This window comes from Oryctolagus cuniculus, chromosome 7 (genome assembly GCF_051225735.1).
Source record: "Oryctolagus cuniculus isolate XC-2025 breed Fujian yellow rabbit chromosome 7, ASM5122573v1, whole genome shotgun sequence".
Classification (NCBI taxonomy): domain Eukaryota; kingdom Metazoa; phylum Chordata; class Mammalia; order Lagomorpha; family Leporidae; genus Oryctolagus; species Oryctolagus cuniculus.
The window spans coordinates 45,858,340-45,929,635 of NC_142873.1; the positions used below are offsets into that span (position 1 = coordinate 45,858,340).

Sequence of the window (71,296 nt, forward strand, 5' to 3'; positions counted from 1 at the left end):
GGAGGAAGGGCTTAAACTTGATCTTGACGGCAGGGGACATCTTCACCTGACTCCCTTTCTCCCCAGACGCATCACCTCCCTCTCTGAAAACCTCCCCGGACAAAGCTGGCTTCCGGGAGAGCTCTGAGGCCCATACAGAGCACCACACGACTCACAGCCGGCTCTGTCTTCGCCTGATTTTGCTCGGGGTCTTCACTCACACATTCCTCAGCATTCTCTCCTTCCCATCCCTGCTTGTCCAGGTACCCCCCCCCCATCACTCGTCACTCCCCACCCGAGCAGGCTGCCCTTCAGCACTGCTGCTCAAAGCAGCACAGCCCCCTCCCGCACAGCTCTCCCCACCCTGCCACTCTTCACCTTGTACTTCATCCACTTATGCACAGGCAGAACCTTCTCTGCCAGGCTTAAGTTTACTTAGTGAGCTTGACTTTGGTCTGATTTATCCAAGGATCTGGTACATTTCCTTAAAGGTAATCAGAGCTCAGTAGAGTTCCATTTAACACACTACAATTTCCTCCATTAGTATCCTTTCAGAGAGAACTGTCATGTTGCTAAGAGTGTTCTGGGCCTGAGCTTGAGCCCTGGCTCCTGCTATGAACTCCCTGTGGGCACTTGAGCAGATCTCTTGCCATGGCTGTCCACTGTGTGGGCAGACTTCAGTGTCTCTAAGATACCCTCAAACCCAAACAGTGCTTCAATCTGAAATAAAATTTTTCCAATATTCTCTAACTCTAATTAATACCCCACATTGACCCTGATGCACATGTTTCTAATAATGAGAAAATAAATAAGCATTTCAGTAAGAGACTCACCTGGTGCACAGAGAGGAATGGGCTGTCTGGTCCCTCTGGTCTGATGTGGAAGCTGTGGCCAGCTGGCTTTTATAAGAAGGAGGCTTGCTCTGTTTTCATTCCTTACTTGTCACACATGACTCACCCTACTCCCCTCAGTCACCTGTTGACACAGCTTTTGTGATGAAAACGACTCACCTGATTTTTTTGGCACTGGCTCCCTGACAATGATGTCACCTGGGTTCCAGCTCAGACCCATGCTTAGGGTTTATGCTGGGAGGGCTGAGCAGTAAGCTTGCCGGAGGGTTGGATGAATTGGCCTGAGAGGGAGACCTGCATCCCCTGTGGCCTTGCCATGGACTCTTTCTCCCCGAAGTATCCCGGGGGAGGGGGTAGAATGCCCAGGCCCATGAGCAGATGGGGAAGTGGTGGGGGATGGCGAGCCGAGGTGGGCATCAGCTGTCTGCCTTAGTGGAGATGCGTGCCTCGGATGATGGAATGGACCAACAACAGACCCTTTGGGTCGTCGGGGTGACCTGAGACCCTTACGTCCACTTCTTCCATCTTTCTCCCACCCTGGTGAATGACACATCCAGACGTATTTGCTTGTCACCCCCACCCCACCCTTCCCGACTGGTTACAAATCCAGGCAAACCTGCTTTGTATCCACCAACCACACCTTTTCCCCTCTCTCAGCTCTGAAATTCTCAAGCACTAATCCTTTTTCTGGGGTAACCTTTCCCTCCACCCCACCCAGCTAATCTGGCTGTGGCTTTCCTAACCCAACTATCCCCTTTCCTTCACTGACAGCCTGCCGGCGTGTTCCAGCTACCTGTAGCCCAGCCCAGCCTCAAAGTCCTCAGTGCTGAGCCCTCTGCCATCCCTGACCCTGCTCCAACTCTGGCCCCCAAACTGAGAGTTCCCACTCACTGCAATGTTCTCCCTCCTTCTCTGGCTCTGTCTCTCCGGGCGACTTTCTGAGGCTCAAGACTGTGGCTGTCAAACTAATGGGGCTTCCTCTTCACTGAGCAAGTGTTAAAAGGGTGCCCAGTCGATGCCCGTCATGCGTGATTCTCAGAGCTCCCCAAGGTTGGCGACAATGTGCTGTGGACAGATGGGGACCTCCCTGGTGTGAGACACAGCACTGCTCACAGCCACTGGGTTCACTGACTCCCAGAGCTTTTAGTAGCAGCCGGGGACATCTGGCCCAAGGGCTGGATAAGGCCCTTGAAACCATTTGGCCTGGCCCTGCCAAGGCAACCCTAGGTAGGACTCAAAATTCAATAAATCTGTAACAAGTTAATTGTTAAGTTGATAACTTTGTATGGCCCATGAATGATGTTAAAAATATTTACATGGCCCTTGGCAATAAAAAGGTTCCCCATCCCTACTTAGAGCAAGTACACTTCTCGAGGGAGGATGAGGGAATTTGAGGCCAGGAGAGGTGAACTAATCCATCCATGTCCAAACAACAAATCCCGGAGGAAAAGAATTCTACATAGAAAATTCCAAGTTCTCTTGGGTTTTAATCCTCCCCTACTCTCTAGGTAGGAAAATAAGACGAGGCAGGAAAATGATGAGGGGGAAGAAGATGGGGGGTTGTGGCTTGGAGCTGGATCCACTCCTGGTTGCACAAGTGGCACCGTGAGAGGACACACAGAGCCTTGCCTGACGGATAAGAGCCCTTGATCGCTGTGAAGGTGAACCCTCTGAAGTGGGAATAAAGCTGCTGGCTGCTGCAGCGTCCCTGGGGATACACAGTAGTTTTTTCTGGTTCTGATAGAAATCGGAGCGGGCGCGGACGCACACAGGTGGAAATAAAGGACTCATTCTGCTTCAGCTGGGTTGCTTGCATTTTGTAAGGGTCTCAGGTTGGCGTAGTGACGGGGCCTGGGTACCCTGCCAGGGAAGGCATTGGGGAGGCCTCTGAGCAGTTGCTAGCATGTTCGGATTCTGAAGATGGCCGGTCCCAGTACCTCTTCTCTGAGACATAAGAACGTGGCTTCCCTGAGCCCTCTGACACCTGCGAAATGAACCTGAGGTCACTGTGTCAGAACTGCACTCAAAATGCAACATGGGAATAGCTGTGCCCTTTGGAGACTCTAAATTACTCTTAGAACTCAGGTGTGTGGGTGGCGCCTCCTCTTCATCGCACTCCCCTCCCCAAACACACACCGGCATGTTTGGGGAACATCCGCTGGGTCCCCACGTGTGTGGTCCCCTGTGCGCTTGAGTCTGGGCTCAGCCTCTCACTGGGTCCCAGTAGCCAGTAGCCCACATCCGTCCTCACACGGGGCCTGGTGTGTGCGCAGCTACTCTCGCTGCCGGCTGTAGAGGGACTGCGATTCAATGTGCCAGTGAGTGGATGCCGCTATTCTAAAGACAGGCGCAGAGGCTGCCAGAGAACTGCTGAGAGGTTCTTGGAGGAGCGGCGATCTCTGGCGGAGGGATGAGAAGAGGGAGGTGGAAGGAGCAGCCAGGGTGCGGGATGCCCGCATCGCCGTCCCCGCCATCTGGTCTGCTTGGCGTCAGCTGGTTAATGACCCTCACACAGCAACCGGCCACCGCCACGCCGAGCCCAGAGCTTCCGCCTCTCTTAGCTCTTCGCTGGGTGGGCTCTGGCCCTCTCTTCGCAAGCCCCCGAGAGAGGCAGCTCCAAGCAGAAGCAGCTGCTGTGTTGCCTGGTAGGACACTCAGCCCCAGAGCAGCCCCTCTGTCCTCTGCTGCCCGCAATGACCCGAACTCAGCTCGGGGACTGGAGAACTCGCATGGGCTCCCTCGCCGGTGGGCCTGGCTTCTGAGGGGTCGCTCTCATGGGGTGACTGCCCTGGCTGCCCTCACCCCAGCCACGTCCGCCTTGGCTCCAGCCTCTGGAACTTTCCCTGCGTGGGGACACTGCTCCCCGTGGGTGTCCACCTGAGGCTCACTCAGGGGCTGCTGTCAGCCTCTCTCCTTCTAGGAGAAGCTTCGTTCCTCCACCACCAGGTGGAGCCAGCTGGTGAGCAGGCTCCACGCACTGGCTTGTAAAGAAAGGGTAAACTGGGTGACTTCCCCTAAGTGCATCTCTCCGGACTTCTCTCCGCCTTCAGCAGGGGCTCTGCTTAGGCACAGGGAGGCTGTGTCTCTTCTCGAACTCTGCACCGGCTCCATTTGGCCCCAGCTGCCTCTGAGCGGTGCCGCTGCTAACCCACTCATTCTCCAAGCATAGGAGACCGAGGGCCCCAAGCTCAGGTTGGCCTCACGTGGATCATTGCCCCCTCCTCTCACCTCCTGCGGCTGAGACCTCATCAAGGAGATCAGGCAGAACTGCAACCTCAGGCCCTTTCCTGCAGGGGTCTACATTTAAAGCGTGACCTCATCCAGAACCCCCGTCTGGCCAGAGTTTTACCTTCTCCCCTCCCTGATCCCTTTGAGGAGCTAAGGACACCAGGGCGTTGGCCCTGATGATTCAGAAGTCTCTCTGGCCTGCGCCGCAGCTCACTAGGCTAATCCTCTGCCTGTGGCACTGGCACCCCGGGTTCTAGTCCCAGTTGGGGCACCAGATTCTGTCCCGGTTGCTCCTCTTCCAGTCCAGCTCTCTGCTGTGGCCTGGGAAGGCAGTGGAGGATGGCCCAAGTGCTTGGGCCCTGCACCCCATGGGAGACCAGGAGAAGCACCTGGCTCCTGCCATCAGATCAGTGCGGTGCGCCGGCTGCAGAGGCCACTTGGGGGGTGAACCAATGGAAGGAAGAACTTTCTCTCTGTCTCTCTCCGTCTAACTCTGCCTGTCAAAAAAAAAGTCTCTCTGACACGCAAAGCCCCTTGGTTGAGAAAGAACAGGAGAAGGAAGACAAGGCAGCTGCTCCCTGTGTGTGGAGGGTCCTGAAGAGCTTGGCCCAGCACGCAGGAGAAGCTGAACGGGAACTCTGGGTGCAGAGGCAGAGGGAGGACATGCACAAGAGCATGGGAGCGGCTGTCCAGCTCTCATTCTAGAAAGGGAGCAAACAGGGGTGTGTGTGCGTGTGTATGTGTGTGCGCGCGCGTGTGTGTATAGGGATGGTGGTGATGGGGGAGGGGCACCTCCCAGGCGTCACAGCTTCCTTAGCAGCCGAATCAGATCAAAGCCTGGGATACCTGATTCCCTCTCCCCTCCACTATTCTCCTCAGGATCAGGACAAAGCCTGCCCCTTGCCCTCCCTCTTTTGCATCCCAGTCCCTGAAGGAATAGGTACAAATTTAACACCAACTTCTCTTGCTTGTGGCAGGTAGAAAAGATCCCACGCTTGGGATCCAGTGCAGTTGCTTCATAGCCTTGATAGGACCTTACTTGAGTGACCTTGAACAAGTTGCTGAACCTTTAAATGTTTTACATTCCACTTTATAAGACTGCTGTAAAGATTGGATGCAATGATGCTTCAGACACTTGTAGAATGAATCGGCTGAACAGTCCAATATAATTCTTGCTAGTTTGTCTCATTCTTTCCTCTCCTGCACTTGAAATCAGGTGTTAACTCTTCCTATCGCCTGTGAGTTCCCTTTTTGTTACTCACTGTGTTTGTGTGTGTGTGTGTCTGTGTGTACCCAAAGGCAGGTGCCATTTTTCAGTGGAACAACATTCTTGGCCCAGGGCCCTTGTGGCTTCTTTATCTCCCTTCATTTTTGTTTCCAGTTAACTCTCAGGTTCACGCATCTGGCTGAATTACACCTTGAGCTACTGGACAATGCTAGAGATCACACAGTCCATGCTTTATATACAAGTTGGGCCCAGGACGTGGCTTCAGTCACTGGTGATCCTGGTGCATCCTACACGAGGGAAATGTTAAGCGAGTCTCTCAGGAGGTTATGGAGGTGCCAGGGTGCAGCCTCTTGACAACACATGTGTTGCTTCCCATACCAATTGGGCATTCTGGGAGCTCCAGGGCCACTTTGAGAAGAGCCACGGGGCCCTGCCACTGTCACACGTCTGAGCGGGTCAATTACCAGTCATCTATCAGAGTTTCTCTGAGAGCAGGTGATGGCTGCTGGGCTTGGCTGGGGTGGTTTGCACTGATGTGTCTCCCTGTGGTCACTCCTTGCCCTTTGAGCTGGTGGAGAGCGGCCACAGGGCAAGCCCGTGGCCCGGTCTCGCACAGAGAATCCCAAACAGTGGCTGCTGTTTGTGTGGGGGCTTGATCTCGTCCCCTCTTTATTCAGGGGGTACCTGCTTTGCTTTTGCCCACCTCTGAAAGCAAGCTCTTCTGGAGTGCAGAGTGGCTTCCAGAGGCCACAGTTCTGCAAACACGAAGTCCTGAGTTCAAATCCCAACTCTGCTCTTTACTCGCTACTAAAGTGTTGTACTTTGTTCTAGACATTTAATATTAATTTTCCCAATAGCAGTGCCAGGAACGAATCAGTAAATACATCCTACAGAAATAGATACTGAAGCACAAGGCGGAAGACACTTGCCCACGTATATGGGCAGATATGTGGCAGGGCCAAAATGCAAATGCAGCACAGTGACTCCAAGGCTTTGCGAGCCCAGTTTATCTTACCTGTAAGTTAGGAATGAAAATATTTGCTCTCAGAGCTGCTATTAATTGAGATTACGTACACCAAATAACTACTATGGTGACTACAGCCCAGGGATGGATAATAGATACCAAGTGCTTTTCTTCCCCTTAGGATCTCAGCTACATCTATTATTAGAAACTCAGCTCCAGTGACTCAGAAAATTCCACCATTTTCTTTTTTTTTTCCCCGAAGTAGACGATTAGTCACTCATTTAACACATGTTTGCTGAATGATGGCCAGATAACTAGCCCGAATCCCAGCTTTGTGAAGTCTGGGGAACAAGCCAGCATTCTACGAGCCCCTGGCACCTGGTCCCCATCAGCGGGGAGTGCTTCCCCAAGGGACCTGGGAGAAATCCCTTGGGACGCTTGCTGAGGATATAGCTCCTGCTCTCCACTCTGAAGAAACATTTGGGGGAAGAACTTAGGGATCTGGATTTCTAAAGTGTGCATCAGATTGTTTTATGGTCAAACTAGTTGGGAAACTCTTCTACATACAACAGATTTCCTATCTTGATCGCGATAGATATCTGGTGTCTTTAGGGATGGGCATTTGGCACTGCAGGTTAAACTACTGCTTGGGATGGCCACATCTCATACTGGAGTGACTGGTCCAAGGCCCAGCTACCTTGCCATCCAGCTCCCCAGTGGTGTGCCTGGGAGGCAGCACATCATGACCCATGGGTTCTAGCCATTCACACGGGAGACCCAGATAGCATTCTTGGCTCATGGCCTCTGCAGGTCCGGCTGTTGCAGGCATTTGGGGAGTGAACCAGAAGATGGAAGATTTCTCTCTCTGTCACTTTGCCCTTCAAATCGATCTTTAAAACAATATATCCATGGCTTAGCTCCATTACTGAGATTTATTTAACGAGTTGATTTTTAAAGTCTTCAGATAAAACTAGGGTTGAAGATCACTGCTCTAACAGGAATATCTCAACTTTGAGCACCTGAATCCAACTGGAGAGTCCCAAGTCCTACAAACTCCTCCAGGTGGAAGGAGGTGTAGGTGGGACTGTGGTGCCTGGGTAGACCTTGTTGATGTCACAAGATGCTGATGAGTGTGGGTGTTTGGCCTGAGGATACTGAGAGCCCTGGGAAGCAATTAAATTCCATCCAAGGAAGACTGAGTACCTCCACATACCCTTGAACCTCACTCTCCCTCCAGTGAGTGAATCATCAGGGGACAAGTTCAGGCTGGCTGCATAGGACAGGTCCTGGGGCCAGGAGCCCCAAGCAAGAGATGATCCTGTTTGTCACCTTCCTGGACAATATCACATGTAAGGTGTGGACAATTTGGCTAGTTAAAGGCCTGAACATTCGACTCCCAAGGAGCTCTGGCAAAACCAAGTTGTTACATTTAGACTCCAAAAGCACTAGCCAAGTGTAGCCCCCGCTGTCGAGAAGTAGCAACGTCCCTCTACCTGTTAGATTCAACGTGGGGGTCCGTAAATTTAACTGACAAAAGATAGATTAACAGGAGAGAACACAAGCATTTTATTTGTTAATTTTTTTAGAAAATTAATGTTTTCAGGGCTGTGGCTCACTAGGTTAATCCTCTGCCTGTGGTGCCGGCATCCCATATGGGCGCCGGGTTCTAGTCCTGATTGCTCCTCTTCCAGTCCAGCTCTCTGCTGTGGCCCGGAAAGGCAGTGAAGGATGGCCCAAGTGCTCGGGCCCTGCACCCGCATGGGAGACCAGGAGGTAGCACCTGGCTCCTGGCTTCGGATTGGCGTATCTCCGGCTGTAGCAGCCATTTGGGGGGTGAACCAATGGAAGGAAGACCTTTCTCTTTCTCTCTCTCTCTCTCTCTCTCTGCCTAACTCTGTCAAATAAAAAAATTAAAATAAAGAAAATTAATGCTTTCATTTATTTGAAGGGTAGAGTGACAGGGAGAGAGACAGAGACAGAACTAGAAGAGCGAGAGTGAGAGCAAGAGAGAGAGAGAGCGAGAGCGAGAGAGAGAGAGAGAGAGAGAGAGAGATCATCTACTGGTTCGCTCCCCAGATGGCCACAACAACTGGGGCTGGGTTAGGCTGAAACCAGGAGCCAAGAACTCCACCCAAGTTTCCTATATGGGGGCAGGGACCTAACTATTTGGACCGGTATCTCCTTCTTCCCTTCTTCCTGGGCATATTAGCAGGGAGCTGGGTCAGAAGTGGAGTACCCAAGACTCTGACATTCTGACATGGAATGCAGGCATTCCATGTAGCAGCTTAATCTGAGGCACCATAATGCCGACCCCTAATGTTAATATTTTTATGTGCATAGGAGCTCACAGAACAGAAGTGAAAACTCCAAGCGGAAGTTAGATTTAGACAGAAGCAGAAAAATAAGTCATAAAAGTTTTATGGAACCTGAAAGATCCCAAACAGCTAAAGCAGTATGGATTAAATGGAACAAAGCTGGAAGTGTCATATTATCAGGCATCAAAATATGCTATAAAGCTATAGTCACCAAAATAGCATAGCATAGGCATAAAAACAGACACTCTGGTACATGGAACAGAACAGAGAACCCAGGAATAAATCCTCATAGTTACAGTGGATTGATATAACAAATCTTTGTTATATTGATATAACAAAGATGCCAAGGACACATTTTGAGGAAACGACAATTTTTTTTTCAATAAATGTTGTTGGGAAAACTGAAATCTACACACAGAATAAAATTATATCCTTTTCTCCCATTATATAAAAAATTAACTCCAAATAGATTAAAGATTTAAATATAAGATCTTCAACTATGAAATGAATGATGAAAAAGCAGTCCATGAAATTGATCTGGACAGTGATTTTATGGATATGACCTCAAAGCAAAGACAACAAAAACAAAAATAAACAGGATTACATCAAACTAAAAATCTTCTACACAGCAGAGGTAAGAAATAACCTACAAAATGGGAGAAAATATTTGCATATGGTACATATGATAAGGGGTTAACATCCAAAAGTTAACTCAAATAACTCAATAGCAACAAAACAAAATGACACAAAAACCAATTATAAAGGGGGTACTTGGGGGGGTATTTTGGCACAGTGCACTGGGCTGCCTGCACCCTTTACTGAAATGCCTCCTTTGAGTCCCACTACTCCATGCTTTGCATCTATCTCCTTGCTAACATGCCTGGGAGGCAGCAGATGACGGCTCAAATACTTGAGTTCCTTCCACCCACATTGGAGACTGTGATGAGTTCTGAGCTCCTGGCTTTGGCTGGGCCTAGTCCCAGCTGTTGTGGGCACTTGGGGAGTGAATCAGGGGATAGAAGGTTCTCTCATTCTCTCTCTCTCTCTCTTTCTCTGCCTTTCAGATAAATAGATGACACCTAGGTAATAGATAGATGATAGGTAGGTAGATAGATAGATAGATATGGAGCAAAAGAAGTTCTGGGATTCTATTGCAAGTAGGATAATTATAGACAATCAGATTATAATATAAATATAATGTATATTTCTCTATAGAAAACTAGAATGTATGATTTTGAATGTTTTCACTTAAAAATTTTGAACACTTGAAAGGATAAATATATTTATACCAACTAGACATGATACAATGTATACATGTAATGAAGCTTCATATAGTACCCTATAAAATTATACAATTTTTAAGTCTATTAAAAATTTTTAAAGAAATTTTTAATAGGAAAAATAACTTCATAGACATTTATTAACAGAAAATACACAAGTGGACAAAAGATACAGGAGAAAATGCTCATCACTAATCATTGGGAAAACAGAAATCCAAACCAAAATGAAATGCCAACTCACTCAGAATGGTTATTAGCAAAAAGACAAAAAAATAGCAAACACTGGTGAAGAAGTGGAGAAAAGGTAACTTTGATACACTGTTGGTGGGAATATAGGTTAATAGAGCTACTACAGAAAGCAGTAAGGAGGTTCCTTATAAAACAAAGACAGAGGGCAGACATCCCAGTAGTCAAGATGCCTCTTGTGATGCCTGTATCCGTAGGAGACGTACTATCCCGTAGGAGAGAACCCGGATTTGAGACTTTCAGCTCCAGACTCCAACTTCCTGGAGCCAGTGGGAGGCACTGTAATGGCTCAAGTCATGGAGCTCCTGTCTCTTCCATGTGAGATCTGTATTGTGGTCTTGGCTCCTGGATTTGGCCTTGGCTCAGACCCTGCTATTGTGGCTTTTGGGGAATGCACTAGTGTGTGTGTGTGTGTGTGTGTGTGTCCCTCTGCCTCTCAAGTAAATTTCTAAAAAGATAAATTTTAGTGAATTTTTTGAAATATACAAGTCAAATCAGGATACTAAATATCTCATCAGAAAGTCTCCAAAAAAGTGGAATGAAGTTTTCAGTAGGTTTATGGAGTCACAGCCTGCCAAGGGGAGGGGCTCTGGGGAATACGCCAGCCAGAGAGTTACAAACTGCAAGGCCGGGGGGATCTGCTGTTAGACAGAAGTTCACAGCTAGGGAGAGCACTTGCTGGAGGGGTCCTGGTGGTTTCTGGGCCTCTGGAAGAGTCCTCAGGCTGGTGGGTGATAGCTACGTGGATGCACACATGTACCAAAAAACACTCTGATTTAGCCACTCTTCTTTTTATTAATTTAAATTCAGGAAAAAATAGAGATACCATTAAAATATCATCAATTATCTTAAACAAATGTAATGAAGGATATATGGCATTTATGCTAAAAATATAAAACATTATGGAGAGAAGCTTAAAAAAGTTAACAGGCTATGTTCATGTGTTAGAGGATTCTACTTTACAGAAATGTAAATTATCCTTAAATTGATCTAAGATGAAAAAACTAGAATAAAATGGATGTCAATACACATTCTAACATGTTGAGTACAATGAAAAGAGCAGACAATACTTGGTGTTGGTGAGGATATGGAGAAATGGTTGATGGTCGTGTAATTGACAATTTTAAAAGTTCCTGGACAACATTTTCCAAAGTTGAATGCATGCATCTCCATGCCAGCAGCTTCATTCTTTTAGATAGTGCACAAAACACATGTGTAACATGACTACTAAAACACATGCATAAAAATGTTTGCAGTAGCAGTATTTGCAATAACCCCAAGTGAAAATACCTCAAAATATCCATTAACAATGGAATGGATAAATTAATTGTGGATTATTCACACAAGGATATGTCACGCAATAATGAGATGGGGAAACTTTACTATATAATATGGGTGAGTCTTAAAAATATAGTCAGACAGAGAAAGATTAAAAGCACATAGTTTGATTTCATTTATATGGAGTCATCTTGAGCAGAAGATAAGTTTTACAGGGAGCTGGTAATGTTTTGTGTCTTTGAGAGCTAATTATACAGATGTGATTATTTTGAGAGAATTTGTTGAGCTGTTCCTTTTATTTAAAAAAGTTATATAAATTTAGAAAATAATTGGGGGATATTTCCTATCTGATCGACTTATCTCTAACCATTCCCGTGCCATCAATTTCCTACCCCATCTCACCTTCAGACCCCACCCTCCACACATCCTTGAAATTAAGGCACTTCTGCTCTTCCAGGGTCAGGATGGCGGCAGGGAGGGACCCCTCACTGCCTCTCCCTCTGCTGCGCCTCCTCACCATTCCACGTGCCCCCCAAACTCGCTCCACCCAGAAGCAGAACAGTGCCCTACCTGACCCATCTGTCACAGATCTGGCCTGGAGCCCCTGCGAGGCACAGCAAGCAGGCCTGAAACGTGCACCATGGCTGTGCACGCACTCCAGTCCACGCTGCCTCGGAGCAGGAGCTCTGCAGTCAGACTCAGTAGCTGAAAGCCAGTTCTACCATTTCCTAGCCGTGGGACTGTATCCAGTTACCTAGGTCCCAGCATTAGTTTTCTCATATGTGAAGAGCAGATTTATTTACTTATTTGAAAGTCAGAGTTACACACAGAGAGGAGAAGCAGAGAGAGAGAGGTCTTCCATCCACTGGTTTACTTCCCAATTGGTCACAACAGCCAGAGCTGCGTCAATTCGAAGCCAGGAGCCCGGAGCTTCCTCCGGGTCTCCCATGTGGTTGCAGGGGCCCAAGCACTTGGGCCATCTCCTACTGCTTTCCCAGGCCACAGTAGAGAGCTGGATCAGAAGTAGAGCAGCTAGGACTTGAACCAGCGCCCATATGGGATGCCGGCATTGCAGGTGGTGGCTTTACGTGCAATGCCACAGTGCTGGCCTGAGCAGTGATGTTTTAAGAAGAATTATGTTCGGTGTTTTTGTGGGAATTGGTGATACTATCTAGAAAGTAGCTACATACAGCACGTGCTTACTAATTGATCGATCTTAGCACTAGCAGCCAGGAAGTTAACCGCCAAAGCTTTCACTAAGGACACTCCTTTGCCTGGAAGGTGGCTATGTGGGTTTTTTTTTTTCTCTGGCTCAAGAATCCATGCTAATATATAATCATTGTTTGTTTCTCAACCTGGGGAGAGCTCTGGCCTGGGACAGAGGAGACCTGGATTCTGGTCCTGCTCTGCCACTGAACAGAGCTGTAACCTCCCTCCTTATCCATAAAAGCAGGGGTTGGGTTGGATACCTTCTTCCTCATCTAAAATTAGGTGGATCCATGAATTCTTTTGGGCTAGTGCATTTCTGTGGGTCTTGTACCCTCTCAGCCCTCATGGGGATGGATCTAGTGAGTTCCTAATAAGCAAAATACATGTGTTTGGGGTATGAGCAAAACCCAGAAAATACAGAAGAAATAAGGTCACATTCCAGGACTAATTTCTGACTGAAGTAACCAGAAAACCTAAATAGAAGAGACAACTATGGGTTTTAAGTGATTTTGGAAAATACAATTTATTTTGGATCGCATAGAAGCCCGGGGGCAGAGGGGCAGAGTGCAGAATAGGGATTTGACGTTCCAAAATGTACCTCGTTAGCTGAATCAACAGACACAGAAAGCGTCCTCTGCCCTCGCCTGCCCTGTCTGGGAGCAAGGCCCAGATTCCCATTTGTGGACGTCCCCCCTCTTCTGTCCAGGGTGAGGTGCACAATGCTTATCACTGGAGATGGAGAGTTGGCCGAGATGAGTCTGTGTAATTGACCTTCTTAAAATAAGCCTTACCTTCCACTAATCCCCCCGTTTATTTCCTAGCCACTTTCCGACAACGTATCATCCCCTGACGCCCAAACCCAGTGCATTCATTTCCAATGCTCCCTCTAACGGGTCTGAGTTCGTTTGCAGAGCTGGGCAACCATCACCACGATCAGTGTCGGAACATTTTCCTCACACGGAGAAGCAGCTCCAGGACCACCAGAAGTCACTTCCTGCTCCCATCTTTATCTGCCTCCTCCAACCCTCACCTGAGCCAGCTTTCCACTTTGTCTCTATGCATTCACCTTTTCTGGACACACTTTGAAATAGCTGGCCCATCTAACTGTAACTATATCTGCTTTGACCAGCATCTCCCCATTCCCCATCACCACCCCAGCCTCTGGTAACCACCATTGTACTCTCAGCTTCTATGAGGTCAACTCTTTCGGATGCCATATGTGTAAGAACATGGGGTATTTCCCCCTGTGCCTGACTCCTTTCATTTAACAGAATTTTCTCCAGGTCCATCCATGTTGAATGTCACAAATGACAGGTTTTCCTTCCTTTTTAAGGTTGAGTAATGTTCCATTGTGTTTATATACCACTTTTTAATGTCTTTTTGTCTGTTGGTGGACATTTAGGTGATTCCACATCTTGGCTATCATGAGTAGTGTTGCAATAAACATGGGAGTGAGGATACCTCTTCACATTAACTTATTTTTAAAAAGTTTACTTGAGAGATAGAGTTACACAGAGACAGAGACAGAGAGAAAGGTCTTCCTTCTGCTGGTTCACTCCTCAGATGGCTGCAGTGGCTGGAGCTGAGCTGATCTGAAGCCAGGAGCCAGGAGCCTCCTTCAGGTCTCCCAAGCAGGCGCAGGGCCCAAGGACTTGGGCCATCTTCTACTGTCCTCCCAGGCCGTACGAGAGAGCTGGATCAGAAGAGGAGCAGCCGGGACATCTAGCAGGGCCCACATGGGATTCCAGCATCACTGATGGAGGATAAGCCTGGTAGCCACCACGCTGGCCCTCTTCACATTAATTTTATTTCCGTCAGATATATACCCAATAGTTGAGATTGCTGGATCAAATGGGAGTTCGATGTTTTGTTTTCTTTTTAAATTTCTACTTATTTTGTTTTTACTTAAAAGGCAGAGAGACAGAGAGCTCCCAGTTTGCTGGTTCGTTTCTCAAATGCCCACAATTGTCAGAGCTGGACCAGGCTGCAGCTGGGAGCTGTGAACTCCATCCAGGTCTCCCACGTAGGTGGCAGGGACCCAAGCACTCGAATCATCACCTGCTGTCTCCCAATAGGCTCATTAGCAGGAAGCAGCAATTGGGAGTGAGGCCAGGCTAAATGCCCACCCGACAGGAAATTTTTAGAGTAGAAAATCAGGTACATGGTTAAAATTCCTCAGAGCACCCACAACTCCCTTTGTTTTCCTGTTCCAGCAGGAAAGGATTCTCCACAGTGGGAAATCGAGGTTTCTGTTGTTCTCTTCATGTCCAGAATCCATACCTTATCCCAAGGTAAAATATTTTAGCATATCTCTCTGTGGTTCTCTCTGGAGTCTCAGAGTGCCCAGGAGGGTACAGACAACTTATAACTCAGTGCAAATGTACAGTAGGCTGCTGCCACAAGCTGTCATGCTCCACTCGGAAGCAGGAGTTCTTTCTTCTGCATTGTTTAAAAGCCAGTCATTGTGCATTCCGGAATGATGAGAGCAATAAGACATCTATGTTTCAAGGGCTCATAATTTAACAGAGGAATTAAGCACACAAAAGTAAGTTATAATGCAAAAATAATTATAGGCTTAATTCATAAAATAATCATGGCAATTTTATTAATAATACAATGTGTATAAACTGTTACGAGAGTTTATGAGAGGCATTGGTGCTTTCTAAAGGGTTAAGTGAAGTTTCATGGAAATACCTGGACCAAACTTTTAGAATGTAGAGGATGTTCTAGGTAACAAGTTAGAGAACTGATATTCTAGGAATAGTAAGAACCAAAACACAGAAGCATCAAAATTGAATGGTGCATTTGGAGAAAAGTAAATTGGTGTTGCTTGATTGTGGTGTGTTTTGGGTTTTGTAGGGGAATTTTGGAGTAGTCCAAGAATTTTTATACTTTGGAATCAATAGGGGGAGGGAGAGAGCTTTTAAGTTTCCTTTTGGTTAATAAAGAAGCTGAGGGGCTGACATCCTGGTGTAGCAGCACCTGTGACATAGGCATCCCATATGAGCGCTGGGCCAATTCCCAGCTGCTTCACTTCTGATCAAGTTCCCTAACAATGTGCCTGGGAAAGCAGCTGAAGATGGCTCAAGTGCTTGAGTCCCTGCACACATGTGGGAGACCCGCATGAAGGTCCTGGCTCCTGGCCTCAGCTTGGCCCTACCCCGGCTATGGCAGCCATTTGGGGAATGAACCAACAGATGGAAGACCCTTCTCTCTCTGTCTCTCTCTGTAACTCTGCCTTTCAAATAAATAAATAACTCTTTAAAAATAAAGACCAGAGAAGTTGAACCATCTCTTTGTGTTTTGGTGTCACTTTGCTTTCTGTAAAGGAGAAACAGGAATGAACACGCTATTCCTCTCCCGGCACAAACACGAGCCTCGGTGCAAAGGGGCTGTGTGTTATGAGGGATTCATTCACACGAAATGCCTAGAATGCTTTATTGAATCCTAGCTAGGAGGAGGTGGCAGAGGATGGAAAATCCTGGCGCTGGAGGAAGAAAGCAGCCTGGATGGTAAGCCGGTGGTAGCCTCAGTCCATTCTTACTTCTGCTTACTCTTGGGGGCATGCTGGGCGGAGGGGCCCTTCTGCGGGGCTGGAGTGGCTGGGCCCCTGTGGGGGCACTGCTTCTTGGCCTGGGGAGCACAGGGGTCCTTGGTCTTGGGTGCACAGCTGTCCTGACCTTTTACAGGGGGTGACTGACAAGGCTGCTTCACCTGCTGCTGCTGGGCCTTCTGGGAAGGCATTGCTCCAGAAACAGGTGAACCTGCAGGAAAACCCACAGAGAGAGAGAGCATGAGAAGGACTCTAGATCTCCTCCTTTCTGAATCCTACGGGCCTGTTTTCCTCCAACAGGCAAGGATATAATATGTGAGAGGCAGCCTCTGACTGAACAATGGATTGATCCGCACACACCCATGGGGAGCTTCCTCTCATCTACACATCTTCTGATTTCCTGTCTCCCTCCATCCTCCCATGGATGCCCGACCTAACTGAATGCATAATTTACTTGTCATCTTACCAGGAAATGAAGTCACGTTAAGGATTAAAAACAAAAAGCCCACAGACGCAGATGTTCAGCTTAGTAGCGGAGACGCCCATGTCCTACATCGGAGTACTTAGGTTCAGTTCCCAGCTCCAGCTTCTGACCACAGTCCCTTCTAATGAAGACTCTGGAAGGCAGCTGTGAGAGCAGCCGTGTCCCTGCCAACAATTTGGGAGACCTGGATTGTGTCCCTAGCCCCTGTATCTGCCTCACCCCACCCTGGCTATCACGATTTTCTGGATTCAACCAGTGTCTATGTCTTTGTCTCTGTTCCTATCAAATACTAATTTGAAAAAGTAGCCCAGGATCTTTACAAGGTCAAGCCATGTGCCCCAGGCTGGTGGATATGGTACGTGTGGGCTGACTGCCTTGGATAATGCAAACATGAACGTGTCAAGGTTGGAAGGGCATGAGGAGGAGGAGGAGAGCAGTGTCTGTCCTGGAGGGAAGTGTTGTGATGTGTTAGGAGTGGGGCTGGAGAGACAAGTTCCTAGGGATGCAGAGTTTTGGGTTCTATTTCCCATATCACTCCAACATGAAAAACAGAATGTAGCATGAGAAAGCTTCAGAGGGGGCCCAGCCAGCTCTAAGTATCTCCTCCCTCTTCAGTGGGAAAAGTCCCCTTGCCAACAATTCCAACCCGGAATGAGGAAATAAGTTGTACCTAGCAATGGTGTGAAATGGAGACTGAATTTCTTAAGTAACCATAGTGTGGCAGTTCCATTGTCAGGAGGCTTTGGCAGTTCCTTGATTACCCAAGAACAGAAAAAGGAACTTGGCTTAGTGGCTTCAGGCAGTTCAAGGAGAAGGAGGGAGCACAACAGATTCCAGGAGAAGAGAGGTGTCCTCGCTTACCAGTGCTGGTGAGCTGGGCCCCGGAAGAGCAGGGTGAGTGTAGGTCTGTGGCAACCACTCCTGGAACCCTTATAAGGGCCCCCAGCTTGCCCCGGGCCCTTGGTGTGGGTCTGATTACCACCTCCCAGGTAATTCCTCACCCACTTCTCCCACCTGCACATCCTACCCATGGGGACCTGCTTTCCTGGCCTGTTTAGGTGCAAACCACCCACCAGGTGCTCCCAGCCCTCTTGGTCCTTGTACCTGAGCTGATGTAACCCAGTGAAGGTATTTGTCCAACCTCAAGCATTCAAGATCTTCTTTCTTTTTTTTTTGACAGGCAGAGTGGACAGTGAGAGAGAGAGACAGAGAGAAAGGTCTTCCTTTGCCGTGGTTCATCCTCCAATGGCTGCTGTGGCCCACGCGCTGCGGCCGGTGCACCACGCTGATCCAATGGCAGGAGCCAGGTACTTATCCTGGTCTCCCATGCGGGTGCAGGGCCCAAGCACTTGGGCCATCCTCCACTGCACTCCCTGGCCACAGCAGAGGGCTGGCCTGGAAGAGGGGCAACCGGGACAGAATCCGGCGCCCCGACCGGGACTAGAACCTGGTGTGCCGGCGCCGCAAGGTAGAGGATTAGCCTAGTGAGCCGCGGCGCCGGCTCAAGATCTTCTTAAAGTTGAGCTATTCACAGAGGAGGAGTTGCAAAGGAAGAAGGACCCAGAGGCAGAAGATGGGGTTTGGAGCCACTCTGGCACAATCATGGACCTTGCCTTTGCTGCCCCTTACTGAGCTCGCACTCACCGCGTGCCTTGCACAGAGCCCACCCTCACGTCCAGTATTTCGCTTTATCTTGGAAGCTTCTCTAGGCACACTCCAATGTTAGCACTTCCCCAGTGAGAGTCAGAGGCTGAGACGATCGCATTAGGAGTAAGCAGCTCTGAGCTCAGATCTGGGGGACTCCAAGGATCCACATTCTCGGTCGTCACATGGGGAGAAGTCAGTGCCCAGCGCGGGTGCCTCCTGCCCCCAGTCCTTTCCCCAACACCTCCGTCTGCGCTTCCTTGTCCAGGGGCCACTCCCACAGTGTTCCATGAGGCTTCCATAGGTGCACAGCAGATGGGAAGGGTGCCCCAGCACACAGGAGTGCTGTGCCCCACCTGCCATCAGCAGTCAGGATACTGGAGGAATTAGTAGTGATCAAACAAGGTGCAATTGAATTTAGTCTCTGCAGTAGGCTGAACTCCAAAAGTATAGGACATCCAATTAAATTTGAATTTCAGGTAAACAATACAATTTTTAAAATTCCAAATATGTCCTAAATATTGAATGAGGGGCCAGCATGGTGGCACGGTGGGTTAAGTCACATCAGAGTGCTGGGTTGAGACTCGACTTTCAATCCAGTTTCCTGTTCATGTGCCTGGGAAGGTAGCAGGTGATGGCCCAAGTTCTTGGGTCCCTGCCACACCCTTATGGGAGACCTGATTGGAGTGCCTGGCTCCTGGCTTAAGTCTCATCCAGCCCTGGTTTTTGTGGCTATTTGGGTAGTGAACCAGGGGATGGAAGATGCCTTTGTCTTTCTTTCTGTGTTTCTTTATTCACTCTGCCTTTCAAGTGAATAAATTTTTAAAGACAGCAAATATTGAATCAGGCACACTTATACTGATATTACTTGCTATTTATCTAAATCCAAATTTAACTGGGCAGACTCTATTTTGCTGCACCTAGCAACCCTGCTCTGGGGTGTATTCCAAGGTTGGCACAGCCCTGGCCCTCTTGGTGGCGTCTGAGCTCCTGGGTTGGAGAAAGGCAGACCTGCTCTGGGGAGCTGATGCATCTTTGACCCACTGCCCCAGACCTCAGGTGCTGCCCAATGTTGTGCTCACATCTGTCCTTATCTGAGAAGAGTTGGACTAGCCGAGAAATGACAGGAGTACCTCAAAGCCCTTCTTAATGCAGGTTCAAACCGCGTGCGTCATTTAGTCCTCATAGCGGCTCTGGAGCAGAGTGCAGGGCTGGTCCTGCAGGTGGACAACGAGGCCCCAACTTGTTGAAGAACCTGCTAGCAGCAGGCAGCCAGCGGGGGTGGAGCTGGCTAGGGGCCCTGGCTCAGAGCTCCTTTGTGCTACATCACAGTGGCCAGCATCTCTGCTGTGGACACACGACTGCCCCTGGGTGTGGAGACCAGGACTAATAACCTTCCCTGAGCTTTCTGTCCCATGTGGACCATGCACAGCTCATTTTTCAGCATCAGCCTTACTTAAATGCCAACCATTTCTTTAATTCCCCTCCATCCCCCGCCCCCCAGGCCGGGCATCTCCCACATCCTACTCACAAGCCTATGAATCTTAAGTATACTGTATCCTGGGTTCCAGCTTCTGGGTTCTGCACTGCATCTCCAACCTCCTGTCCACCTGTACCTCTCACTTCCACCCTCTTTCTCCCTGTGCTCATGCCGATACCCTCAACCAGGGAAGTAGGCAGTGAGACAGGCTTCAAGTATGTTGTCAGGTAGAGCACCTGGAAGGCGTGTGTGCATGTGTGTGTGTTGTCTGAGAGTGTGAATGCATGGACAGCTCCATCCCACATGCCTTCTCCAGACTCAATTTTAGTCCTTCTTTCCCCCAGTGTGATCCTTTGCCCCTTCATCTATCCACAAACAACTCGTGCCTAGTCTTAGAGGATGTTGTCCCTTGATGAAACCTGGCTTAGAACACAGCCACCACCTAGGAGGGTAATTCCGACGTGCACGGGATAGAGACGCAAACACGGCTGTGTGAGGCGGTCGCATCTGCCAAGACCCAGATGACTTCATAGACATCCAGCACATTCCACCTTTCAAAGCTCTCCACCTGGCCGGCGCCGCGGCTCACTAGGCAAATCCTCCGCCTTGCGGCGCCGGCACACCAGGTTCTAGTCCTGGTCGGGTCGCCAGTTTCTCTCCCGGTTGCTCCTCTTCCAGGCCAGCTCTCTGCTATGGCCCAGGAAGGCAGTGGAGGATGGCCCAAGTGCTTGGGCCCTGCACCCCATGGGAGACCAGGAGAAGCACCTGGCTCCTGGCTTCGGATCAGCGCGGTGCGCCGGCCGCAGCGCGGGCCGCAGCGGCCATTGGAGGGTGAACCACCTGGCTCCTGGCTTCGGATCAGCGCGGTGCGCCGGCCATTGGAGGGTGAACCACGGCAAAGGAAGACCTTTCTCTCTGTCTCTCTCTCACTATCCACTCTGCCTGTCAAAAAAAAAAAAAAAAAAAAGTGCTCCACCTGACTTCCCTGTTTGCCACAATATCCCAGTTTTATAGAGAAGGAAACAGACTTGGAATGAGGAGCTGCCTCGCCCAAGCTCAGGCAGAGGTCACTGTCAGAGTCGGTGCTCCCGACTTTACAGCTGTGCCCAGCTGGCTGCAGGGACGGAGTGCCCGGGAACTTGTGGCAGAGGCCCCAGTGAGGACAGATTCGGGTCCTGATTCTGGGCGTCTCCACCTCTCGTCCCTGTCTCCCTCCTGTCTTCCTCCCCAGCACCGTGGGGCCGTGGCTGTCCCCTCCCCTAGTGCTGCCAGTGAAAGGTGCTCTTTCAAAGCATCTCTTCACACAGTGTTGAGGGCACTCTATGAAGAGAGTTCATTGTGTTACACATTTTATAGATGAGAAACCTGGGGCTCTGGAGATGGCTGCATCCAGCACCCTGAAGGGAGAGGTGGCCCAAACCTTTGAGATCTGTAATGGCCGGCTCCACATTCCCCCAACTGGCTGGGCCAGTGGACCATTCTTTCAGAGGAGCAGAGACTCCCTGGCACCCCTCACATCACCCTACATAAACAAGCCCTGTAGGGCGGGCTGGCCCCGAGTAGCCATGTGGAATGGGCACCTCTGCGGTCCTTGCCCCACCCCCCACCAGGCAGCCTCACCAGGGGCCAGCCGCCCGGGCAGTCTTGGCTCCTGCATCTTCACAGGTGTTGAAATCAGGCAGTCAGGCTCCGCATCTTCCCGACTGAGGGAGCAGGCACCTGAGGACAGGTGTGTGCCTGTGACTGCATCAGGGAGGGGAGCACCCAGGCGAGACGCATTTCTGGAGGTGACTCAGTGGCTGAGAAACCCCGACCCCGCCCTGTGAGCCAACAATGGGGTGACCTGGGAGCACAGACCCCGCTGTGGAGACGCAGATACAGTCCTGTCTCTCAGCTGTGGGGAAGAGATGGGTTGTGGGCGGCTTCCTTTGAGGACAGAGGAAACGCGTGTGTGGTGCTATTTCCAAGCTCGAAACAAGGAAAGACAAAAAGGAGCATGCGGAGTTAGTTGTGAGGGTCTTTTTGGACAGGAGGGCTGTGGAGGTTTGGGGCTGCTGGGGCCCCCTCATTTTTAGCTGCCTGTCCAGTGCAACTGACCGACAGGCATCGCATTTTTAAAATCACAATCACGTCACAGCTATTCTAGCTTATTTTCTCGTTGGTACTTAATAAGCAGTCAAGGCTGAGAACATTTTAGTTTCGAGTAATTACTTAACAATCTGTCAACAAGCCCTTTAGAAGATGCTACTTAGGAAGACCATGTGATCTTGTTTGGGGACTCCACGGGCTACATGACTGGTGTCACTCTCAGATTTAGCTGCTTGCGAGTACGATGGCCACGCATTAATGCTGGGTGTCCGTGTGATAGTATTAAAAGTAGGTCCACGGAAACAGAAGAGTGAGGAGATGAGTTTCTAGAAGCTTCCATTTTCTCCCCGCACTTTTGGGTAATTTCTAGGAGAGCTCTGGAAGTTTCAGGAGCTTTATACAGGGTGAGAGGCTGCTTCCAACCAGACATCCACACGGTGGACGCTGGGACGGGGTGAGAGGCCAAGCCGCTGGCTCTGGAAGGCCGCCAGGCCCTGCCTCCTGGTGGTCCAGTGCAGCTGGAGCCCCAGGCACTCCTTCCTCTGACCCACGCAGTTGTAGGGAGACCTGCAGGGAAGGAGCTGAGGCCGAGGGAATTAGCTCTGCTGATAGCGCTCCCTGCTGGCCGTGAGATCTTGGCACATCCCTCAACTTCCCTGTTTGTTCCCTCGATTTTCCTGTTCTCCAACATGGGAGACTGGTGGGGACTATTCCGGAAGTCCCCATCAAATGCTAATGGTCTGCAGATGTCTGGCTGATTCTTGTGGGATTAGTGATGAATTGAAAATGAGGCTGAGTTCAGCATCAACCAGAGAGGGCGTCCTAACTGATTAAGGGAACCTGCTCCGAGAGGGAGGCGTGGCCGCAGGTGTGCAGGTAGCCTGGGTGAGGACTTAGGAGTGAGAGCTCACCACACACTTAAAGAAAACAGAGGGGAAGCGAGCCACTTACACACCGTGGCAAGCCTGTAACTCCTACCTTAGCTCACATCACTGCTTGACACAACCCCAGACCAAAAAGAGTGCTGCTGTTTCCAAAACCTGCCCCGCAACTCCCTGTCTTAAGTCGCCCAGTGAAATGCAGTCCTCAGGAATCATCTTAAATACCATGTTTCCACTGTATGTAATGCCCTTCTCAATGCTTTCTGAAAGATGTGCTCCAAAAGATGCCTGGAAGTTTACTGTGTGTGTGTGCGTGTGGTGGGCTGGGGGTTCCTTGTACCCACACAAGTCCAGACTGCCTAAGAGCAGGAAGTGTTCAGAAGAGAACGCAAACCCTGGTACAAACCGGCATTGGCCAACTGATAGACCGGTTAGTAACTGGGAGGTCCAGTTACTCAAGGAGGCTGCTGAGTGAGCGAGTGAGTGAGTGAGTGAGTGTGCAGGTGAGATGGAAGGGGCCAGTAGGTAACTACCTAACTACGAAACAAGCCAACAAGCCAGCTGCTTCACTGGCGGCTCATGGCACAACCGACGAAGCGGCTGTTGCAGGCCTGAACCACTGACTGCAGGCTGGCTGGCTTTCTGGCTAATCTTGAAAAGCAGATCCTGGTGCGATATGATCAATAAAGCCCCCCGGGGACATGAACTAAGGGTCTAAAACAAAAAAATAATGCACTGTCTCAAGAAGTGTGTCATATAAGCTAGACAAGTGTTGTTAAATGTTTAACTTGGTTTTTTTTTTTTTTTTTTTTTTTTATCGTAGGAGTTACCTGTGATTGTCATTCCCGGTGTTGAAGCACAGGAAAGGCGGTTGTGTTTGGGACCTTTGGGTTAGGCACAGGAACCAGTGGTTTGGGATTTTGCAATGGGGGAAAGACTTCTACTCACCTTCAAATATAGCGTGAGCAGCTGGAATTTATAGCCAAGGAGTGGAGGGGTGGGTGCGGGGTCAGTGGCTGGAAGATTACTAAGAGGAAGCATCAGGGATAGGAGGCGTTGGGGCTTATGACCCAACATGATCCTTGCTAAGGACAGATCTGGGTGATCAGGTTTCGCTGGAGGGTGCTGCAGGGTCAGGAGCCTGACCATGTGCCAAGGGTGAGAGAGTTGGAGGGAGCGAGGAATTAAGAGCATAAAAGAGAAGAATGACCCCTGTAGATGCCCCTAAGATGTGTACTCCACGGGCTGGATTTTTCCTTCTTGATTTTATTTATTTTAATTGCAATTTATTAGACATGGATACAAATTATTATAATCGTTTTAAGGTTTCTCTTAATTTCATATCTTGGTATACCGACCCAGCAAGGTTCATTGCTGAAACTGAATTTTTCAAGGAGGTGCACAGAAAATTCAGCTGCCTGACGGAAGTTGTTTTGTCACCTGCCACCTGAGCTCAGCCAGTGTCCAGCCAGAGCAGCCCCTTCCTTTCCAGAAGCGGTTGGGGCAGGGTCCACTGCCCTCTCCGGCACTGTCTCTGGGGAGGGGGTGCATGGAGCCCAGGTTGTTCTTCAGGCCTGAGAAAGGGGCCGTCGTGATGGTGGCTGGGATAGAGAATCAGGTCAAACACACAGAGCAGCAGCGACGACAAGCAAGACCAGACTGTCCACTTGGCGTCCTGTCCTCTGAGACATGGCCTGTCCACCGAGGCCATCCTCGGGAAAATGGCTACGGGAGGCAGCAAACAAGGGCTACCAGAATCAGCCTCAGGCAGGGCCTTGGGATGACCAGGCCTCAAGTCAGGGGCAGGGCTCACGGAGCTCTGAGCAGCCCCCTGCGGCCTAGCGACTGGCCTGGCACACACTCTGCAGCCTGACACACAAGCGCACCACTGGTCACATCTGCCGCTCCCAGGCTGGATGAGAAGGGGAGAGACAGGACAACACCTCGTCACCACAGTGGCCACATCCCTCCATGCCGACCCTTCAGGGGCTCCCACAGGCCCCGGGGTAGAGCCACAATGCTTTTTTTTTGACAGGCAGAGTGGACAGTGAGAGAGAGAGACAGAGAGAAAGGTCTTCCTTTTGCCGTTGGTTCACTCTCCAATGGCTGCTGCGGCCGGCGCACCGCGCTGATCCGATGGCAGGAGCCAGGTACTTATCCTGGTCTCCCATGGGGTGCAGAGCCCAGGTACTTGGGCCATCCTCCATTGCACTCCCTGGCCACAGCAGAGAGCTGACCTGGAAGAGGGGCAACCGGGACAGAATCCGGCGCCCCGACCGGGACTAGAACCCAGTGTGCTGGCGCCGCTAGGTGGAGGATTAGCCTAGTGAGCCGCGGCGCCGGCCAAGCCACAATTCTTGCCTTGGTTTCCAAGGTCCTGCACGTGCGGGCCCCTCTCTGAGACGCCTCCCACCTCGCCTCTGCCCAGCCATCCCTGCTCCGTTCTTCTCGCTGTGCACATGCTCAGTGTTCCAGACATGAGCCGTGCTGAATTACTTTCAGCTTTCGTTTCCAATAGCACCATCCCTTTCCCTGCCAACAAGGCCCTCCCTCTGCCCTGAATCTCTGCCTGACGGGTCCTCTCAGCCCCTCAGGAATCAGCCCTTCCCATTCGGAGTGAACCACCTGCCCACCCAGCCTGAACCACCCAGCCTGGCACGGGTGCCACAGACCCCTGGACCACTCCCCGTGTCACCTGCGAGAACCCGGGGAACAGGAACTCTCCCGGCTTTCCCTTGGCTCCTGCGTGTAGCACAGTGCCTGGTCCAGGAGGGTACACAGTGAACACGTGTCCAAAACTGGCAAACACAGGGTCAGTGCAGAGGGTGTGTCATCAGGGGATGGTCTCTGGCAGCGCAGGGCAGCGGCCGGCCCAGCCCCGGCCTCTCATCTCCGGTGCCTTTGCCCCTCCGGGTGCCGGCTCACGGCAAGCTGCCTCTGGTGCACCTCCTTTTCACCTGTGCCTGTCTCCCTCAGCAGGCTTGGCAGAGGCTTGGTTCCCTCTGCCTCCTCAGCGCCGTCCAGTCCTTACCTATGGGCGTTGGTAGACGTGGGCTGGGTTGTGTGGGAGGATACTCATAGTTCCGAGGAAGGCAACAAAAGTCCGAATAATTCCAAACCTCTGTACCAGGGTGGGAAACCCTGAAGCCTTGCTCATAGCTCGTTTTCTGCCTCTGTCCCTCTTCTCCGGGAGTTGCTCTGCCTTACCCCGGGGGAGATGGCAACCTGGCCAGGTGACTTGCTTTGCCCACGGAACGTAAACTTGTAAAGCCACTGTTTGCTGTGCTCTCTCTCCCCTTTGTCATTTTCCAGATGGAGGCTGCTCCATCAGCCGGGTTCCCAGAGTCTACTTAGCACACAGTGGTCTGCAGCTGACCCTCGGTGGACAGGCGGGCAAAGTGAGAAGCCAGCCTGCTTCAGGCACTGAGGTCTGAGGCTCATTGGCTACGGAAGCCTCACTTGATCTCTCCTGACAGATACATTGGGATACACAAGAATCGGCCTCTTTCTCCCAAGGAGAAATTTCCACTCGACACTAGCCTAAAGACAAAGAAATGAGAAGTCCACTGTGTGCAGGTGGTAGCTGAGACAGTGGCTACTATGTGTGTATATGTGCCCACAGGTGCATGTGTGTGTGTGTGTGTATGTGTGTGCAGAGTGGGGGTTGGAGGAGAGGGAAGAGGAGGGAATAGGAGTCAGCCTGGGCTTGCATGGTAACTGACAGAGACCATCTGTTTGTGGGCAATTGATGTTTTCTTATGAATGACTTTATGCCTGTGGTTGAGCAGCTATGTAAACTTTTTCCTAATTCTGACCACAGGACTTTGGGCCAAACCACATTGGGTGAGCCCTCCATGTGGTTGGGGCACAGCGCCACCTGCTGTGCTTACCAAGCCAGTGCAGCAGAGTGGTGTTACTTCCCTGACTGTGGTTGCAGACGCCCAGAACCTGAGACCCCCAGACCCAGCTGCAGCCTTGGGGGTCCCTTCACCTCCTCTAAGGCCACAGAGCCCTTCACTGGTCTTCCTCCCACTCCCTTGGCCTCTCCAGCTAGACCACATTCTCTTAGAGAAAGGGCCTGGCACTTCCCCGGATCTGTCTAGGGTTCCTCTGCCGATTACAGGTGGCAGTAAGGCTGGGAGTGGATGGGCTGATTTGGGACTGTGCGTGGGGCTGGAAGCGGGGAAGTTGAGTTCATCAGAGTCCACTCCAACACAGGGCGGGGGCTCTGGGGCAGTGGCTTCCCGGACAGCTACCACACAAATGCAAGGCCCTGTGCACTGACGTGCTCTCTCTGGAGGAGAAACACAACCTGTTGAGGGAGTGAGAAGACTGAAAGCCAGGGGGGGTAAGTGGCTGGCCCTGTGTTGTGCAGCTGACCAGTGGCTGGGCCAGAATTCAGACCCAGGTTGTCGGATTCCAAGACGGAACTTCCTCCTGACTCACACCGCTTCTCCCCCAGAGCATAGGCTCTCTGCCTCTGGACGGTGCCTTCTGGCGCAGGTGTGCAGCAGGCCAGGTCAGAGGGTGAGTGAACAGCAGTGATGATGGAGTGCACGTGGAGGGTTTTCTGAGCAGACATCTGGGGTGCGCAGAGCTGGCCCTGATGGAGGGAAAGCAGCAGCCCCAGGCTGGTGTGGGAACACCTGCTGTGAGCTGCCCAGTAGCTGCCCAGTAGCTCGAGCTGTATGTCCCTCATCAGCGCTCCTGTAAGAGCCTCTAGGTGCCAAGCTGTGTGTTTGGGGAATAAACAGGTAGCAGGCGCCAGCTGATTGCCACAGAGCGTGTTTTGGTTCCAGGCCAACTAAGTGCAGCTGCTCTTCAACAGAACTCAGGGAGGCCCGGCGGATATTCAGGTCTCTCCTGGGGTCCACAAAAGGTCTGGGTACGGTAATGCTTGAGGGGGGTATCCCTGCCACTGTTTTCCTTTAAGAACTCCAGCACCAAAACAGAAGCATTGCGATTGAAAGGGCAGGGAGAAGCCGGGCAGGACTGGTCTACTCGTGGAAGGCCTGGGCATGCCTGGGTGTGCTCCTGTGTTGTGAGGATAACTGATCTTGCTGTGTGATGGGAGAACAAAGGCTGGCCAGAAAGACGCCCTCGCAGTGCAGCCCTCGCTAAGAATGCATTCATCAACCAGTCGGTAGGTAAATGTCTGTGTGCGTTTTCCTTTGTGATGCTTGAGCCTGTAAGTCCCATCCAAAGGCTGCTCTGGCTTTATTTTAGCTCCAAGGCCAAGCTTTAAAAGGAGGCCACAGCCAGCAAGAGATCTCCAAGTGGAAGTGAGTCTTTAGAAAGAATCAGCTTAAAGACGCATACATCCTGTCTCAGGGATTGTTCCCATTGCTAACCCCAGGGGACTTATTTAAGGCGATGGGATTTCTCACAGAGCCTATTTTCATTACTACTCAGCTCCTGCTCTTCTTCACATAAAAATATTCCCCAGGCTCCCAGCCCCAGGCAGACAGCCCCTCCCGGCCCAGTGTAGAGGTGCAGGGAGCCCGTGACCAGCCCTGAACTGACTTGCATGAGTGAGCCGAGCTTGGCACCTGCAGGTGATCGGGAGTTCGTGTCTGGCCTTGGCTTACCTTTGACAGGGCTGCCACTCCTGTCTGATCCCAACTCTCCTACTACCTGCCTTGCCCATCCACCTGCCCTGCAACCACAAGCCACCTGCAATGGAAAAGCCAACACGATTCTATTAACTGCCCCCAATAATGTCCTAAAGAGTATAAAGAAATCAGCACTGATTTTATAGCTCTTCCTGTATAAGACCCCAGTGATAACACAAGGCGTGGCAGGATACTTGCAGGAAACCATGAAAAAGTTATGGTAGCTGGTGGCACTTTCCTGCATCCATGAAGAGAACAGCAGGTATGCCTACCTGTGTGCACATGCACATCCATGAACACGCATGTACAGTCACACACAAGCACACACACACTTTGCCCATGGGAAGCCAAAGCAAAGACGGCCCTCCTGTCCCAGTCCAGTGCAGAGTGGAATAGGGATCGCCAAGGGAGACTTGCAGAGCGTATAGCTGACTGCAGTCGCCCAGCCTTGAACCCTGACCTCCCAACCTCTCTCCTCCAAGGGGCTTTGGTCCATGCACCTGCCCCACCCACACTTGCCAGTTTAAGGAAGAAAAAGGGCTCCTGGCCAATTATACAGAGGCTATCACCCACACTTCCGCATCCCTTGGATGTCACCCAGAGTTCTCCCTCCACCAAACACTACAGTGAATGCAACTGAGAAGAACCTGGCTCTGCCTATCCTGGAAGTCCTCAGCCTAAGCCTAGGGGGACTGTAGTCAAGAGGACGGGTTTGCACAGAAAGACAGGCAGACCTGTATATTTTTGGATGAATTTTTAAGTTTTGGAATAATTTGAGATTTACATAAAACTTGCAAAAATCATTTCTCTAATGTGGACATTTTTCATTTCTTTAAAAATAATTTTAAGTGACAAATAAAAGTTGTATTTACTTATCACGTACAATATGATGTTTTAAAACATGTGTACATTGCCCAATGATTAACTGGTGCTAGCTAATGTATGCACTACCTCATATCATTTTGCGTGATGAAAACACTCAAAATCTACTCTCTTAGTGATTCTCAAGCATACAACCCATTGTTGTCAGCCGCAGTCACCACGTTGTCCCATAGGTTTCCTGAACATTCCTCCTAGCTAGCTACCTGAAATGTGGGGCCTTTTGATCAACATCTTCCCTGTTCAGGCTGCCAGGCCCTAGGAACCATTATTCTGCCCTCTTCTTTGAATTGGACTGTTTGGGTGTCGCATACAGGTGAAACCATGCGGTGTTGGTCTTTCTGTGTCCTCATAGACTTATATTTGAATCCCAGCTCTTCAGACACTGGCTGTAAGGTCTTGGGCAGAGTTTATGGCCTTTTTGGGTCCCCCTTTCTTTACCTGAAAGATAAAAAAGTATATGATAGTAAAGAATAATATTCAGAGGCCCTAGTACAGGACATAGTACTGCTAATAGCAGCAACACACTGTGCGTGTGTGTGTAACTGCTCCCACGCAGTGTGTGTGTGTGCATGTGTGTGTGTAACTGCTCCCATGCTGTGTGTGTGTGTAACTGCTCCCACACTGCATGTCTGTAATTACTCCCATGCTGTGTATGTGTGTGTGTGCGTGTGTGTAACTGCTCCCACGCTGTGTGTGTGTGTGTGTGAACTGCTCCTACACTGCTGTGTGTGTTGGTTCCCTGGCGGGAGGAGGGGAAGTTAGTCTTAAGTGTGAGAACACTTGAGATGCAGTCTCAGGCTCTCCCTAAGCCTTTCCCTTCTCCATGAAGGAGCACCTGGGTGGCCTCCCCCATGCCCGCCCAGCTCCCCTCTGTTGGGGTTTCTGTGGCTGTCAGTTAGGAGAATAAGCCATTCCAAGAAGATTACAGTGAGTCACCTCGTATTGAGCCAGACCGGAGGGAAGCTGAGAGATAATGCAGCAAAGCCCCACATTGTCATGCATAGGTGGGGATGCCTAGGGAAAGAATGGGCTTGCCCAGCATCCCACAGGGAAAAGCCAGGAAAAAGCCAAGACAGAAGCTCGGGCCACTCACACGCTGCCCCTGGCTCTTCACTTGGCATTAGAGTGCCTCTGCAGTCCACTGGGGGTGAGCGTCCTGGTCCTGTCAATCATCAGCCCCTGGGGGCAGAGGAGGCCTGAGTCAAAGCTGCCTGGAGCCCCCAGGACAGAGAAAGGGATGCCCTTTCAATTTTACTGCCGAGTGGAATGGAAATGGCCATGACGTAATTCCTGACAGGTGTCCCGGAAACTCCTGAAGAGGGGGCTAAATGCCAGGGGTCAGAAGTCTGGGAGCAAACCTGACTGCTCCCTGCGTGTGAGCAGGAACTCCAGAGAACAATGGATGCCCACACACCACAGGCCAAGCTGGATGGCAGCGGAGTGACTTGGGAGGAGCTTCAGCCCGGCGGAGCGTCAGCCAAGCTCTCTGCATCTTCGTGATTCCCTGAGGAAGGCCAGGCACCCTGGGCACAGGTACCAACCTGCAGGAGAAGGTGGAGCCCATGAAACCCGGTTGCACCCACAGGCAGGGCTCCCTCCAGAGGATTCCTGGCTGCTCGGAACTGAAGCTCCTCTGCAGAATCCCCTGCCCCTGGGGCCCGTGGCCACAGTGGGCTGTAGACCTAGCAGGGTCGGGGGCGTGCCCTCACTTTCCTTGGGAGCTTGTGGAGAGTGGGGGTCAGGCAAGGGTAGGGTGCCAGCACTTGTCAGACACTCGCTTGAGCTTCAACTTCAGACCCTGAAGTGTGAGTTATTGTTCATTTCACATCGTTCACTTCTCATTTCACAGCTGAGAAAAGGGTAGCAAGTGGGCCAAGGTTACCTAAGGAGGAGAGAGGATTAGAACCCAGCTCTATTAGACGCCAAGATGACCTGTGGGAGTTCCCTTTCCTGTACATCCCCACGCCAACTGCCAGAGAATTTCTCTATTTGGGAAAAATACATGCACATCTATAATTATTTTTTCCTTCTCTGAGGAAGGTACATGCCTGTCAGACCCTGAGCATCAGATCTGAGCCCTCACTGAAGGCAGAGGGCTGGGGAAAAGCAAGAGGACCAGCACTGGGTCATGAGGACAGAGGCCAGGATTGCTCCTCTGAGTCGTGCACCAGCGTGAAAATGACTGTGTGTGCATGTGTGTGTGCATGTGTGCATACATGAGTGTGAGAGGAAGTGTGCACAGGGCTGTGGTTCAGCAGACACACACAGGTCTGCATGGCTGTCGCTGAAAGCATCATTAAAACATTGAGCATACTTTCTTTTTTTAAGATTTATTTTTATTTTTACTTATTTGAAAGTCAGAGATACAGAGTGGCAGAAGCAGAGAAAGAGAGAGAGAGAGAGAAAGAAAGAGAGAGGTCTTCCATCCAATGGTTCACTCCCCAGTTGGCCGCAACGGCTGGAGCTGCGCTGATCCGAAGCCAGGAGCCAGGAGCCAGGAGCTTCTTCCAGGTCCCTCACATAGGTGTAGGGCCCAAGCACTTGGACCATCTTCCACTGCTTTCCCAGGCCATACAGAGAGCTGGATTGGAATGGAGCAACCAGGTCTTGAACTGGTGCCCATATGGGATGCCGGCACTGCAGATGGTGGCTTTACCCACTATGCCACAGAGCTGGCCCTGAGCACACTTTCGTAGTGCCACACCAACTCCACTGCCCACCATGCCCTGTTGTTTCTCTGGCTGCGTGCTCAGTCCTTCATACCGTGGAGAAACCAGGAGGCTGGTGCAAGCCACAGCAAGCTCACTGCTGTCAATGCTCAGTGTTAATAAAATTGTAGACGTTATTTTGTGAACCAATCTGTGTGTGGAATAGGCGTGAGTGTGTGAACATTCCTGAGTGTGTATGCACATGTGAATGAGTGTGAGTTTGTGCCTGTGAACGTGCCTGGCTTTGCCTTCCCCAGGGACCAGTGGGTGGTAAATTCTATAAGGACTGGATCCAGGCTTCATGCTTCTCATAGTCACAAGCAGGGCAGGAATGCTCACCCATTATAAAGAACACAGATTAGAGTCAAACGTCCCAAGTTTGAATCCCAGCTCTCCCACCTTCTAGCAAGAACTCTGAGCCACTGCTCCCCGACTAGAGTGGGGATAGCAGGCAGGGGAGGGGCACGGAGGGTGCTGCCCGCAGGCACACTGCTCTGGAAGGACGCAGAAGCTAAGGTGGATCCAGTGCTCACTGCTGGGCGTGCTGGATGGGCCACGTATGCCACTCTATTCCCACTGCCTCACTGACCAGCCACCCCCCGTCTCCGAGGGGCAGTGCTCCCCACTGCACAGATGACGAAAGTGACACCTGGGAAACTTGCGCCATTTGCTCCAGGACACATAGCTAAAGAAGGGTAGTCGGGGCCGGCGCTGTGGCATAGGGGGTAAAGCCTGTGGTGCCGGCATCCCTTATGGGTGCTGGTTAGAGTCCTGGCTGCTCCACTTCTGATCCAGCTCTCTGCTATGGCCTGGGAAAGCAGTGAAAGATGGCCCAAGTCCGTGGGCCCCTGCATCTGCATGGGAGACCAGGCAGAAGCTCCTGGCTCCTGGCTTCAAATCAGCACAGCTCTGGCTGTTGTGGCCATCTGGAGAGTGAACCAGCGAATGAAAGACTTTTCTCTCTCTCTCTTCCTCTGCCTCTCTGTAATTCTGCCTTTCAAATAAATAAATAAATCTCAAACAAACAAACAAACAAAAAGGGTAGTTCTGAACTCCAAAGACAGTATGGCGGCAATAACACACAAATATGCAAGATTAACTGCTTCAAGATTAACTGCTTCAGTAGATTGCTCCTTGCTCACTCTACTGGCACAGGTGCACGTGCACACATGCAGATTATGATAATGAGTAGAGGAGAGAATTATAGCAGCCCAGAGAGTGGAGGTGAATGCTACATTAAGTTGCTGAGCCAGGGAGGGTAAGGAGAGAGGGGGTAAGAGCTTGCTTGAGCTTGTTTGAGAGAAATCCAGGGAGAGGAGATGCTTGGAGACTCCATTGAATGAGCAATCTGAGCATGGGTAAGCGCTTACATCATTCCTAGGAGTTTAGTTCAAGTTCACGTGACTTTGCAATGCTTTCTTTGAACATCAGCCTAGTGTTTCGGTTGAATGCAACACTCCAGGGAAAAGGGTTGTGAGACATAGCCTGCAAAGCTGGATCCATCTTCTTAGCTTTCTGTGGCTTTCTGCAGGGATGGCCATGGTTTCCTATCACCCTGTGCCAGGGCTTAGATACAGGACTGGCCCTGCCTCAGAACACCTGTACCTGGGTCTGGATTGCTCTGCTCCCTGCCTAACCAATCCTCCTGTCCTCCACTGTCAATCAATCCTCCTCCAGGCGGCCCAGAGTCCTGTGCTGGGTTTAGGTATCTTCACAGTCGCCAGCACATTGCAGACAAATGTGAGGAGAGTACCTAACAAGAGAGCATCGAGGGGGCCAGTGTGTGACATAGTGGGTTAAGCCACTGCCTTGTGACACTAGCTTCCCATATAAGCACTGGTTCAAAGCCCGCTGCTCCAAAGTCCTTGGGCCCGTGCTACCCATGTTGCAGACTGGAATGAAGCTCCAGGCTCCTGGCTTCAGTCTGGCCAAGCCCTAACTGTTGCAGGCATTTGGGGAGTAAACCAGTGGATGGATGATCTCTCTCTCTCTCTGTCTCTCCATCTCTCCCTCTCTTTCTCTAACTCTGCCTTCCAAATAAATAAATAAATCTTAAAAAAGGAAAAGGGTACATTGAGGGGCTGGTGTTGTGGTGCAGTGGGTTAAACTGCCCCACATGACCCTGGCATGCCATATCTGAGTGCCGATTTGAGTCCTGCCTGCTCCCCTGCAGATCTAGCTCGCTGATAATGTACCTGGGAAGAAAGTAGAAGCCCGCCACACAGGTGGGAGACCAGGATGGAGTTCCCGGATCCTGGCTTTGCCTGAGATCTCTCTCTGTCTCTCTCTCTCTCTCTCTCCCCCTCCCTCCTCCCCTCCCTCCCTCCCTCTCTCTCTCTCCCTTCTCTGTCACTCTACCTTTTACATAGATAGTTAATTAATTAATTAAAAATAAGAGTTCACTGATACATGGTAGATGGATGGAGGCATGTTGTCTGCGTGGTTGGATGGATGGGTAGAGGACAGCTCAAAGGCACACAAGGAGGTGTGACAGAGGAAGAAGAAACCACGCATTCTGAAAGCTTTGCTTTTCAGGCAATTTTGCATTTTCTGGGGTCTATAGTATATGTTAGAGATAATCCAGACTTAGTTTATATTATTTTCTTCTTTGCCTTCCTTTGGGACTTTATGTTGGTTCTTAGCAGCTCCTTGGAGCTCACAGACATGAATGGGGAGGTAGGTATAGGAGAGAAGTTTCCAATGCCCCAGTTTGTGGACTTTTTGTAAGATTAAGACCTGGTGGAAAGGGATGAGGGTGAGTTGTTGAAGCATTTGTATTGTCTGTGTATCTGAATTATTGCTCAATTTCCCAGGAATTAAGAGAATGAAAAGTAGGGGCGGGCTCAAAATAGCTCAGGAGAATCCCCAGCTGGAGAAATGATTGGCGCTGTGATTTTGGTTACAGGACTGGCAGATCTGTGTGCATGTTTGCATTTAATGTTTTCTGATTACACACTTGCTCAGCTTGAAAATATTTTGGCCTCCCCTTTCCTTGATGGGGAATCTTTAAGGCCCTATCTTCAACTCTTTTTGACCCATCAGCCCTTGGGGTATGTTTTCTGCAGGTGAGTTCATCTGCCTCAATCCCTCCCTTGCACTGTATGGTTCTTTGTCACTGATTCCCTTCCTCTGGCCCCCAGGGTTGCCTTTCCCTTGCATACCTTCCCTGGTTGGGCAATGTCCCCCTGGCTCTAGGTAGTATTCTTATTTTCTTTGGGTGTAGCATATATCTGTGCCACAGAAACCCCCACCTGTTGTTCCATGCCCGGGTCTGGACCCTCACAAATCTGCCTGCCTCTCAGGAGTGCACCTCCCCACGGCTGCTTCTCCACCAGCTCCCCAAGCCCACCACTCCCCAGGGGCGCTCCGTGGAGAGGGAAATAAAAAACACAACAAAACGTCACATCTTCCAACAACTGTCAGACGGAGGCGCTCGGTGCCAGAGGAATTCTGTTTTAATTGTCTGGGAAGGGGGATTGGGAAGGGCGCCTGGGCGTGCCGCCCAGCTTGCCAGCACGATGATGTAGATGCATGGCAGGAACGGTGATTAGACAGTCCAGAGCCAGATCCTCGCCTGAGACGGGAGCTGCAGCTGCTGACGGGAGGTCCAGATCCAGGACCCCGCCAGCCTGCCACTGCCCTTTCTCCAGGCGTGAAGTGTGGCCGGATCCAGAAGCGGGGGTGAGTGGGACAGAGCTCGGCTAAGGAGGGAGGGTGTGCAGGATGCTGGCCGCGGGGACTTCATGCTTTGTCTTCTCTGCTCACTTCTGCTTGGACTTCTGGCACTGCTGAGGGGGTGGGCACTTCTGTTGGCACTTGGGGGCACAAGGCTCCTTACACTTGGGGGGAGGCTGGCAGGGCTGCTTCGTCTGCTGGGCTGGCGGGCAGCACTGCTGGGGGGGAGGGCAGCACTGCTGCGGGGGAGCACACTGGTTCTGCGTCTGCTGAGACATCCTGGGCTGGGCTTCCAGCTGGAGGCAGAAAGACAGATGTGAGGAGCGCGTGAGCCATGGAGAGACCCGAGGCCCCGAAGAACCTCCTCCCACATTCTCAGCCTGCTCTGAGTTTATCCTGCCCCAGTTGCTCCACAACCTTAAGGAGCATCAGTGCCCCTGATTTTTAGCTAAATGTTTATTAGGTTATTTCAGCTCCTTTTGAATCAAGTAAACCTGGAAGGAAGCTAGGGAGAGAGTGGAGAAGGAGGAAAGAAATAAGAGAGGAAGGAAGGAAGAGAGGGAGTGAGATGGGTGAGAAGAAGATGTTGAAGAAAAAAAGAAAAACCTTAAAAACCAGAGCAGGGAAGGGAGAGGAGGAAAATTCATTCTGAGAAGGAAAGCCAGAGAGAACAATTGGACAGCTGGATACTGTTAGCGCACAAACTTTGGTGTCTGGAGCCAAATTGCCTGGGACTGAGTCCTGGCTAACTTGTATACTAGATGTGAGTTTGAGCAAGTTCCTAAACTTCTCCATATACACCCCTAGACTTCCTGTAAGGACTAAGTGAGCATATAAAAACACATATGTACATACATGCATGCATCCATATATAAATGAATGTATATGAATTCATTTATGCATATGTAAGTGAATTACATATGATGGTACTTCAAAAAGTTCATAGAAAATGTGTGTCATAAAAACTGTGCATGAATTTTTGTAAGTTTGTGCAAAATGAACATCACTTAATTCCATTTTCCCCACAAACTTTACATATCCTTGTATACACACACACACACACACAAACATACATCTAGGACGTGATGAAGGCCATATAGGATTTTGATTTATCAAGTAAATGTATAAAACATTTAAAAGGAGCATCTTAACCAATCTCTAAGGGAATGTGTGGAAAAGAGGACTCAAGAGAGATGAAATGGACCACTTCTTAGGTTCCCTTAGTAGCATTAAGGAAAGCAAGTCCCAGAGAGGGAGAGAAGGGCTCCACCACCACTCGGCACAGGCGGATGGAGCAGTGGCCTCCCTCCTCCCCAGGCAGGACGTCCCCATGAGCCCAGGTCTTGTCCCCACTGCGTTTTGCTCCTCTGCGTGCCCTGCAAGGGAAGCCCCGTCAGCGGCTCTGCCCGGAGCTGGTCTTCCCTCCTCCTTCCACAGATGGCCTCTTAGCCGTGGCAACCATGCCAGCAGCATCCTGTAGGCCCTCCGGTCCTGAGTCCAGCCTCCCACACCCTCCACTGGACGATTTTCAGGACCCCAGATGAGCTAGACATGAATGCTGGCTATGGTAGTGAGAGATGCCCTAACGAGCCCATTCTTTGTGAGCAGCCCCCTTGCTGCGAGGGGCAGCCTTAGCTCCCAGTCGGGAGCCGGTCACACGCTGAGCTATGCTCCTGGGAACCGTGTTGCCTCCCCAGACTTACCGCAGTTCAGGGGCGAGTGATGGAGCGTGGCCAGGCCGTGGGGTCTGGGGTGCTCTGAGCCCGCCTTCCTTTTATACGTTTCACGTCCCTGCCTGAGGCCATGGGTGGCCTAGGATTGGGGTGTCCTAATTATTCCCTAGTCACCATAGGATCCACCTGTCCTTCCTCAAATTTTAGGTTTTACTCACCCCCGCCGGCTGGCAGCCTCCCTGTTGGCACGGCGGGATTTGGGGAGGACTCCCTCGCCTGCGCACCACCTCCCCGGTGCTGCACGAGGGCTGGCCTGTGGCATTTCCAAACCCGTTGTGATGTTTGACTTAGAGCCTTGGCATCTGGGATGGTCTCAAGCAGGCATTCAGGACAGTGCTGGGTGTGTGTGGGGGGGTGAGAGAGTGGCGAAGCGGGGGAGGGGATGACACAGGGTGGGCTGCGCATGCGACATCTTTTCAAGGGAAACAGTTGAGCAGATGACGGGCTCTCTTGGAAGCCCACTACACTCAGCCAAGTGAAAGCTGACATAATCTAGGCTCAGGGTCACATTCAGCCCAAACTTGTGGAAAGACAAGGCAAGGACAAATCTTTGGTGTTTTTTTTTCATCTATTGTTGTTTAAACACTAGTGGGTGCTGCTACCCCTTGTCCCACCGACTAGTGGGAAAACCATTAGTCCCCATTAAGAGAAACTGGGTGGTTACAGTAGACAGTGCTTATCCTCCTATCTGTCTACATATGTATAAGTCACCAGGACCTCAGGGTTCTCAGGGAAATGATTATCATAGGCGGAGGGGGTGGGGGAGGAAGAAGCGTTACATTCGAATGAGCTCATGGAGAAGTCGAGTTGGCCGGGTCCTGGGTTCTGAGCTCCCAGTCCTTGCTCGCCCTCCCCTCTCCTGGTAGAGATCGCCAGAGGAGGAAGGACGTCTTGGGGCATAGTCCTGGACACTCCCCGTGCCTATGGGAGCTGGAGCAGAGCTCTGAGGCATCCCAGAGGGGTGCTCCGGGTGGGACTCTGCCTTTACCAGCCGGATGACCTCAGGTGCTGATTGTTTTTCAGCTTCATTTCCTTGTCTGTTAAAGAGGATGACAACATCATTCTGGATACCAGCAGTAAGGATTAACATGGGCAACTTACATAAAGCATGTACAAGTATTTGGCACCAAAGTGAAGGCTCAGCAATGGTTCCCTGGAGTTCAAGGCTGAGTTCCAGGGCAAGACACACTCTTAGCAGTATTAAATAGGTGACTCCAAAAATCTGAAGGCAAGGAGTGACACTTGCCAATTAGTATCATAAAGTCTTGACTGCCAGAGTTAGACAGCAGTAGTTCAAGAGATCTGTACGTCAGGGTCACCATAGCTAATACTAATGTTTAATGCATATGAAAATTGCCAAGAGACTAGACTGTAAGCATTCTTAAAGCACAGTGTGTGTCCAAAGAGAAGGTTACCACAAAATTAGTTTAAATAGCTTCACTGCCTGTCATTGTAGAACGAGGCAACTCATTCTAGAAGAAACAATGAGCGTTCTGGTGAGCTGAGTACAGGGGTTCAGTTTTATAGACAAAAAACAGTCCAGAAAGCAGAAACAGAGGAGGAAAAGCACATTTGGCCATTTCAAAGTTGCTTTTCCTTTGAAGCTTAAAGCAGGGGAGAGTTCTTTATTATACCACTGTAAAACTGGCCTGTTTGGAGATTCACCTATTTTCTCTCTCTTTTTCTCTCAATTTTTGGGGAAAATCTTATGAGCAACTCAATTTCCGTTTGGGGATACGGAATTTCAGTGAGTCCATTTTGATGTGGCCTGCTGGGCCGAGTGCCGGTGCTCTGTCGAAACCAGTGGCCTTCCATAAATTTGTTTAGCAGATAATGCCAATGTTAAGTAGCTTCATAGTGCCACCCACAGTGTCTACATATATCAGAGCATCATCTTGTGTGCCTTAAATACATGTAATTGCTTGTCAATTAAAAAGATGAACTAAAGGAAAAAAATTGTGATGGAGAGAAATGGACAAATTAGTCCTGGGGTTGGCATGTTTTTTTTAAGGAAAAAACATTTGTTTATTTATTTATTTGAAAGGCAGAGTGACAGAGGGTGAGAGAGAGGGAGAAAGAGACCTTCCATCCATTGGTTTACTCCCCAGATACTGCAACAGCTGGATTGGGCCAGGCCAAAGCCTGAGGCAATGACGGGAACTCGACTAATTGAGTCATCGTCTGCTGCTTCCAAGGTGCAGGCAGAGCCGGATTGCAGGCAGAGTAGCCTGCCCTTGAACTGGCACTCTGGAATGGGATGCAGCGTGGGCTTGTCCCGCGAGGCCCACACTGTCGGGATGATGGGGCAACAATGTTCTTCTACAGGAAGCATCAGAGACAAACTTTGGTGAACATGTCTGTTTAGTAACAATCAGGCACAAGCTTTTATGGGGCAGGCAAAGGGGAGTAGCTAGTTCAGGGTGGCAACACTAATTCTATAGGACAGAGCTGATACTGGTGCCTCTACGCTTCTCCACTCAGCTTGAAGGTCACATAGCCTACAGAGCCTTCCAGGTGGTCTTTTGGGTCTGGGCCTGGGATCTGTACAAGGCCTTACAGCAGGAATTGTGGTGAGGGAAATGTGCCTGGGGTCCCTGCCGCCTGCCAGCAGCCAGGTCATGTGTGGGTCTCAGGGTGCTGAGCCTCCGACCAGGGTCATCCCAGGGAGGCAGGGTGTGCCACGCCCTCTCAACCCCTTCATGGGCGAGGCAGGCAGTCTCACAGCCAGGCACAGGATCACCCACAATGCAGGCATCCCAAGCAGTAGCTTAACCCCTTGTGCCACAGCGCGGGCACAATCTTAGCCATGAAATTTAGCCATGGCTATTCTGCAATCCTTAGAATATTCAAAGATCCTAGGATGTCACTTGCAATATTGGAAGACACAGGGTTGCACACATGAATAGTCCCTCCCTTAAACCATGGTTTTGAGTCCTGGGGGTCACAGGCTGTGAGTGGGCGAAGGACACTGACTTTGATGTTTCCAAGGCAACAGAGCAGACGTGAGACCTCTTTGGTGAATCTGCAATGGAGAAAAGTGGCAGCAAAACTGCTTCCTCACATCTCAGCCTCCTCCTTCCAACTCACTGATTCTTTCAATTAAGTGGTTTGGGTTAACTAAAGAAATCAAACCCAAGTGTCCATCAAGTGACACCTGCATAGCTGGTGAGTGTGTGAACGTCCCTAATCCTTGGGGTGTTTCCATTGGGTGTTAAATGCTGCCAACCTTGCCTTGCATGTGCCTCAACCACCCAGAACTGACCGGTTGTGGTGGAGTTGGCTACCTCAACAATGGCTGATGCAGTACTGAGAAGAAATCAGTAACCAGAAGCCAAATGCTTATCCTGGCCTTTGGATTGGTGTTATCCACTGGCCTTCACTGTCTGTCTTTCTCTGACTTTCTGCTCCTCTTATGCACACACACACACATACACACACATCTCTCACACTGGACCCAAGTGTTTATAGACTAACACTCAGCGGGGTTGTTGGATGGGCACTGATATATTCTACTCATTTCAAAGTCTGCCAGGAACACCCCCGACTTCTGCTTCACCCCAAAAGAGCTGAGACTGCACGTGGCTCCTGAGGACCTTTGTCCCCTCTTCAGAATTTTCTTGGAGTTCATCCAATCCTTATGTCCCTTTCATGAATGTGAACACAATGGTGAGGCAGTATGGAGGAGAGGTGTATGCTGGTAGGAGGAGACGGGAAGAGGGCTCTGCCTATACAAGTAGACGCCCATGTACTTGCTCTTTAGTTCCAGGCACCTGAGAAGGACCAGAGTCTGGTTGTGCAGAGGGGCAAAGGCTGGGTTCCGCAGGGATCCAGCACAGGAACCCCATGCCAAGTGCTGTAACACACAAGCCCAGCCCTCAGGGAGCTTATGATATTCATGTGGAGATGAGTCCAGCCTAACATGCCAGAAGACCTGGTGCTGGGAAGGCACTGTGGTGAGTCAGGACTGGAGGGCTGACAGGGAACAAGTGTGACACAGAGCTCATGGGAGCAGTGTCGACAGCAAAGCATCAGTGAGGACAGGGACGGCTCCCAGCTGTGGCTCTCTTGTGGGCAGAAAATCTGCCTTCCTCTTGGTAGCCAAGTACCTAACAAAGATTCTGGCTCAGGATTGGAGCCAAATTCGTTCCTGTGAAATGAATGAGAGCATTCCAGGAAAGGAGCTATGGACTAAGAAAAGGGTTGATGGTGGGAAGACGCTTTCTGTGTCTGCAGGAATACAAGAGGTAACAGATGGTGGACATGGGACCAGATCCATGGCTGCACACTGGCTGCGGGTGTTGAAGCCTCAGGGTAGGAGCGTGGGTCTGGCTCTTAGCAGTACAGAGTGACTGTTTAGGGTACAGTGCTTATTGATAAAGATTCTATTGCCTAACATAGGGAGTAGAAAGACATTTTTTAATGTATTTTTTGACAGGTAGAGTTATAGATAGTGAGAGAGACAGACAGAAAGGGCTTCCTACTGTTGGTTCACTCCCCAAATGGCTGCCACGGCCAGTGCTGCGCTGGTCCGAAGCCAGGAGCCAGGTGCCTCTTCCTGGTCTCCCACGCGGATGCAGGGCCCCAAGCACTTGGGCCATCCTCCACTGCCCTCCTGGGCCACAGAAGAGAGCTGGACTGGAAGAGGAGCAACCGGGACTAGAACCTGGTGCCCATATAGGATGCCGGTGCTGCAGGCGGAAGATTAACCAAGTGAGAAGTGAGCCATGGCACTGGCCCCATGTTGATGTATTTTTGGTAGCAATATTTTAAAAATTTTTTTATTTGACAGGTAGAGTTAGAGAGAGAGAGAGAGAGAGAGAGAAAGGTCTTCCTTCTGTTGGTTCACTCCCCAAATGGCTGCTATGGCTGGCGCTGCACCGATCCAAAGCCAGGAGCCAGGTGCTTCCTCCTGGTCTCCCATGTGGGTGCAGGGCCCAAGCACTTGGGCCGTCCTCCACTGCCCTCCCGGGCCACAACAGAGAGCTGGACTGAAGAGGAGCAACTGGGACTAGAACCCGGCGCCCATATGGGATGCCGGCGCTGCAGGCGGAGGATTAACCAAGTGAGCCACGGTGCCAGCCCCCATATTGATGTATTTTTATTTGAAAAGCAAAGTTACATAGAGAGAGATCTTCTATCCACTGGTTCACTTCCCCACAAATGGCTGCAGTGGCCAAGGCTGGGCCAGGCTGAAAACAGGAGCCTGGAAACCCATCCAGGTCTTCCACATGGGTGGCAGGGACCCAAACACTTGAGCCATCTTTGGCTGCTTTCCTGGGCACATTAGCAAGGAGCTGGATTGGAAGTAGAGCAGGTAGGACTCTAACCTGCACTTAGGGGACACTGGCATTTCAGGCAGTGACTTAACCCCCAGCACTGGTGTATATTGAGAAAACCTGGGCATCCTGCTAGGTTGGCCTGGAATTAGCTGCGTGTATTTGAATAGCTGGCAGGCCCTCTCCAGGGCTCAGGTGTTCTCCTTTAAGCCCGGTTCACCCCTGGGGCGCTTTCTTTTGTGAATGTGGCAGGGAATGGGAGAGCTGCAAGAGGGGACACACTAGAAGCTGTCTGATGAGTAGCACTCACAGCAAGCCCAGGCTGGGAGTCAGGTGGGTGAGACAGGCAGAGACCAGCAGGGAGAGCAGGCCCTGGCCTCCCATGGCAGTGACTGAAGTACAAAGTAGGGCCAGCTCCATGAACCCAGGATGCACAGGCCTGGGTGGCTGAGAGGATGGAGGGGAAGGCAAAGGGGAGTTGAGGACCCCTTATGAGTCTCAGTGACAAAGTGGGAATACGGAGATCAGGCCCGGAGAGGGAGACAGATGACAGGACCATCCCAATCCCATTGTGTCTGTCAGGGCAGAAGAGGGGGTGCCGAGCCGTGGAAGCAGGGGCATTGCACCAGCTGAGGGCCAGGCTTGCGCTGAGCACTAGGGAAGATGCAAAAGGAGAGACCGAGGGTGCTCTGGGACCCAGAAGGTGCAGTCTTGCCCCTGGGAGCAGGTCCCAGCCCGCTGTGGGAAAGCGTGCTAGACCTAGAGGGGCCGGAGCTGGGAGGAGCCCAGTGATCCGACAGAACGTCCCCAACTCTCCATCTTAGGGCTGTGGCAACACCTGAGGACGTCCTCCACAAGCCGCAGACAAACAGGAAAAGGCTGCTGTGTTTTACATGGCTTGCTGCAAGGTGGCTGACTTTATTTCTTTCAAAAATCCTTTGTTTGTTTATTGCTCTTCAGGCCATATGCTTCTATAGTTTTAGTACTAAAATTACCCTTATTTTGTGAAGTGATGATAGCTATAAAAGGCCTGAAAATCAAATAGCCTCTTTACTCTTTGTGGTTTTGTGTTTTTTTGTTTGTTTGTTTGTTTTTGCTTATTTTTTAAAACTTTTATTTAGTAAATATAATTTTCCAAAGTACAGTTTATGGATTACAGTGGCTTTTTCCCCCCCGTAACTTCCCTCCCACCCGCAACCCTCCCATCTCCTGCTCCCTCTCCCATTCCATTCACATCAAGATTCGTTTTCAATTATCTTTATATACAGAAGATTGATTTAGTATATATTAAGTAAAGATTTCATCAGTTTGCACCCACACAGAACATAAAGTGTAAAATACTGTTTGAGTACTAGTTATAGCATTAATTCACATTGGACAACACATTAAGGACAGAGATCCCACATAAGGAGTAAGTACACAGTGACTCCTGTTGCTGATTTAGTAAATTGACACTCTTGTTTATGGTGTCAGTAATCACCCTAGGCTCTTGTCCTGAGTTTCCAAGGCTATGGAAGCCTCTTGAGTTCGCTGACTTCAATCTTATTGACAAGGTCATAGTCAAAGTGGAAGTTCTCTCCTCCCTTCAGAGAAAGGTACCTCCTTCTTTAATGGCCCATTCTTTCTACTGGGATCTCACTCACAGAGACCTTTCATTTAGGTTTTTTGTTTGTTTGTTTGTATTTTTTTGCCAGAGTGTCTTGGCTTTCTATGGCTAAAATACTCTCATGGACTCTTCAGCCAGATCCGAGTGCCTTAAGGGCTGATTCTGAGGCCAGAGTGCTGTTTAGGACATCTGCCATTCTATGAGTCTTCTGTGTATCCCACTTCCCATGTTGGATCATTCTCTTGTTTTTGCTTATTTTTTAATTAGTTTAGTGAAGCCCAAAAGCCTGAGAACCACCGATATGGTCCATCAAGTCTTCTTGCTCACAAACACGGATCAGGTGGATGAGAACAGGGAAGTAGCATCCTTAAGGCCACATTTTATATAATCTCAGAGAAAAGGCTTGGACCTGGGCACCTGTCCCCAAATCAAACCAAACCAATCAAAGCAAGCAGCCAAACAAAACCCAAATTGTTATAAAAATTTCAATCAGAAATTCTCCTCACATATTGCTATCCCCTCCCTCAAATCCAGGCCTTGGCAAAGGTGCTGGAACCCAGCCCTAACGGCGCCCACACTGCACTAGCACACGGTGCAGAGCTGGGCCTGCCCCCCCCGCCCCCTGGTGGACGTGCTGTGGCCTGTGTGATGACCTCACTGAGTCGGAGCCCAGGATCCCTGCCCACGCAGCCTCTCAGATCAGGAGTGACTAGCCCTGCCCACCCCGTGTTCCCGTCCTGGCTCTATGGAAGCTCGTCCATGTGAGATGTGAGTGGCGTGCCTCCCAGGCCCCACTGCAGGCCCCTCGGCTGCTGGCTTTTCCATGTCCCGGCCTGACGGTTTCATCATGGTGACAGGCGGTCCTGGCATACTTTGATGCCCCGAGGGCCTGAGGCTTAACTTTGGTCTGTGTGGCCCTGAGACGTGGAGTGAGGGCTCAGGAGGAGTCTGCCTCGAGGCTCCTGCTCTCTTTGCTGGTCTCATTCTCTCCCGTGGTTCTAGTTACACCTTCACGGCAGTGACTTCCGAGCCTGTCTTGTCTTTAAGTCAGGGCTCTGCACTGTGCTTCCTGGAGCCGTGCTGTGCTCAGGTGTCACCTCCATGGCCTTATCTTGGATATAATGGCATGTTTTGATCTATGGATTCCTACACCATATCCAATAAATATGTAAAATTAGTTTTGCCAGTTAAAGCATACCTGGTGTCTCTCAACATTGCCGAGATGGGCTTGTCAGCCCTCCACTTCCTCTCACTCCTCACTTCGGTGAACAGTGACACCACCTGCCAGCCACCAGCAGCCTGGGCCAGCCACTTGCTGCTTCTTCGAAGTGCATCCTTTGCAAGGCCCACTGGTCTGTCACCTGGCTGGCCCCTGTGTGCCACACCTGTGGCTGCCCTAGGCCGCCCTTCATCCTCTCTGGCCTTGATTGCCGAAGAGATCTCTCTACCCAACTGCCAGTCTTCAGTCTCCCTCACTGAAAACTCCTCCTTAGAAGCCACGATGATGATCCTTTTGTAAGGCAAACACAAGCAAATGACTTGTTTGCAGGAAATATGCACCAATGTGCTTAGGAGTAAAGGATCGTATCTGGGGTTTACTCTCAAATGTTCAGTGTAAAGAAAACAAAACAGACATGTATGTATACGTATATATATATATTATATAAAAATATGCCATTCTTATCAGTATATGAGGAGAGAGATACCAACAGGGGAGAGAAGAAGGAAACAAGCAAGGGAGGGGGAGCGTCTGGGTGAAATGTAACCAGGAATCCTTTGTCCCTTTCTTGAAACTTCTGTAAGTCGGAAATTATGTCAAAGAAATGATCTTTTGAATGTCAATGATCCCATGCCATTCTCCTGCATAGAATCCCTCAAAGAGTCCTCCTTCCTTCTACCTACAGGATGAAGTGTGCCACGGTCCTGCCCTCCACTCCAGCTTGGCCTCACCACTCCCAGTTCACGCCTCATGCCCCATCAGTAAGGACCTGTTCGTAGATCCTGGAAGACAACCCGCTGTTTATTATTGCAAACGCTTTGCTTGTGTAGTTAATCTTTCTGCTGAGAGCCCGTGACAGCCCACCTGCCCGTTGCTGGCCGTGGATGGGAAGTCAGACCCAAAATTCAAACACAGGGTGGTAGATGGGGCCAGATGAGCTCTCAGTTGCCACATAACCCTTTCCTTGTACATAGTCAGATTGTTCCTTTTTTGTTGGGATTGGTACCCTTCTCCATGGAATAGAGACACAAGAGTTTCTGAGGAATATCCTAGATTCTAAGTAGGATAGAGACAGGTGCAAAAACTGGAGGAGTGCCTGTGGCGAGGCCAAAGTCTCCCCGTATGACTCTGACCCTTGGGTTTTATCTCTTTTCACCCAAGGGAGAGGACAGTTGTCATCAAATCTGGTCCTATTCCACCTCTGACTCTCTTAAATGAGGCAAATTGACTCTTACTGAGTCTGCTCTAAAAAGAAAGCGATAAACCTCTACATTGCAATGCATCAGGTAAGTTCAAGTTGGAGACCAAAGGCATCTATGGATTCCTGCCTGTGGGTGCTCAGGGATGGGAGCAGGGGTGAGAGACAGACAAATTATATCTGTCCCTAGACTCCAGTATTCCACTCCTTCTCCAGTTCTTACGGATAGCAATAAATTATCTCAAAAAGTATGTATGATATAGAGCCTTCTCAACCGGTCTGCTAAGCTCTAAAGACTGGGGAGGAGGGACTGGTCTGGAAAGAGCCTGATCAGAAGTAAGTGGGGATCTACAGGGTCTGAAGACCGGCAGGATCTTTCATAGGCCATCTCCCCACACGTTCTGTGATCTGGGAAAGACAGCCTGAGCTGGAGGCCTCTGTTTCCACAGGAGCACTTGGGAGGACCACCAGTCTTGCTGACTTGAGACTGGATGAAACCCAGAGGGAAGGTATGAGTGGTTACAAGCCATCTCTCTCCTACACACTGAGGACTCTCACTTGTCTTCAGTGTTGTTCACAATCAGGGATAATAGCAAATTAAAGGAAAAAACTAAGGGTCAATGGAAGAAAATGGAGAGGTGAGGCTTACCCCCACATTACAGAACCAAGCCATAGAGGATCAGGAAAAAGAAAATACTCACACACCTTAAGTGCCAAGGTGCTGGTAGAGTTTCTATGCAATTATAGAAAGGAAGAGGAGGAGTTTTAAGGGGAGCAATTGCTAACTTCCATATGTATATGCCATACACATATATATATACATATACATAAACCTATATATAAATTTATATCTAGTCAGGTTGGTAAGAAATGTGATTTTAAGAAATTTTTATTGGAATATTAATGGAGGTTTCCCCTGGAATGTTTCTAATGAGTTTAAGTAAAAATATAATTTCTCTTTGGGGTACTTCTTTGAATGCACTACATCTCTTAAACATGGCCACAAAACTGTCTAACCATACATAGGAGTCAAAAAGGTTGCATTAGAAATGAAATGTAAGTGCTGGCATTGAGGCATAAGAGATTAAGCCACCACCTACTATGCCAACATCCCGTATGGGTGCCAGTTCAAGTCCCAGCTGCTTCATTTCCAATCCAGCTCCCTGTTAATGTGCCTAGGAAAACAACAGGAGATGACCCAAGTCCTTGGGCCCCAGCATCCATGTGGGAAACCTGGAGGAAACTCCTGGCTCTTGGCTTCAGTTTGGCCCAACCCTGACCATCGAGGTCATTTGGGGAGTGAGCCAATGGATGGGAGTTCTCTCTCTCTCTCTCTCTGCCCCCACACTTGTAGCTCTGCCTTTAAAATAAATAGAATAAATCTTACAAATGAAAAATGAAATGTAATGTTCCAAAGTTAGTCTAATATATTTCAGCTACAGATAGATGAAAATCTGTAATACGACTTTGTATGTGTTAAAATGCATCCTTACAATGCAAAAATATAGACTTGCTCCTTGATTAATAAAAAACTTCAAGAGAAATGCATTTAACAAGCAGCATGAAATGCATTTCCATTTTTGACTATAAAGAGTCAGACAACGGGGCAAGGACCCTATCTCCTTTAAGCATGACGTGAGGCAATGCCACGCAAGTATGGGAGAAAGGACCCCAAGGGGGGCGCCAGGAGCCTCAGGTTCTGTGCCTGCTGGCTCCTGCCTTCTACCTTCCTTCCTATTGCACAGTGTAGTTGGGCTGAGTAGAAGGAAGCAGCAGCGGCCCCCTCCCTTCTCCCGCCTCCCCCTCCTTTTCCGTGCACACCCTCCAGCTGGGACAATACTGGTAAGTGGGTGTGTGGAAGCCAGACAAGCAGGTGTCGTGTTTTCTTCTGGATAGAAAAACTAGACTCTGTGTCTGGAATTCTGAGTCACAACAGGGTTCTGTGAGGGTGACCTTCTATATATCCTGTGCCGCACGCACGCACATGCACACACAGTCCCCACTCCCACGCAGGAGCTCTCTTTGTGGGCAGTGTCACCTCGTTAGGCACTTAGGGAAAGGCATCAATTAAACATCCCCAGGTATTTGCTGAGCACCTACCATTTGTTTAAGCAGAGATTGAATATCATCAACAGTGGAAGTAGAAAAGGGATCCTGTCCTCAAGTTGCTGGAGTCTAGCTGGAGAAACGGGTGATCAAAAGGGAGCTCAAATATAAATCCTTTGTAAATATAGAATGCTGAGTTCACTGAGAGTCAATGAACAGACAGAGGAATAAGACTGTATGAGAAGAAGGCAAGACTTTGAGGCGTTGCTCCAAAAAGAATAGAATTGTGTAAGTTGGGGTGAGAGGACTGGAGCTAGCCGGGGTTGTACCTAATGAACTGCTGTATCTTTTCTCATCACCATTGAGGGTCTAGGATGAAAGCCACAGGGAGAAAAAGACTTGACTCGGGCTGAGGAGCTTGTGCAGGCCAGTAAGAAGGCTCTTCCTGGATGGAATTCACAGCAGAGGTAGCTGGGAAGGAGGCAAGTGCTGGAAGCCTTAGAGGCGGGAACCAAATTGTGATTGGATTGTCTTAGAGATGAGAGGAGTGGATCACAAAAGGAGATAGAAATTACTGTCTGAGAAGGAGGTTAGGAGTCAAGTGAGTCCTCTTGGAAATGAAGGTTGGCATCCCTAGAGGGAGAGGATGGAGACTATTGAGAAACTAGCCATCCCTAGTTCATATTATTTCCTTTTGATATTTTGAGTTTCTATTATAAAAGAAAAAAAGTTCTTGAAATATAAAATTCCAATGGAATCTTCTCCATAAAGACTTTCTCATTCTCAAGAGCTATCCTGAGAGGGACAGCTCTGTCCCTTCCATAGCCTTTCTCAGATTTACCTGGTTATGTAGAATATTCTTGATTTTTGAGACATTTGAGTTTAGTTTATTATTTGTTAATCCTAATAGCATTAAACACATGAGGACAGGACCACGAATGTACTCATCAGGGTGAGCACAGGTGGGCTGGTATTGTGAGAGCAATAGGTTAAACCACTGCCTTCAATGCCAGCAGCCCATATCAGAGGGCTGGTTCCAGTCCAGACTGCTCCACTTCTGATCCAGCTCCCTTGAATGCACTTGGGAGGGAGCAGAGGATTGTCCAAGTACTTGGGTCCCTGCCACCCCAACAGGAGACCCAGGAAGGGTTCCAGTCTCCTGGCTTCATCCTAGCCCAGTCCTGGCTGTTGCTACCATCTGGGGACTGAGCCAGTAGATTGAAGATCTCTTTCTCTCTGTGTCTCTCCCTCTCTCTATCATTCTGCTTTTCAAATAAATAAATAGATAGACATATAGTTAGATCTTTAAAAAAAAAAAAAGATGAGCACAGATCCATGTTCACAAATATCCTGGTAAATGTTCCAGGAATTGAAGTCATGCTTGGGGATGCAATAAAACCAGTGACTGAGGGCGTTTTTTTTTTTTTTTTTGTTTTTTGTTTTTTTTTTTTTTTTGGAGATGTGGAAATAGCAGTCTTAAGTAGCAAGGCAAATAATTGTAAATTTTCCAAGGTTGTCTACAGCAAGTTCAAACTAACATATGACTGAATGCAATGGATATCAGTTGAATAAAGGGTACACACACACACACGGCACACACGTATTTACCAGCTTAGCTGTGTAATGATTTTTCAGTATGTCTATCTTCACAGAAGGAAATAAACAGAATGACATCTTCATGACTCAAGTTCCAGTTTGCCTCTCCACGTCCCTCCTTTTGTTGTATGACTACTTAGGAACTTGTCCTCACCGCGTGGGTCCATACAGGGGTGTGGTCTTGGATGCCAACAGCATAGGGTGGCTATTTGTATGACAAGGCCGCTTCAGAACTGTGGGAAAGGAGTGGTATTAAAAGAGGACTCCCTCAATCAACATCCTCACTCAACATTTGGTGAGCACCTGCTGTGCTCCTTTGCACTCTGCTCACTGTGGATAAATAAGACACCTTTTCTTTATTTTTTTAAGATTTATTTATTTATTTGAAAGTCAGAGTTACACAGAGAGAGGAGAGGCAGAGAGAGAGAGAGAGAGAGAGAGAGAGAGGTCTTCCATCCGCTGGTTCACTCCCCAATTGGCTGCAATGGCTGGAGTTGTGCCAATCTGAAGCCAGGAGCCAGGAGCTTCTTCTGGGTCTCCCACTTGGGTGCAGGGGCCCAAACAGTTGGGCCATCCTACACTGCTTTCCCAGGCCATAGCAGAGAGCTGGATCGGAAGTGGAGCAGCCGAGTCTTGAACCGGTGCCTATATGGGATGCTGGCACTTCAGGCCAGGTCATTAACAAGCTGCGCCACAGTGCCGGCCCCAGGATATAAGGTTTTCAAATATTTTCCTTCTTTCTGTAGGTTGATTTTTCTCAGTTAATTTTTCCTTCACTGTACCAAAAAACTTAAATTTGAAGAAAGAAATTAAGGAAGACAAAATCAATGGGAAATTTTCTGTTTTATGGATTGTAAGACTTAATATTGTTTTTGTTTTTTTTTTTTAATTTTTTGACAGGCAGAGTGGACAGTGAGAGAGAGAGAGACAGAGAGAAAGGTCTTCCTTTGCCGTTGGTTCATCCTCCAATGGCCGCTGCCGCGCTGATCCGATGGCAGGAGCCAGGTACTTATCCTGGTCTCCCATGGGGTGCAGGGCCCAAGCACTTGGGCCATCCTCCACTGCACTCCCTGGCCACAGCAGAGAGCTGGCCTGGAAGAGGGGCAACCGGGACAGAATCCGGCTCCCCGACCGGGAATAGAACCTGGTGTGCTGGCGCCGCAAGGCGGAGGATTAGCCTAGTGAGCCGCGGCGCCGGCGACTTAATATTGTTAAAATGTCCATGTTACTCAAAGCAGTCTACAGACTCCCTGTAATACACATTCAGAATTTGGATGCCCTTGCTATTTGGGCACCAGGCAGTGAATCGCTGCTTAAAACAGCTCGGAGGCCGGCGTCGCGGCTCACTAGGCTAATCCTCCGCCTTGCGGCGCCGGCACACCGGGTTCTAGTCCCGGTCGGGGCGCCGGATTCTGTCCCGGTTGCCCCTCTTCCAGGCCAGCTCTCTGCTGTGGCCAGGGAGTGCAGAGGAGGATGGCCCAAGTGCTTGGGCCCTGCACCCCATGGGAGACCAGGATAAGCACCTGGCTCCTGGCTCCTGCCATCGGATCAGCGCAGTGCGCCGGCCGCAGCGTGCTGGCTACAGCAGCCATTGGAGGGTGAACCAACGGCAAAGGAAGACCTTTCTCTCTGTCTCTCTCTCTCTCTCACTGTCCACTCTGCCTGTAAAAAAAAAAAAAAAAAAAAAAGCTCGGAGTATATTTCTGTGGAGGAAGAGCATCTGATATTCTGCTTCTATGCTGACAGTCTTGTATTGACGATACCAAAGCCTACTATTATCCTGCCAGCAAAAAATACATAAATAAAGCAAAAACATCAGTGGAACTTTTTACACAAACAGAAAAAAAATCTAAAATTCAAATGAAATCACATAATATTTCAAGTAGCTAAAGCAAACTTGAGAAAGAATAACAAAGCTACAGGCATCACACCTGCTGGTGTCAAAATACATTATAAAGCTACAGTAATTAAAAACCTGGCATTGGCATAAAAACAGACATATGGACCAATGGAGTAGAATATAAAACACAGAAAAAGCCCACACATACACGATCAACTAATCTTCAACAAGGGTGTCAAGAATATAGAATGGAGAAAGGAAAATCCCTTCAATAAATGATATTTGGAAAACTAAATTCACCTGCAAAAGAATGAATCTAGCCCTTTACCTTATGCGGCACACAAACATCAACTCAAAATAGATTACAGATGAAAATGTAAGGTCTTAGGGCCATCATTGTGTTGTAATGGGTAAAGCCGTCACCTGTGATACCAACATCCCATATAGGCACTAGTTCCATTTCTGATATAGCTCCATGCTAATGGTCTGGAAAAAACCAACAGAAGATTCTCCAAGTGTTTGGGTCCCTGCCACCACATGGGAGAACCGGCTGAAGCTCCTGACTCCTGGTTTAAGCCTGGCTCCGTCCCAGCCATTGAAGCCATTTGGGGAGTGAACCAGCAGATGGGTGACCTCTCTACTCTCTGTCTCTCCTCCTTTCTGTGTAACTCCAACTTCAAATAAATAAATAAATAAATCTTTAAAAAGGAATGCATGATCTTAAAACGTAAAACTCCTAGAAGAAAACACAGGGGGAAAGCTCTCATGGCTTTGGCCTTGGCAATGGTTTCTTGAATAGGACACTAACAGTAAAAGCTACAAAAATAAAAATGAGCAAGTGGGATTCTAGCATATGGACTGCTTTCTAGGTATATGGCATACAACGTACGTGTAGTAGGAATCTATGATCTCATCCCTCAAAGCTTACATTCTCTCGAGGAAAGCAAATGATATGATATTCAGTTAGTAAGAAGGGCTATGAAGAAGCTACAGGTGTGGTCATGTTGAACTAGGACGGTCAAGAAGGCCATCTCTGAAGCAGACATTGCAAATGGGCCTGGAGAAGACTGTCATGCAATTCTACATCATGGCACTAGAGGGTAGCAAGAGACCACAGGCTCTGGAAGATGGGCCAGCCACATTTGGAGGCTCTAGATCTTGGCTAGTCTTGACCCATGGTGGTAGCTTATTGCTGCTCAAACTGTTCTCTTGTTTCTTTGTGCTTGGAAAATCCCCAGAGCACATCAGCCAAAACCAATCCCTGAGGAAGGCCTCCTCACTCCCCAACAGACATAGTTGGTTTTGGCTGATCATTTAATCAAAACCAGCAGGGATTTCCTGGTGTCTACCACGTGTTCTTTAGTGTGCTTTGAGTTTATAGGCTTCAATGAGTTCAAGAACAAAAAAAGACTTTGACCAATTCCTGACATTTAAGAAAGAAATCAGGCCTGTGCTGATGGTTCAGCTAGAGAAGTGAGCAAAAGGCAGGAAGGAAATCGAAGGGAGCGTCAGCAATCCCAAATATGCTTTGAGAAGCACTCCTTCCACTGGCCTAGCCCTTCTGTGCATAAGACACCTGGGCCAAGCACTTTAAAGGTACTATTAGCAGCCAATGCAAACCTATATGTTTTTTTAACAAACAGTGTTAACATTCATTAATGTTTACAAGGATTGTGATTCAGAGAATAGATCAGAGGGGCTCAGTTATCATAAAGGAAAAGGTGCTTGGGATGATTAAACAATGCTGGGGGATGACCGAGTGACCGTGTAAGTATGGAAACTCACACAGACCGATGGAACCCTAAATAACCCTTATGCTTATTTGCACCTGCCAGAGAGCGTTCAGGTGTGTTGGAAACGATGAGACCAACAGCACACCAGTCATGGAAACCTCAAGTGCGTCTGATAGAAGGCGGCTGGTGTCAGCGATGGCTCCAAGGCTGTGAACAGCCTGTATTTTTATCCTCATTTTAACCAGGAAGGAAGAGCGCCGAGATGGCATGTGTTAAATGGGTTCAGTAGCAAGTGCGGGCTCCATGGTGCATCTGCGTGACCTGCACCCTGTGCCTTCCTTGTTGGGTTGCCTTGCTAGTGGATTGTTACTGATTGTGTAATTACTACCACCTGCCAGTGTGGCCCAAGTGTGTATCTCTGAGGGAAAGGAGACAAAGCTGCCCCTCTTGGATGAGTTACTGTGGGATTCAATCATTTCTATTCCCAGACATGATAGTCTGAAAGGTGTTTAAAAATGCTTAAAAACCAAGCAGTAACATAAATGCTACATATGAGAACTCACCAAGTAGTCAGCAAAATCAATAAAATGGAAGATGATTAAAGCTTCGAAAGCTTTTAGAGAAATATGGAAGTCTGAAAATTAGCAATCTGCCTTAAAATGTGGAATTTAAAAATTGGAAAATGCCTAAGAAGATAGACATATGAAAATAATACAAATAAAACCAGAAATTAATGAAAGGCAAAATAAAGACATAATAGCAGAGCATCACCCAAACCAAACTGTTTCTTTGAAAACACAGTGAAGCCTGATAATGTTGATCAAGCAAGAAGAAAAAAGAGAAAAAGCTAATACAAGTATTTTTAAAAGAGTGATGATTGTAGTCAGACCAGAAATTACAAAGAAAAGCAAATTCATAATAAATTTTTGACTTACATGAGAAAGAAAAATACTAGAAAATAAATTGGTTGTTGTCAAACTTTTAAAGAAAAATACAGGCTTTACCCAAAAGTATTATTGTAAGGAGAGAGGGACAACTTCAACAGTGAGAAGGTTCTGAATATAAGGTCTATAAAGATTTACAGTCTCACTGTTTCGGTGCTTGCTGGCTGATGTCTTTTATGCCTTGCCTTCCATTTTCTTCTATTTTTTTAATTTTTTAAAATATTTATTTATTCATTAACCCACTGTTGGTGGGAATGCAAACTGGTAAAGCCACTATGGAAGTCAGTCTGGAGATTCCTCAGAAACCTGAATATAACCCTACCATACAACCCAGCCATCCCACTCCTTAGAATTTACCCAAAGGAAATTAAATTGGCAAATAAAAAAGCTGTCTGCACCTTAATGTTTAATTTCAGCTCAATTCACAATAGCTAAGACCTGGAATTAACCTAAATGCCCATCAAGAGTAGACTGGATAAAGAAATTATGGGATATATACTCTATAGAATACTACACAGCAGTAAAAAACAAGGAAATCTGGTCATTCGCAACAAAATGGAGGAATCTGGAAAACATCATGCTGAGTGAAATAAGCCAGTCCCAGAGGGACAAATAGCATATGTTCTCCCTGAACGGTCACAACTAACCAAACACCAAAAAGGAAACCTGTTGAAGTGAAATGGACACTATGAGAAACAGTGACTTGATCAGCCCTTGTCCTGACTGTCGATGAACAACTTAATACTTTGTCCCTTTTAGTATTTTTTTGTTCTACTTAATACTATCGGTTGAACTTTTTAATTAACACACAATTATTCTTAGGTGTTTAAATTTTAACTGAAAAGTGATCTCTGTTAAATATAAGAGTGGGAATAAAAGAGGGAGGAGATGTACAGTTTGGGACATGCTCAATTGGACTTACTCCAAACGGTAGAGTTAGAAATGTGCCAGGGGATTCCAATTCAATCCCATCAAGGTGGCATGTACCAATGCCATCTCACTAGTCCCAGTGATCAATTTCAGTTCACAATTGATCATAGTGAAAGGATTAAGAGTCAAAGGGATCACATAAACAAGACTAGTTTCTGCTAATACTAACTGAAAGAATTAAAAAGGAGAGAATGATCCAACATGGGAAGTGGGATACACAGCAGACTCATAGAATGGCAGATGTCCTAAACAGCACTCTGGCCTCAGAATCAGCCCTTAAGGCACTCGGATCTGGCTGAAGAGTCCACGAGAGTATTTAGAGTATTTTAGGCATGGAAAGCCAAGACACTCTGGCAAACAAACAAACAAAAACTTAAATGAAAGGTCTCTGTGAGTGAGATCCCAGTAGAAAGAACGGGCCATCAAAGAAGGAGGTATCTTTCTCTGAAGGGAGGAGAGAACTTCCACTTTGACTATGACCTTGTCTAAATAAGATCAAAGTCAGCGAACTCAAGAGGCTTCCATAGCCTTGGAAACTCAGGACAAGAGCCTAGGGAGATTTCTGACACCATAAACAAGAGTGTCAATTTACTAAATCAGCAACAGGAGTCACTGTGTACTTACTCCTTATGTGGGATCTCTGTCCTTAATGTGTTGTCCAATGTAAATTAATGCTATAACTAATACTCAAACGGTACTTTACATTTTGTATTCTGTGTGGGTGCTAACTGATGAAATCTTTACTTAATATATACTAGATTGATCTTCTGTATATAAAGATAATTGAAAATGAATCTTGATGTGAATGGAATGGGAGAGGGAGTGGGAGATGGGAGGGGTGCGGGTGGGAGGGAAGTTATGGGGAGGAAAAAGCCACTGTAATCCAAAAGCTGTACTTTGGAAATTTATATTTATTAAATAAAAGTTAAAAAATAAAAATAAAAGGTCTATTTATTTATTTGAAAGTCAGAATTACAGAAGGGGTGGGGGAGAGATAGAGAACTTCCATCTGCTGGTTCAATCCCCAAATGGCTGCAACGGCCAGCTCTGGCTCAGGGCAAGGCCAGGATTCAGGAGCTTCACTCAGGTCTCCCACATATTTGCAGGGGTTCAAGTATTTGGGTCATCATTTCTGCTTTCCGAGGTCATTAACAGGGAGCTGGGCTGAAGTGGAGCAGATGGGGCACGAACTGGTGCCCATATGGGATGCCCGCACTGCAGACAGCGGCTTAACCTGCTGCACCACCATACTGGCCCCTCACCTCCCATTTTCTCAAGTCTGCCTAGGCTGTGTGCTCGGGTGCAGCTCCATGCCACCCAGCTTCAGCCATGCCAGGTTTGTATTTCATCTGTCCCAGGGTTTTTTGATGGCCGCAGTGTGGCACACACACGGTAGATTACTCAGTCTTGTAGGTTCAAGTAATTGTGAGGGAGTTAGCAACCTCAGGACACCACTGAGCATGCCACAGAGGAGTCCACAGAGGGCTAGCACCCTCTTCAGTACTTTGCATGAACAATCCTGACACAGCCTACGTGGTCTCTGCAAGTCTCCAAATGAGATTTAGCCCCGGTGCCCATAATCAATACCCAACTCAGCGACACCTCTCTGGACTGACTTACTCTCTTTTCTTGCTTTCTTCATTCTTTGCCCCGACTTCTGCCACTTGGATCATTTCTTAAAATAGCTACTAGCCTGCATTCTCCTGTCTCAGACTTTGTTTATTTGGGAAATCCAGATAGCGAATCTCTATAAAATGTTTTAAAAGTTCTGTACTGCTTTTTACGTTTTTAAGCTGAAATACAGATGTTTAAAATTGTATATTTAGTTACAAAGATGAAACTTTTATGATGTATTAAAATATTTCAATAAAATTATATTATTTGTAAACTTTTAATGGCAATATAAAGCATCAAGTGGACAGGACAATAGAATGAACACTGTGTGTATCACCTAGATTTAGTGATCTTCAAATTGTGGCCACTTACTTTTCCTTTCTCTACTCGCTCATCCCCTTCAGGGTTACTTTTGGCAAACTCCAGACTCAGGTCATTTTATATGTATATGTCTCTAAATTAAGCACTTTTTCTCCACCAAGAAACATAACATAAACGTTTATAACACTTGTCATGCTAAATACAATTACACCTTAAAATGCCAGAAAAGCTTCATATTACATAAAATCAACTCTCTCCACATTTCCTTTTTTCTCATAAAAGTCATTAATTTTCTAATACTTTATTTTAATTGAGATTAAAATAAGGTAGAAATTGTGCTATTTATCAATATATTCCTAAATTTATTTGATTTGTAGTTTTCCTGTCCTTTTGTTTTGTCCCCTTGAAATATATTGAGAAAAGCATGTTTTTTGCCATGCAGAGTTGTTTGAAGTCTGCATTTTGCTGAGTGCATCCTCACGATATGACTTCACACCACCTCAGCTGGATATGGTTTTGCTTCTGTTTGTTCATATTTGTGGTGTTTCCTCAGATGACTTCCCTGGAGGATCTGAATCCGCTATGTCCACACATGCTCAAAGCTTGCGGTACCTGGGGTTTTCTGTCTCCCAAGTACGGTCCTTGGCCGATGACTTATGGATTTGGAAGTATGAAAGCCTAGCCCTCTTGCCTCCTGTTGGTTTAGCTCCAAGGCTTATTTTACATTCCAGACTTCTCTTGAAGTTACCTGCACACATCTACCTGAATTCACACACCTGAAGTTTCTCCTTTCGTATCCTACTTCTACGCTCTTACTAGTTCCCCTTGAAGCACTGGCTTGATAAAATTCTTGTAGACAAATCCTAATGAGAGGGTGTGTTTCTAGAGAATCCAAGCAATGACCACCTGTAGTTCTAGGAAGAAGATTCTAGTTGTGGATTTCTGGGGTGGAGCATCGGTGGCCCCTGGAATGTTGCAGTGGCGTGATTGTGATCTCTTAGAGTGGCCGTGGGCCAATGGAAGGGATGCACCCTTATGGAGTAACTTTGGCATTTGCAAGATATAGAGGAAATGGTAGCCAGGGAAGCAGAAGTGGTTGATGACACTGTAAGCTCTTGATGCTTTTAAGAGAATGGAAGAGAAACGCAGGTCACTCTTTTACTGTATCTGTATACATCTCCAGGTGTGATGTGGAGGGAGGGTAAGGTGGGAAGTATTACTGTGCTCCTAAATATGTATATATGAAATACATGAAATTTATTCACCTTAAAAATTAAAAACTGAAGATTAAATTAAAAAGAGAAAGGTTTGAAAATCTGAAACCCATGTGATATATACAGTAAATATCATCATGATTTAGAATTGTATCTACAATCACATTGAATCTGTTAAAGTTAACTACAAATTAAAATGCAATTATTTTTAAAAGATGTGATGTGAAAGTCAGATCTCCATAGCAGTGTTTAAAGAAGTCCTCATCTCCTGCAGGATGATGCTATTAAACTCCATCCTTTACAGGAAGGGTGAATTCACAGCATCCACGCTTTTTCTACGCCAAAGGTCTGGCCCTGATAAGGAAGGCATGGGACTTGAAACTTGGGCTGGGAACACTTGCGTGGTTACCCGTGACTACGGTGAATTCTTGAGTCCCCAGCCTGTAGAGCTTTGCTGCTCTCCTTGGATAGATTATATGTTCTCTACACTCCTGTTGGTTGAAGATGATAAAGAAGCCTCAACGGAAGCAGTTGCCTTGTAAGATGGTATTTGTCAGACTCTAGATGTGGCCCCACTTCCCCTCCTGGACATTGGCTCAAGAGCCACCTGGGTTAGTTGTGGTTCTGCTAAGGGACAAAATAGTTATGCACTGAAAGATCTTCAGGACCTGCATGACAGGTAGCACAGGTTCAGAGAGTTGACCTTGGAGAAGGCCTTGAGGGCGTTAGACCACGTTAGATTGATTAGGTGAATTCAAAAAAATCAAAGAAATGGAATTAAAAGATAACTTGACTTAGTGCCAAACATTTTTGCATTATGGAAATGCAAATACAAATTACAATGAGAATTCTCTCAACCCATTTAGAGTGACTATTACAAGAAGATAAAATGACAAATGATCATGAGGATGTAGAGAAACCTTTATACGCTGTTGGTAGGAATGTAAATTAGTACAGTAACTATGGAGAACAGTATGGAGGCTCTTCAAAAGACAAAAATAGGTCTTCTGTATGACCCAGCTATCCCACCTCTGAGTATACATGCAAAAGAAATGAAATCAGCGTAAGACAAAGATGCCTGCACTACTGTGTTCACTGGAGCATGACTTGTAATACCCAAGATATAGGGTCAATCTAAGTATCCATCAATGGATGAATGAATAAAGAAAATGTGGCATATATGCACAATGGAATTTTATTTATTTGAAAGACAGAATTACAGAGAGAGGTTAGAGACAGATGGAGAGGTCTTCCATCCACTGGTTCACTCCCCAAATGGCCACAATGGCTGGAGCTGCACCAATCCGAAGCCAGGAGCCAGGAACTTCTTCCAGGTCTCCCACACAGGGGCAGGGGCCCAAGGACTTGGGCCATCTTCTACTGCTATCCCAGGCCACAGCAGAGAGCTGGATCAGAAGAGGAGCAGCTGGGACCAGAACCGGTGCCCAGTGGGATGCTGGCGCTTTAGGCCAGGGCTTTAACCTGCTGCGCCACAGCGCCGGCCCCCCACAATGGAATATTATTCTGCCATAACAAAAATGGAATCCTGATATTTGCAGCAAAATGAACAGAACGGGAGCTCCTTCTGTTAAGTGAAATAAACCAGGCACAGAAAGGCAAATGCTGCAATGTTCTCTCGCATATGTAGACGTTCCAAAACCAGGCAGTCTTGGAACTGGCATTTGGTGCAGTGGTTAGGTTGCTGCCTAGGATGCTGCATCCCATATTGGAGGTGCCTGGGTTCGAGTCCTGGCTCTCCTTCCAGTTCAGTTTTCCGAAAATGTACACTCTGGGAGGCATCCAGTGCTAGCTTAAATAGCTGAGTGCCTGCCACCCACATGGGAGACCCGGGCTGAATTCCAGTATTTTGGCATTGGCCTGATCCAATCCCAGCTACTTGGGGCACTTGGTGAGTTAACTCTCTCCCTTCCAAATGTATGTATTTTTCTATGTGTGTGTATGTGTGTGTGTGTACATACATATATAAAATTAATTTATTTGAAAGACAAAGCAGCAGAGAGATCCTCCATCCTCTTGCCACCTAGTCTCCCATAGTGGTGGCCGGGGGGCCCCAGTACTTGTGTTAGGTAGGAAGTCAGAAATTGAGCCTATTTGTGTATGAGAAGGGCCTGAAGACCCACACCTACTGTAGAAGCTCCAGAAGCCCAGCATCTTGCACTTCAAAGTCCTGCCCAGACCCTGATGACCTCCCAGGTGGTCCCAGCCCTTCCCCAAGGAAAGCTCCCAGGAGAATTCTCTCTCCTCAGGACCAAAGGGGTTACCTGACCTGATAACATGGGGCAATAAAACCTTCACAGATGCCCTAAGAGAAGCCCCCTACTCTGCTGGGCAGGCCTAGCAAATCTGGGGAGGAATTTGCTAATTTTCACCCAACAAACCTTCCACCAGGACTCTCCATCCTTTGTCCTGAAGGAGAGGGGGAGGTGGGTAAACAGACTCCCTTAAAAACCTAGAGAGTCCAAAGGGACCGGGATGGCGGGCTCAGCCCTCTACTCTCAGCTGAGCCACCTGCCCAGGTGTATTCTCTCCACTCAACCATGTAACCTCGCTCTCCCACCGTCCAAGCGACTGGGTGCTCTCTCTCTGTCCCTTCTGTTCTGACTGATGCCCTATCCCCAATAAAGCCTTATCACTCAGCTCTCTGTCTCACACCTGAATTCTTTCTTGTGTGAAGACAAGAGTCCCAGGGCTTCCACAGCCTTCCCTCCGGTAACACTTGGGCCATCATTTGTGCCTTCCCAGGTGCATTAACAGGGAGCTGAATTTGAAGCGGAGCAGCCAGGACTGGAAGTGGCACTCTGATATGGAATGCCAGCATTACAAACAGTGGCTCAATCCACCATACCACAACACTCTCTCCACACAGACACCCCCAAACCCAGTTGAGAGAGAGTCCAGCCTGAACCTAGAATAGGGATTACTAGAGGCTGAGAAAGGTAGGGAGTGGGGGATACAGGGGGTCTGAATAACGAGTATGAACACACAGTCAGAAGTTCTGTTTGCATTACAGCACAGTGCAATGACTATAGCTCAAAATTACGTATTATATACTACTTATAGACCTGAAAGAGAGGAGCTGGGAGAAGTGGAAATGGTAGTTGGCTTATGTTATATATTTGTATTAAAATATTGCACTTCATTCCATAAAAATGTACAAATTTTACAAGTTAAAATTTTAAAAAACAGAATTTTTTTGAAGTTCATGTGTAGTTTTCTCATAATATGTATTTTCAGGAATGCTTCTCAAACCTTTGTATTTCCTGACATGGGACAATGCACATGACTCAGTCTCTAGAAGGTGACCTAATGCACTTTTGGGATGCATACTGAAACTTGGCAAAAGTTAGGGCCCACACTAGATGAGACAGAAATGCCACAGCTCCCTTGGCAGCATATTGAGAAGAAATCTGAGAGAAGAATATTGAGAAAGAATCTGAGAGAAGAATATGCATGAATGAAACTTAGACGGCCAAGAAAGTCTCCAATGGAATGTGTTCTCCAGGAGGATGCAGAGGATCTTCCGTTCACTAACAGGTGTGTGGGTCTAATCCACGGAGTTGAAGGCCTGAATAGAATAAAAAGACTGGCCTCTGAACAGGAGGGAATTATAAGCAATTTGCTGGTGAGGAGTGCACGATCACTATTGAGAAGCCCAGCAGTATTGTCCTCTGTGGCCTGGGGCTGATGTAGGAAATATTTATTGAATTGAGTTCCATTGTGTAAATGAGGATAACAGTGTTTGAGAACAGCAGAGAATGGTGTTAGGCAGCCACCAGAGGCCAGGAAGATGTGACTACCATCATGGATACTATGAATTTCAGCGTGGTCGCCAGGGTATCCTGACCCATAGGAATCTACAGCAGTGGATAATAGATGATGTTATTCTCAGTGATAAAGTATATGGGCAACCATTATGAATTTATTCCATGTATATGGTTGATGTCAGGTGCCTTAAAGCTCAGTCTCATTCTGTATCCAGTATCCAGTCCTGAGCCAGTTCTCAGTTCCGGGTCCCATTAATTAAAAGAGATTCAAGTCCTATTGAGTAAGTCACCATATCAAGTGTATAGAGCAGAGGTTCACCCGACTGTTTTCTGCATAACTGTACTTTGGAGAAAGGGAAGTGCCTAGATCCTTTGAAGGCTGTTGGAAATATTACCGGAGAATGGAGAATTCTTGTCTTCATGCAAGAAAGAATTCAGGCATGAGACAGAGTAGTGGAAAGTAAAAAGTAGCAAAGTTTATTAGGGTAGGGACATCCGTAAGAACGGATAGGCACCTCTCCAGACATGACCTGAAAGAGAGTGCAGTCACTCGGGCCAGGGGAAGGAGCGAGGTTACATGGTTGAGTGGAGAGATTACACCTGACCAGACCAGGTAGGCGGCTCAGCAGAGTGTCAGAGGGCTGAGCGCGCCATCCGGTTGAGGCCAGGGGTTTTTAAGGAGATGGGTCTCTGCCTTCACACATCTCCTCCTGAAACAAAGGATTTTATGGCTGTAAATATTAAGAAGCTCCTATCTGAGTTTTCCCTTGAAGGTATCAGACAGGAGGAAGCCTAGCTGGTGCCATCCTGGGTTCAGAGGAAGGGTGAGCAGGACCCCCTAGAGAATGGGGATCCGGAGCAGGGTGTTTGAAATGCAGATACTGGGCTGCATCTGGGAGATTGTGGAAGATTTGTCAGACAGAAGGAGCGGGGACCTCCACCTGGCAGGTTATCAGGTAGAAGGGGGCAGGGCAGGATGCGAACACAGGGCTGCCCCTGAAACACTGTCAGGATGACTTTGAGATGCAGATGCATATGCTGGACATAGACGTCTTCTCTTTAGGCCTGTCACACACATAAGCTCATATCTAACTTCCTACCTAACAGATACATACCCTGAAATGACACTAATATCAGGGGACTCTAGGGATCAGCTTGCTCTCTCTGTTAGAATAAGGAATATGGGGGTTGGTGACATAGTTCTGACCCAGATTGTTTCCATCCTGGGCTAACTGGTCCACACACACCCAACAGCCATCTTTCCAACAGGTGGAATCATACTTACAGGAAGAACACACTTAGTACCTAGCTGTTTTCTCATTTATGCTTCTTGCTGTGTGGAATAAGAGCCATCATGGCAGAAAGGTGAAACTGGGATCCCTAAACCTGTGGAGAGAGTGTTTTGGGATTTTTGGATGAGATTAATATCTGAACTGTTGAACATTGTGTGCACAGACTGACCTTCATAATGCAATCAGTTGGGGGTCTGAATAGAACACAAAGAGCGACCCCTGGGCAGGAGGAAATGGTCTGGCATCATGCACTTGCCCCTCAGCTCAGCTTGCTCACTTCTAGCAAGTGCATCACTCCTCTTGGTTGAGAAATAGTTCATCAGTACATATTTTACATTTACAAATTCTACGCCATCTTTAGGTTTCTTTGTTTTATTTAGAGGTTTTGGGCCTCCAAGAGAACTTAAGGAAGCTCTGCATTTGATTCTTTAAAGACAGTATCTTTTTTAGATTTTAAAACCAAGTACCAGAAACCAAGTATTTTGTAGCTCTCACATAAGAGATCAAATAATTATTTGGACTTTCAAAAAAATGTCACAAAAAGACTGAAATCAAGCTAAATAACGTATATGTTCTAAACTTTTCATTTCCCACCTCTGAGTAAAGAAATACTTGCTCAGTGTTGAGTAATAAGTCAGATTGTCAGAGATGTTTCAGTAATTCTTTCTATTTTAAAATTCTTTCTCTCAGAGATGATCTTGTCAATGGTAAACTTTGTACCAAACATAGTATTGCTCCAAAAGCTTAAATAAGAATCAGATTGTAAATGTAAGAATCAGGTTTTAAAATTAATATTTTAACTTTAAAATCATAAAGCTATATATACACATTCACTATTCTGCATATTGAATTATTTCAAGTAATTTAAATTTATTTAACAAACATTTAGCCAAACACTTTTTTTTTTTTTTTTTGACAGGCAGAGTGGACAGCGAGAGAGAGAGACAGAGAGAGAAAGGTCTTCCTTTGCCGTTGGTTCACCCTCCAATGGCCGCCGCTGCAGCCGGCGCACCGCGCTGATCCGATGGCAGGAGCCAGGATCCAGGTGCTTTTCCTGGTCTCCCATGGGGTGCAGGGCCCAAGCACCTGGGCCATCCTCCACTGCACTCCCTGGCCACAGCAGAGGGCTGGCCTGGAAGAGGGGCAACCGGGACAGAATCCGGCGCCCCAACCGGGACTAGAACCCGGTGTGCCGGCGCCGCAAGGTGGAGGATTAGCCTATTGAGCCACGGCGCCAGCCCCAAACACTCTTTCAAAGGCTTGAATGGACATCAACACCTAAACATAGTAACATGCCTATGAAACTTGAAAATCCTAATAAAGTCCACTGTAATATTAAGAAGAAGACTGATTCTTAACCTGCCGCGAGTGTCTCGGGGAGTCTGGCCAGCAGACTCAACCCTGGGCCCGCAACGACGGTTTCTCGGGCGAGAAAAGAACAAACGACGTTTATCGGTCTTCAGTAGACTTTTTAGTAGAGAAAGTAAACGTGACAGAGGTAGAGAGGAAGGAGGAAAGGAGAGGAGAGAAAAAGCACTTCCTCCTTACACCCGCAGCTTATATACAAAATGCGACCAATCAGGAGCAAGCTAGAGTCCATGCATTAGGCACACCAATCTGGTCTCTGTTCACGTGAAGGGCAAGCGTCCTTCAGCCAATCAGGTGAGGTGTCACGCAGCAGGCAGGCAGGCAGACTCACTGCAGGGGTCCTGGCGCCATCTTGTTGTTTACCACGACCTCGATCCCTCCGCCTCTGGAGAGCCCCGCCCGTAGGAAAGCACCCCCCCCCCCCCCCCCCGTCAAAACTGAAACTAAAAACCTCCGCCTAGGGATGCTGCCGCGGACTATTCCCCGACATAACCTACTGAATTTGTGCAGATACAAAAGTGTTTAGTGTGATGAAATTACCAAAATAAAATCATTTTAAAGTTTATTTGGTCCTAACAACATTAATTATTCTGTACTGGGTATTTCAACATTTGCATTTTGAATTTTGTATAATTTCCTCTTCAACAGGTTAAGAAAACACACACATTTCTTTTTTCTTTTTTTTTTTTTTGAAAGATTTATTTATTTATTTGAAAGTCAGAGTTACACAAAGAGAGGAGAGGCAGAGAGAGCGAGCGAGTGAGAGAGAGAGAGTCTTCCATCCACTGGTTCACTCCCCAGTTGGCCACAACCGCCAGAGCTGTGCTGATTTGAAGGCAGGAGCCAGGGGCTTCTTACAGGTCTCCTACGCGGGTACAGGGGCCCAAGGACTTGAGCCATCTTCCACTGCTGTCCCAGGCCATAGCAGGGAACTGGATCAGAAGTGGAGCAGCCGGTGTCCATATGGGATGCTGGCACTGCAGCCGGCGGCTTTACCCACTATGCCACAGTGCTGGCCCCACACACAAAATTTAAACTACAGTCTCTTCTTTTTCATCCTAGTGAGCTCATCACAAAGACCTAAACAAAAGAATGCCTGAATTAAAATACAATACCTGACTGGATTCCATCACTTCACATATCGTTTCCTGTACTGGACCCTAAAAGAAGTTGCTGACAGATCAGACAAACCCGACTCTCTGAGAGCCAATGGTTAATACAATGCATGCAAGGTAATTGCTTGAGCTTCTTTCTAGTTACATAATCACTGACACAAGTGCTACAGATTTTACTTGGTTCACTATCAAGACTGGGATGCTCCTAGTTCCTAGTGGAAAGATTGTCAGTCTGCTCTTTGGTTAAACCACGGAGTCGACCATCATCATCACCTTCATTCAGTAAGAAGTGAGCAAGGAGAATAGATAGCGTCCCAGGGTCAACGACACGGTTTGAAGTTTGCAATGCCTCTACCTTTACTGTCGTGATTCTGGGTATGAGGCTGGGCGCTCTCCTTTCACCATGCATTCCTTTTTTTTAATTTTAATTTTAACTAGTTTTTACAGATTCAATGTGATTTGTAGACACAATTCTAAGAACATAATGATATTTCCTTTTTTCCTCTCTTGCCCTCTCTCTCTCCCACCTTCCTTCCTTTCCCCTTTCTTTGTGAGTGTGTGTGTGTGTGTGTGTTTTGGTTTTTGAGATGACATATTTTAAATCTATATTACAGTAAAAAGGCTTAATGCATCGGTTAATACCACACACTTCCATGCTGTCATCTTAAGCCCTCATGTCTTAAAAGGACCCTTCACTGTGCTGTCTGCTGTAACAACTGTAGCTGTTATTTGGTTCTGAGAGCACCTCTGGCATGATTCAGAGATTCACTGAATCTTTAACTCAGATTTAGCCCCTGCTGGAGAATTTAATTGTCCAAATGCAGTCATGTTCTGCCTTAAAAGTACTCAGGCCCTTGCCACCCGTATGGGAGACCTAGATGGAGTTCCTGACTCCTGACCTAGGACTGCCAGATGTTGTGGTCATACGGGGAATAAACCAGCAGATGGAAAATCTCCCCACCCTCTCCATTACTCTGCCTTCAAATAAATAAAGTAAATCTTTAAGAAAAAATAAGAAAATCAACAACGCATACAACTCATCAAAGATATACAGGTGGTAAATAAGCATATGAACATGTGCTCCACATAATGTGGAGAATTGAAATTGAAACAAGGAGATAATGGGGCCACACTGTGGCTTAGTGGGTAAAGCTGCCGCCTCCAGTGCTGGCATCCCATGTGGGCATTGGTTCAAGACCCCAGCTGCTCCACTTCCAATCCAGCTTCCTGCTATTGCCTAGGAAAGCAGTAGAAGATGGCTCAGGTACTTGGGCCCTTGTACCCACGTGGGAGACCCAGAAGAAGCTCCTGGCTTCTGGCTTCTGATCGGCTCAGCTCTGGCCATTGCAGCCATCTGGCAGGTGAACCAGCAGATGGAAGACTTTCTCTCTCTCTCTCTCTCTCTCTCTCTCTCTCTCTCTCCCTCTGCTGCTCTGTAACTCTGCCTTTCAAATAAATAAATAAATACATCTTAAAAAACACAAAGAAAAAAAACAAGGAGATATTACTACCTATTAGAATGCCTAAAATCCAAAAAAGATAGCAACATTGAATGTTGGACAAAAAACACCCTTATTCTCATTCATTGCTGGTGAGAATGCAAAATAAACAGGTACTTTGGAAGGGAGAGTTCCTGTTTCTTATAAAGCTAAACACAATCTTACCATACGGTTCACCAACTGTATTTATGAGGATTTGTTCAACTGATTTGAAAACCTATGCCCACACAAATACTTGCACAGAAAGGTTTAGAGCAGCTTCATTTGTAATTGACAAAAATTGAAGCAATTAATATGTCTTTCAATAGGTGGATGTAAAAACAAACTGTGCCGTACATTCCTAGAGTGGAATGTTATCAATGATGAGTCATCAGGCCAGGAAAAGACAGTTGAAACATACATGCATATCCTGAAGTCACAGAAGCCAGTCAAGGCTACATTCTGATTCTAATTCTATGACAAAGCTACGGAGAACATTGATTCCCAGGGGTTTATGCAAGAAAGGATTGAATAAGTGAAGCACTTGTGACTTGTTTTTATCTGGTGAAACTATTTTATAGGATAATGTAATGGTGGATACCTAATAATAGGCGTTTGTGAAAATCAACAGAATTTTAGAACACAAGAATAGAAACTTAAGTATGCCAATTGTAACAATCACTTAGGAAGTCAGGGGAATCCTAGGAAGGATTGAAGATCTTGATAAGAAAATATAACTGTAAGAACAGATGGGCACCTCTCCAGACAGAACCTGAGAGAGAGTGCGTAGTTCACATTTAGGCTGGGGCTTTTAAGGGGATGGGTCTTGCCTTCCCGCCTTTTCCCTCCCTCTCTCCTTCTTCTCCTCCTGAACAAAGGACTTGTTGGGTGTAAATATGAAAAGTTCCTTTCTGAGTTTTCCCCCTGAAGTTATCAAACAGGGGAAGCCTGGCTGGCGTGGCCCCACCTTAGAGGAAGGATGTTTATCAGGCCAGGTAGAAGGGGCAGGACCCCCTGGAAGGTCATTAGGATCTGGGCAGGACTTTTGAAGTGCAAATACTGGGCTGCACCTGGAAGGTTGTCTGGATGACTTTGAGATGGGAATGCTGGACCACTGTAGATGTCAACTCCTTAGGCCTTTGTTACACACACGTAAGCTCATTTCTGACTTCCTACCTAACAAACTATGAAAAATATATGGAGTGAACTTACTGAAGGGAATGGGTGGTGTTATAGGGCGATGGATTGACCTAAGTAGCTTTGGACATGAGTGGAGTCTGCTCAAGGCAAAGGCTCTGTGTACAAGCATCGTGTTCTTGCTGATGAAGGCATTTCCCCTGAGACGTAAAGGTCCCTGTCCATAGTTCGGATTCTGCAGTGCATGTGTACAGGAAATGACTGATTACGGAACTGGAGAGCCATTGGTGTGTGACCCAGGTTTCTTACTGTTGGGGTCAGAATTTACAGATAAGAAAGGAGAGTCAAAGATGAACCACCTGCTAACGGGTTATAGCTGGAGACACTGGCTGACCCATATTTAACCTAACATAGATACAGTTAAAATACACACAGGTACCCAGGGTCTTCAGAAGTTCATGGAACATGCGTATTATGAACAAACTGTGTATTTCAAAAAATTTTGCACCAAAATTGAACTTAACTTTCAATTTCATTTTCCATGAACTTTTTGAAATGCACTCCATTTCCTTTGCCAACTGAAAGAGCAAAGAAATGATACCTCAGCCAGTGGTAAGACCAGGCCTCGTACCCCTTTGGGCTCCATTCTCCAGTAAGTGAACCAAGGATGGGGCAGGAAATGTACAAGGTTAGCCTGGCACCTATGGCAGTACCAGGGAGTAAGGACTTGCTCAAAAATAAAGCAAATTATCAAAGAGATCAACAAATAATAATAATAAAAAAAAAGAATTTAAAATTTGACCTGGCCCAACTCCAGCAGTTATGGCTAATTGGAGAGTGAACCAGCAGATGGAAGACCTCTCGGACTCTCTCTGCTTCTGCCTCTCAAATAAATCAATCTTCAAAAAACATCCACATTGGGGCCAGCGCCATGGCATAATAAATCCTCTGCCTGTGGCGCTGGCAACTCATATGGGCACTAGTTCTAGTCCTGGCTGCTCCTCTTCCAATCCAGCTCTCTTCTATGGCCTGGGAAAGTAGTAGAAGATGGCCCAAGTACTTGGGCCCCTGCACCCGCATGGGAGACCGGGAGGAAGCACCTGGATCCTGGCTTCAGATCGGCACAGCTTCAGCTATTGTGGCCATTTGGGGAGTGAACCAACAGAAGGAAGACGCTTCTCCCTGTCTCTCCCTCTCACTGTCTGTAACTCTACCTCTCAAATAAGTAAATAAAATCTTAAAAAAAAAACAAACCCTACATTGATGGACATGTATCAAAGAGTTCCCAATGATGAAAACTGCAACAATTTGAACAACAAAATAAATAAATACTGTAGTATTGTAGCCCACAGTATAAAATAAATATGCATGAGCCCATAACTAGAAAAATAAATGATTGTACAAATAAGCCGGGGTGGGGGGGAGGAACATACAGAAAATTCCAAATTATTTATGTGGACACCCACCCTAACTGATGAGAGAGCTACTCCCCATTTTTTTTTTAAAAGATTTATTTATTTATTTATTTATTTGAAAGTCAGAGATTCACAGAGAGAGAAGGAGAGGGAGAAAGAGAGAGAGCGAGTGAGAGAGGTCTTCCATTTGCTGCAGTTCCCCAGTTGGCCACAATGGCTGGAGCTGGGCCAATCCAAAACCAGGAGCCAGGAGCTTCTTCCAGGTCTCCCACGTGGGTGCAGGGACCCAAGGACTTGGGCCATCTTCTACTGCTTTCCCAGGCCATAGCAGAGAGCTGGATCGGAAGTGGAGCAGGCCGGACTTGAACTGGTGCCCATATGGGATGCTGGCACTGCAGGTAGCTTCTTTACCAAATATGCCATAGTGCCAGCCTCTCCCCTGTGGGGAGCAATTCGGACTAGACTAAGTTACTGGAATTAAGACTTATTCTATGCATCTGCTCTCCCACAATATGGCGCTGGGAGAGAAGAAAACAGCTTTTACACAGCTGCCTCCAGTTCAACCAATAAACTGTAGGACTTGCTCCTGATTGGAGGAGAGCAGCGTACTCGGCGTGTGGGCAGCCGAGTTGGGATTGGCAGAGGAGGACTATAAAGGAGGAGAGAGACGGCATGCACCAGGAACATCTAAGGGGAACATCTAAGGGAACACCTGTGCAGCCCCCTCGAGAGCCGGCCGGCGGTGTGCCGCTCCCCTGCGGAAGTGGGGAATGTGGCCAGGGGGAACTGCCCTTCTACGGAGGTGGAAGGGATAGTAGCCAACCCGGGAAGAACCAGCAGAAAACCCGGGG

General features: G+C 48.1%; 2 protein-coding genes and 1 long non-coding RNA gene across 3 annotated transcripts in view; all 3 read right to left on the bottom strand.

Annotated features, from left to right (window-relative positions):
* Positions 1-857, bottom strand: part of LOC149125512 (uncharacterized) — a 1,766-nt gene extending 909 nt beyond the window's left edge. The window contains exon 1 of the mRNA XM_089336966.1: positions 813-857. The gene's annotated coding sequence lies outside the window, so the exon portion shown is untranslated. The remainder of the gene's footprint in view (positions 1-812) is intronic.
* A 13,201-nt stretch (positions 858-14,058) lies between these two features.
* On the bottom strand, positions 14,059-21,462 carry SPRR4 (small proline rich protein 4). Its single transcript, XM_089301645.1, has 2 exons — positions 21,360-21,462; positions 14,059-16,342 (listed from the first exon to the last, which is right to left on the bottom strand). Exons 1-2 carry the CDS (start codon positions 21,394-21,396, stop codon positions 16,119-16,121), a joined length of 261 nt encoding a protein of 86 aa, XP_089157771.1. The 5' UTR covers positions 21,397-21,462; the 3' UTR covers positions 14,059-16,118.
* A 13,885-nt stretch (positions 21,463-35,347) lies between these two features.
* Positions 35,348-37,405, bottom strand: LOC149125513 (uncharacterized). The gene is made up of 2 exons (XR_016211432.1): positions 37,289-37,405; positions 35,348-35,881 (listed from the first exon to the last, which is right to left on the bottom strand). It is a non-coding gene; the product is annotated as an uncharacterized LOC149125513 (long non-coding RNA).
* Between the last annotated feature and the right edge of the window lie 33,891 nt (positions 37,406-71,296).

Bases quoted from the DNA above. Each gene is read 5' to 3' on its own strand.
- SPRR4 (XM_089301645.1), bottom strand. From the start codon at position 21,396: ATGCAGGAGCCAAGACTGCCCGGGCGGCTGGCCCCTG. The intron at 16,343-21,359 runs GTGAGGCTGCCT...GTTTTCCTGCAG, and splicing joins GCCCGGGCGGCTGGCCCCTG to GTTCACCTGTTTCTGGAGCA.